Source organism: Chiroxiphia lanceolata, chromosome 1 (assembly GCF_009829145.1).
Source record: "Chiroxiphia lanceolata isolate bChiLan1 chromosome 1, bChiLan1.pri, whole genome shotgun sequence".
NCBI classification, from domain to species: Eukaryota; Metazoa; Chordata; class Aves; order Passeriformes; family Pipridae; genus Chiroxiphia; species Chiroxiphia lanceolata.
In genome coordinates, this window is record NC_045637.1 from 36,060,591 (window position 1) to 36,130,690 (window position 70,100).

At 43.3% G+C, this 70,100-nt stretch overlaps 1 protein-coding gene and 14 non-coding genes across 15 annotated transcripts; 12 read left to right on the plus strand and 3 right to left on the minus strand.

The window, feature by feature from the left end:
* Positions 1–12,601: 12,601 nt before the first annotated feature.
* TRNAR-ACG lies at positions 12,602–12,674 on the plus strand. Its single transcript has one exon. It is a non-coding gene; the product is annotated as a tRNA-Arg (tRNA).
* A 2,750-nt stretch (positions 12,675–15,424) lies between these two features.
* Positions 15,425–15,514, minus strand: TRNAY-GUA. The gene is given in 2 exon segments: positions 15,425–15,460; positions 15,478–15,514. It is a non-coding gene; the product is annotated as a tRNA-Tyr (tRNA).
* Positions 15,515–15,672: 158 nt separating this feature from the next.
* On the plus strand, positions 15,673–15,745 carry TRNAR-ACG. Its single transcript has one exon. It is a non-coding gene; the product is annotated as a tRNA-Arg (tRNA).
* Positions 15,746–17,379: 1,634 nt separating this feature from the next.
* TRNAR-ACG lies at positions 17,380–17,452 on the minus strand. Its single transcript has one exon. It is a non-coding gene; the product is annotated as a tRNA-Arg (tRNA).
* A 233-nt stretch (positions 17,453–17,685) lies between these two features.
* Positions 17,686–17,775, plus strand: TRNAY-GUA. The gene is given in 2 exon segments: positions 17,686–17,722; positions 17,740–17,775. It is a non-coding gene; the product is annotated as a tRNA-Tyr (tRNA).
* A 4,825-nt stretch (positions 17,776–22,600) lies between these two features.
* DNAJC5B (DnaJ heat shock protein family (Hsp40) member C5 beta) lies at positions 22,601–54,736 on the minus strand. Its single transcript, XM_032699032.1, has 4 exons — positions 54,630–54,736; positions 32,859–33,072; positions 28,593–28,767; positions 22,601–22,695 (listed from the first exon to the last, which is right to left on the minus strand). Exons 1-4 carry the CDS (start codon positions 54,734–54,736, stop codon positions 22,601–22,603), a joined length of 591 nt encoding a protein of 196 aa, XP_032554923.1.
* On the plus strand, positions 36,667–36,739 carry TRNAA-AGC. The gene has a single exon. It is a non-coding gene; the product is annotated as a tRNA-Ala (tRNA).
* TRNAY-GUA lies at positions 37,442–37,530 on the plus strand. The gene is given in 2 exon segments: positions 37,442–37,478; positions 37,495–37,530. It is a non-coding gene; the product is annotated as a tRNA-Tyr (tRNA).
* Positions 40,636–40,724, plus strand: TRNAY-GUA. The gene is given in 2 exon segments: positions 40,636–40,672; positions 40,689–40,724. It is a non-coding gene; the product is annotated as a tRNA-Tyr (tRNA).
* Positions 41,038–41,110, plus strand: TRNAA-AGC. The gene has a single exon. It is a non-coding gene; the product is annotated as a tRNA-Ala (tRNA).
* On the plus strand, positions 43,160–43,248 carry TRNAY-GUA. The gene is given in 2 exon segments: positions 43,160–43,196; positions 43,213–43,248. It is a non-coding gene; the product is annotated as a tRNA-Tyr (tRNA).
* On the plus strand, positions 44,430–44,518 carry TRNAY-GUA. The gene is given in 2 exon segments: positions 44,430–44,466; positions 44,483–44,518. It is a non-coding gene; the product is annotated as a tRNA-Tyr (tRNA).
* Positions 47,536–47,624, plus strand: TRNAY-GUA. Its single transcript is given in 2 exon segments — positions 47,536–47,572; positions 47,589–47,624. It is a non-coding gene; the product is annotated as a tRNA-Tyr (tRNA).
* TRNAA-AGC lies at positions 50,607–50,679 on the plus strand. Its single transcript has one exon. It is a non-coding gene; the product is annotated as a tRNA-Ala (tRNA).
* Positions 51,382–51,470, plus strand: TRNAY-GUA. The gene is given in 2 exon segments: positions 51,382–51,418; positions 51,435–51,470. It is a non-coding gene; the product is annotated as a tRNA-Tyr (tRNA).
* Positions 54,737–70,100: the final 15,364 nt, after the last annotated feature.

Genomic DNA, 70,100 nt, shown 5'->3' on the forward strand with positions numbered 1-70,100 from the left:
TCTTGCTCTGTGAAGGTTCCAGCCCCTGGGTTGAGCTCTTGGGAGACTTCTTTGGGGACTTCCACCCCTCCTCCCCGGGGTCAAAGAGTTCTAAGGGCTTTTAGTTTAGTCCTTACCCTAGAACTGATTCCAACTGACTCTCTCTCTCTCACTCTTTCCATCTGATGTCCCTGCATCTCTTGGTCTGGTCCATGCCATATTTGCTTTTGCCTCTGCTTTCCTCTCCCCCCCACACTGCGAGGGGGGAAAGAAGATGCAACCCAGGGTTTTTGGGGTCCCCCTCAGTCACCAGCTTCAGGGGGGGTGTGTTTCACTCAGTCACTGTGCTGCTCCTGGCCCCCCTGGCCAGCAGCCAGGGGCAAACACTCCCCGGGCCCACACTGCATGTGGCGTTTCAACTCATGGCTGCCTCTCCTTCAGCTATGCAGTTAAAATCAACCTCTTCTCTTCCGATTCTGCAAGTATGTAATTTCCGCAAGGGCGCACAAAATTTTTAATTGATCCAGTATCAAAACCACCACCTCTGGGGCAGACTATCACCAGCCCCAGGGGAAAAGGTTTTTTTCAAACCACCACAGTGTGCCAAAGCATGCTAACATGGAACAGGTAATGAACAGCACAACCAAAAAAAGGAGTCAACAAAACAAAGAGAAACCCACCTTCTGCAATGAGGCCTGAGCAGAAACATTTTATGGCAGGAATATGGAGTTCAGACACATGAACAGTTAATACAGGTTTTTCTGTCAAGGTATTATGAGCCGCAGCAGTGAATGCTAGGTAAAGAAATGTGGAGGCTTGACCATACTTGAGAAGGCTGGACGAGAAGTGCCAAGAAAGCCACACACTGTCTGACCACTGTGCAACAAGGAGGAAGAGAAGAGCAAAGTCCAAGAGCCTGTGGAGACATGGAAAGGCCCTGCAGCTGGTTTTCAGCAGGGATTACTTAGGATGGACTTCGAAGGACTTGCACCGAGAAAGAGCCTGGCACCCTCCTCCCTGGCAGCCCTGTCCCCCTCCCCTTCCAGACCCACAAGGGAAGACCACCAGCACGCACAGCAGTCCACCTCCAAAGAGTTGCCAAGCCAAGCCATGCGCAAGAGGACCTGCTTTAACCCTGCTCCTGGACAGAAACTCTGGATTTCTGGTATCCATAACCAAGAAGAAAATATCTCTTTTTTTTTTTCCTTGCAGTATTGCTTCCCCAGGAGTGTTACCTGGCTTTGTTGACACCATCAGAGCACTAACTCCTAAGGATATGCTTGCTTTTACAGATATTGCTTCTAACTCCTGTTTTGCTCCAAATAATAGCTTGCAGCCTGTAGATTGCTGGCCTGGAGAACCTGGAAGACTGACTGCAAAGCAGTGGCCTTAGGAGTGGGATTTGGAGGAGAAAGGAGAGCTTGAATGATGTCCAGGTTCAGGTTTCAACGCCATAATGATATCTCTGGGTTTTGCGTTCACAGAATTCCCCTCTGTAACCTCTTATCTTGTACCAGTGCTGTTAAGCTCTTGTGTCTCATTCAGAAAATCATCCCTGTGGCTCTCTTGCATGATTGGAAAACAAAGAGAAAAAGTGTATTTTTGCCAGAGGATACTGGCAAAAAAATACTCCCATGTGACTTGCTTCCCCAGTGAGCCTGCTAGAGACAAAGTCACTCTGCAAGTAGCAGGCTCCTTGCCCCGGCGTCCTATCCTGGACACGGTGGGTGCCGAGAAGCATCCCGGTCCATGGGGTGATGGTGCCCTGCCTTGCTACCACCTCACCTGCCACCTGTCCTGGGGGATGAGTGAGCACCCTGCCATCCCTACCACCCAGCCTGAGGGTGGGGAACTCTACACTGGCAGCTGCCTAAAGCAGACGGCAACTGCCCATCATCCCCTGGCAGAGAGCGATACCCGCCCCCACCCTGCTGCCTCCAGCAGCTTCCTGTGCTCCTGAGTCTGGTGGGGCTCACATGCAGGCTTTCAACAACAGCTCAGCTGCTGGAAGAGGACAGGTCTAGTGGGTGCCCTTGTGGGGCCAGAGTGAAGCAGCTACTGTCGCTGCAAGGGGGGACCACCAGACCCATCTGTCCATATCCCCCTGCTTTGCCCTGCCTTGTTCACCTTCAGTGAGAAGTCCTGGCTGCCCAATCAATACAATATCTTAACAGGTTGCTACCTCCAGTTCTGTCCATTTGAATGTGAGACTGAGCAAAATGACAATGTGAGTTTCCCCTCTTCCCATACTGCTAACTCTGCTTGTTGTTCTGGCTGAAAAGATTTACATTTTTAGCCAAGCATCCCACGGGGAGGTTATGGGAGGCTCTCCATCCATGTCACCTTCTGTATGTGCCCATGAACAGTCCCTCAGGAGCAGACAGTGAGCACTGGCATTCCCACCTACAGCCAGTATGTTGCAGAGACTCAAATTTCGCTTACATTGGCAACAACTTTCTAAACCACTGAGCCAGCTATAAGATGAAGCCCTCCTACCTATACAAGTGCAAACTGCAAAAGGTATTTTGCATTTCATGATTTTATTGTGATCAATATACAACCCATGGTAAAAACCGAAACTACCCCTGTACATGACTCAATTTATGCAGAGAGCCTTTGCAACAGAGACAAGTGCTTTCAAAAACAGTTGCTGTTTGAGGCTGACATTTTTTCCACTCAACACATATATATATTTGTCTTTGTGTACCTCATATGTGATGACAGGCCATATGCGGTCAGTATTTGGAGACCTTCTAAAAACAATCTGAGAGATGGTTTCAGATCTCCAGAAAAACAAGGACCGGTACAGGAGATAATGACATCTTTCGAAATTTCCTTTTGCACATATGAAATCACAGCAGCAGGGGTAAGCTCAAAGCTTTTCCAAGGGTGAGTCACTGGGAGCACATCAAATGTGCAAGACAAAGGTTTCAGGGACAAGCTACAAAGACCAGACAGAGGGATGATGTCTGCCCTTTTCTTTTGAACAGGGGATGGACACTGACCTGAGCCGAATCGTGCTCACAAGCAGCCTTCTCTGGGCTTATCCCTGCTCAAGGAACTTCCACAGTTTTCAGCAAACAGACAGAAAAAGGGATGAAAAGGTAGATGAACTAGATAATAACTTCCGTTCCTGATTCATCAGTGGTAACAACATAAATTGTATCAGGCAAACCTCAGGGATTTGGATTAAAAGACCCTGAAACAGGGAGAATCTGTGGACAAACTCGCTACTGTGTGCTGTGGCTCTGCCATCAGCAGGATACCAAGACATGGGTCGTTGCTCCAGCTGTCTGCCTGGGAGAAGGAGGATCCTTTAGCTTCCTTCTGTCCTCCAGCAGTGCCAGCAAGCCGGAGTGAACCTGTCACCCAGCTTTAGGCAACACAGGGAAACAAAGCCCTTCCAAAAGAAAATTCTAGTTTCCTCACAGTGCTCAAGATCAGGACGAGAAATGGTGGTCAGGCTGTACCCTTCAGGGTGACCCCAAAAGGTGATTAACACGAGGTGTTTATCATCTTCCCTGCAATTATCTGTATTCTCTAAATTCTCAAAATCAGTGAGCCTGAAAAGACAGGCTGTGGGATAACAAACATGAGATGAGCAGTACAGCATCTCCCTGAGCCACACACAATTTTACAAGCCCGGAGATTCCCAAACTCTCATCCCCTCCACACATTACTGCTAGAAAGAGATCCACATTTCACAGGCAAGGCATAAAAGTATGCCCAAAGCACTTTGTGGAGGAAGGACTGCATGTGGGAAAGAAATAGGACTGCATTAGTGCCTACCTAAAAATAGGTCCTTTCCAGGGCTAGGGACAAGTTTCACAGATAACAGGCACAGGCTTGCTTTTCCACACCCCCAAATATGCCCTGCAGTGAAAATGAGACATGAAGGAAGAAAGGATATAAATATAACAAAAGCAGTTAGAAAAATGGGAGAACACACCAGTTAGAAAAGTGAGAGAATACCTCTTTCATTTTGGAGATTAAGGGATCAAATGCTTTACTATTTTAACACAATCCCCCACTTTTCAAATGCACCCCTGACCCTTTGCCCTCTACTTTGCTATCACAGCATCCCATAGGAGCCTGTTTGTAAATCATGAGTAGATGTCTCCCCTACTAGCAGAGAGGAAGGAAAGGCAGCTCCTCCCCTAGTACCTGCATTTTGTGGAATAACAGGGGTATTGGGTGCCGGGTTAGCAGTGGAGGAATTGGTGCTGTGACAGTGAGGATGGGCAGAGGTGACTCAGCAGGGGCAGTACTAGGGGGCCTCCTGAGCATACCAGAACTTAAGGAAAAGAGGATTGCAGAGCTCTAAGAGCAGGAATTTTGACTGGGGGACAGATTTGATTTCTGCTCTGGACTTAACAGGCCATAGCACTCTGCTTCAAACCTCGCTGCTGCAACCCCAGCTCTGCCAGTAGGAAAGGAGAGTGATGTTCAGTGAGAATGGGCTTGTGTTTCAAATCACAGATCCAGCTCAGACTTCCCAGCTGGCATCAGCTCATCACTTCGCAGAGATACAGCCCTGTCCCAGTGTCAGGTTTCTCCCCAGCCTTGGTCTGCTTGACATAAGCCACTCTTGATGCTATTTCAGTATTCTCTCTATCGCTCAGCTGGCAGAGCAGGGTATTTTTTTTTTTCCAGGACAATGCTGGGGTCTATAGTTCAAAGGGGAGATTGATTTTAATTGTATACTCAGTACATGACTTTGTACCACACCATAGATGGGTTGAGATTCCATCTCAGTCCCCCAGGATGGTCTAGGTTATGTTTTCATCCATCCCCATCTTGAGGGTCATTCCTTTAGGATAGAATAGAGATTCAGTGCTCAAAGAAAAAGGATCAAATATTTTGGTATTACAGCTAAACAAAAATACTCTGTGTGGGGGCAGGAAGGTTTTCACACAGTAAGTTGCTACCAGAACTATTCAAGTGCCTGTTTAACATGTGACTGGTGACAGAGGTGACAGAGGCGACAGAGGTGACAGGGGTTCCTTGGTTTTGTTTTTTCAAACTCCTTTGTTTTTCTTTCATGTGTTCCTTTGCCCTGAAAATGCTCTTAAGGTATATAGAAAAACCAGCATGACTATTCATTTCTGAGTACCAATGCTTTTTTTTCCTTTTGAAAGTCAGATAAGAAGAGCAAGTTTCCCTTTTGGCCATTTTCCAGCCAAGTTCTTTTCCCCACTCCTTCATGTGAGATTCATGTGAGCACAGGGGAGCACAATGTTTAGGAGAGAGATGCAGGCATTTCCAAGGACAACAACAGCTGGAAATGCCAGGCAGGAGTTGAATGAAGGCATTTTTAGCTGTGATCAGGAATGCCATCCACTGTGACACTGTGACACCGTGCTCATTGTACCAAGCAGCAGTCTGTTAGACCAACATCCTTTTGAATTATCACTTCATGAAGCAGCTCATGCACGTCGGCCCATGTCTGCATGCGTGGCGTTCTGCCACCCTCTCCCATCAGGCTGTTCCCTAGGAGTTAGCTTTTCTGATTCTGGCAGAGTTTAGGGAATACAAGGGAAGAAAGGGTGCACAGCAAGTCCTTTGGCCATAGAATAACTCAGATTGTGTGTGTCTTTTCAAAGGCTTTGACCTTGCCATGGAGAGGGCAGCTTTGCAGTAAGATTTGTGTTTTGCCTGAGCTGCCTGAGAATGCAGATCCCTCACTATGCAGTTTTACCCTCTGCAGTCAGGGTTGGGGAATAAGCTGCATCATAATAGTCTGATACTATGATCTAGGAAGAAGACAAAGAGTTTTGGGCTGGCTGTCTTCCTCTCCACCCCAAATTCTCCCCTTACCTCCTCCTCACCCAGCCAAGCACAGCCTGTCTTCAGCCCAGAGGGTGACTCCTGTAACCCAAGTCATTAGCATTGAAGGAGGCTGGTCCAGGATTGTATGCAAGGGAAAGTGTGCTGTTGTGAGCTGAACACACTCCCTTGTCCCACCACTACGGTCAAAAAGCTGTGAAAACAGAGCACTGCTGACCCCATATCCCCTGCTACTGCCACCCTTTGGATCAGGAGAAGGCAGCTGGGGGAGAAGATGGGCATGTGCAGGGCACGGGGAGGGCTAGGATATGGTGGTAAAGCAGAGCACTGGATCAGTGCCAGAGCTGCTGTGCATTTCCACTATCACAGCACTGATAATGAAGCCTACGAACAAGGAGAGGTGGTGTAAGGACAGAGACTCTGTTTGATGTACTTATTGCAAATTTTTTTTCCTTGAGTCACTTGTGCTGCTCTTTTTATGATGTCATGGGGTCAGCTTCCCCTCATCTCTATCCTGTTGCAGGTGTGCAGACAATATTACTTCAGGGAATCCTTGAGAGGTGACAAGCTGGAGCAGTACACAGCATGTTTCTGCTGCTTCTGATAATCTAAAAGATTGTAATGCAAACACGAGAGGGGTGATAATAGATTTATTTAAGAGCAGACTACAAATCACATCTCTTCCAGTTACCCACCTAGTATGGCATTGTTGCTATTTCCATCCATAATCATTGCTATGAAGCACTTCACAGTGAGCCAACAGCTTAGCAGCAGCATCGTTTTGTGCAGAAATCTGTATGCAAGGTGCCTTTTAGGCTTTGGTTCCCTATATCTGAGAGCGATGCATTTGCTACTTGCCATCATGCTGCTGGGACTGGGACTGCTGTGGGATCCTGACAGGAGTTTCTCTCAGGACCATATCTCCCATCTTTTGATAGCTCAGGGTGGAGGGCCGTGGTGCTTTCAGAGCTGGTTGTAATTCCAGCTCAAATAATAGGGGATTTTGGTGTGGGGAGGAAGATTCCTGCTCATTACTGAACTTCTTATTGGACCCCTGACAGACACATTGAAGAACCTCCAGAGTCAAGCCCAGAGCCAATCTTTTATTCCACACCAGTGCCCACAGTAACTTCTGCCAGCAGAGGATGCCTCTCCCATCCCTTACCTCCACCAGAGGTACTCACCAGGGACCACATTCCTGCAGCCAAAATGGGGCAGGTATGACTATCACTAATTTTAGTACTCCAGAGAAAACATGCCAAGGAGCCTGACATGAGCTAGGTCACCACAGGATAATAGTTCATTGTAAACTTCAGCAAGCACTGTAAGTGGGCAATCAGTAGCACTGAAATCCCACTTAAACCAGAAGGGATGAAGTAAAAAATTCAAATAAAATAATTTAGCCATGAAAAATCCATTAATATCTATCCAAAATAGATCATATTTACAGAATACTTACAAAAACTACACAGGCTTCTATCCTTGCTCATCTGAACTGGCAAGATCTCTCACACATCACCAGGTGTGGAGGTGTTCACCCTGAGAAGGTGCAATGCTTCCTTAGAAGCTTCCTCTGCATGTCATATCTCATGTTGCATTCATTAGGGTGCTCTTGATATGTCAGGTCTCATAGCCAATTCCTTGGGTTCCTGGAATGTGCTCAGATGGGCTGCTCATTCCCAGAAATGAAGTCACCTACTCTTCACTTTCAAGGAAGTATGTTTCTTTAATGAACCAGGTGTCACTTAGTCAGGCAGGAAGAAGGTGACAACTCTCTCATCCTTTCTCTGGTGACTTCTTAATGTGTTCCCAGGTGAAATGCTCTTTATACCTGACCTCACAAGATACACCAAGCTGGAAATTTAAAAATAGAGAATCTGAAGAGGCCCACGTGTAGAGCAGGAAGCTCCACCTTTTTCCATCTTGGTGTTCTCATTTTCATCCTGTCCCTCACGTTGTCCAGAGAAGGGCAACAAAGCTGGTGAAAGGTCTGGAGCACATCCTGTGAAGGGTAGCTGAGGGAGTTGGAGTTGTTTAGCCTGGAGAAGAGGAGGCTCAGGAATGACCTTACCACTCTCTACAATTGTCTGAAAGGAGGTTGTAGCCAGGTGGGGGTCGGTCTCTTCTCCCAGTCACCTAGTGACAATACAGGAGGACATAGTCTTAAGGTGCACCAGGGGAAGTTTAGGTTGGACTTCCCCATTAGAAAGAATTTTTTCACAGAAAGGGTGACTAGACATTGGAATGGACTGTCCAGAGAGGTGGTGAAGTCACCTTCCCTGGAGGTGTTTAAGGCAAGACTGGATGTGGTACTTAGTGCCATGGTTTCGCTGACATGGTGGTGTTCAGTCATAGGCTGGACTTGATGATCTCAGAGCTCTTTTTCAACCTAATTGACTCCATGTGATTCAATGGTTTACAGCTTTCTGAGGGAAGCATGACTCTCCACTGCTGGGAGGCAGTGGGATCAGTGCCTCTGCTCTCCAGCCCTGGCCTGGTGTTGACCCCACTCCTCCCTCAGTCCCAAATGCTGTAGAAGCCACGCAGGAGGGAAGAAAGACACTGGACCATTTCCTTGCAGCTTAGGCAGGAAACTGTGCTGCCAGCCAGATAATGGGCATCTCTGTGAGGTCCCTACGTGAGGCCACTTTGTAAAACTGGCAGGAGGACATTTGCAAAAGTAACAGGAAGATTGAAAGCAAAACACAACAGGGTAAAAAAGGAGACTGCGTGTGCATGTACAGTGGTAAGTCTCAGGATGTCCTCTGCATTGAACAAGTCCTTTAAAAGGGATTTCTCGAGCTCAGCACAATACCTCCACCTCCTCTGCTACTTCACTGCACCACAGAAACCTGCTTCTCCTCCTTCCCACAACCTTCATCTCCTTTATCCTCTTTCATGAATGGAGAGGACTGTCTTATCCTCCCCCTGAAAAGACAAGTCCCATTAACCAAGGAAGGAGCAGCCTCTGCTTGAGCAGGCAGGAACTGGCTCCCCTTCATTCTATTCCCAGCACTAGCTTGAAACAACATATCCCCTCCAAACCAAACCTGACTAGGAACACACACTTTTTTGTATGCCCAGCAGAATAATGATAGCAGGCAGGGCAAAGAAGATATGTTTATATTTACAGAAAAAAAAAAATTAAAAAAAAAGAGAAAAAGAAAATGATGGCATTGAGACATCACAAACTGAACCAGCGCCTTTCCCATGACAGCTCTCTGGCTTAGCACTTGAGCCAAGGTATTGTTAGCTGGCCAGGTAATGCTAAAGGAATGAAATCATTCTTATTTTTGCCAAGAGGAAAGGCCATCCTGTCTCCTGAATAGGGAAGAAATAGGAGGAGCTCCATGCTAAGGTGGTGAACCTCCTAGGATTGGAAGAATTTGGAGTTTTAGGAGAAAAATTTTAGGAGGACATGAGAGATCCTTTGTTCCCCCACAAGGAAAAACTTCTTGGCCAACATAGCCTGAGGTGTAAGGTGTGGAGTAAGATAGGCTCTTTGCTCCTCACTGTGTCAGGAGAGCCTGCGGCAAAATGCCTGGATATGAGGGAATAGCCTTGCTGATTTAATCTTCAAAGCCAGTAACTGAAGCCTGGTTTTCTCTCATTTCCCCACCTACCTCTTTTATAGGTTTATCTGTCTTGGCAACTGTGAGTATATGTTTTTATTTGCTTTTTGTCTTAACCTGTCTTCTATTAAGTATGATTTCAGTGTAATTGGATACTAATGACTTGTTACTTGCCAAAGGATGTGGTAAAACTCCACGTAGAGCTTGGGGCACCTTAGAAGCACTCTGGATTGCCAGCTTGTTCTCCATAACGTCCAAAGTATTGCGTGCAAATATCCAAAGCAATATGCCTTCCTTCAGCTAAAGCCCCCCACCCCCTCCTGGACAGCCAATAATCAGGAGAAGGAGAAAGCGCCTCTTAGAGATGTATTACCCCTTTTCATTTCTAGCTTTTAACTGTATTCATTCTCTCCCTGGGCCACTAACCTGATTTTCCAGCTCTGGCTCCAGCTTCCTCCAGGCATTACGATGGTTTGATGTTTGACCAAGGCTTTGTCTCAAATTATTAGTCTTGGTTGCAGATCTCTCCTTGGTTCAAGAAGGGCCCATCTCACTGGGTTCTGCTTTCCAAATTGCCAGGCACCACAACACAGCTACGTTTGAATGCTGTACGTGCTCCATTAGGCAAAACAGAGTGGCCTTGTTTGCTCAGAGCATTCTGTTAGAAGTGCATGGAAATCTGAGAGACTACTCTTTTCTAACAACATCCTTCATCCCATCATCACAGTAGGGGTAACAGCCCTGGGACCTCTAAGCTAATACATGGCAGCCCTCTATCCTGCCTGATCATCTCTCTGGCTGCCAACAGGAGGAATAGGTGCAAGTCCAAGATGCCCAACTAGAAAAAGGCACCATCTCCACCTCTGTGAACTCCTGTTTGCAATTACATTCTTCCTGTTGTTGTATGCCCACCAGCATACAACATGGACATGCTTACCCCCTTTCATTCACTTTGTGGTTTTTCATTATTAACTCAGGGGAAAACCCCCAAAACCCATCTGCAAAAGAAGAGCTATTTGTAAGTCTCTGCCTATGAAGGAGCTGCTTCCCTCAGTGCTTACCCCTCTGCATCAGCCTGAGGCAATCAGGAGGAATTTGGCCTCGTATTCACTACCCACCTTACTTGCACCTGCAAAAGCTAAAGCGAGCAAGAATGAGAATGAAGACATGATGGAAATAACAGGTCTGAAGTGAGCTGTCTGGAGGCAGACAGTGGCTCTACCTCACATCTACTGGATGCTTCTCACACCTGGCTCCCACTCCATGTCTTCTGCTTCATCATCTTAGCACAACACTCCTCCAGGCTGCAGCTGGGCAAGCACCTGCAGGAGGCTGAGCTGCCCTGGCCAGCAGGATGGGGCAGCCTGGGCCTCTCACCTCCCCTTGTGCTGGCCCTGGCTGCAAAGTCTGGTCCCCCCCATTTGCACACCACCTGAGCTAATTCACCTGGCTGACCCTTGGAAAATTACCTGCTTTTTTACTGGATTATCAAGTTAACTCAGGTGCCTGCAGTGACCATAGACTGCCAGAGCAAGGATGAGGCAAGTTGTGTAGTTGAGGGCAGTGGAGAAGAGGGGAGGAGAAGTGGGACCTCTTTACTTTGTACCAAGGAGATGCTAAACTGGCTCATCCTCCTTTCAAACTTCATCCTCAACATCTTGATTGTTATCCAAAACACAATATCTTCAGTACCCCACAGGATAGTCCATGACTTGAAGAAGCACTCACAAGCAAATCAAGCCAAAAGCCATCACTTATCACATATAGTCAGGCAAAATCACCACTGCTGAGGGAAGCACAGTAGCAATGCATGTTCAAATAGGGTTACAGTGATTAATGTCTGTCTCCAACAGCTCCCGGCATTTTCCCTGGCAGCAGATTGCATGAATCCCATCCTGCTTCTAAGGAATGAAAAAAAGAGCTATTCATGTTTTTCTATGCTACCTAATGTTCAGCAGTGCTTAACTGCTTTGTTTTGTTTTTCATTTGCCTAATGAAACTAGGGCTAAATATGCAGAGTTTGTTTCCAGTGTCCTGTCTCTCTCTGGTACAGACCTGCTTATGAAAGCCTGAATAGACAAGTGTCATGCCAGAAATCAAACAGCAATCAAAGGATACCATTGGAAAGAAGCTTGCAGCTCACTGACACACAAGTTATTATCAATGTTGGGTCAACATATTTGACTGCTGTAAGGTAATCAAAGGGCTCAGAAAAGCAGGCAGCAAGCATCACCAAGAAATCCTGAGATTGCATCCAGGATGTTATAAATCCCTGGCTGTTCCTGGAAAAGCAAAACTTAGTTTGCATGTGATTGATGAGTAAAAACTGTAAAACAAACTCTGGGATCTTGTGGCCTTTGCGGAGCCTATCAAGTGACCAAGACCACAGTCATGGGGACACTGGTCTCCTTTGTGAAGTACCAGTGTGATGCTTTGTATGAATTCAAAGGCAAAGACTGTTCTGGCAGTCCAAAAGAGCATTGTCTCTGGCAGCTGAGCTGCAGGAAAAAATTATGGGGCCTGGACCAAGAGTAACTCAGAGTCTGGGGCAGGAACCAACGTGCAGACTGAGTCAGGCACGTCGTAATGGGAGAGGTATTGGTGTGACAGTGGCGTGAGGGTTCCCTGGAAGACGAGGTGCTGATGCTATCTTGCTGCCTTCAGAGCTGCCCTTTTCCCTCTGAACAGATCAGCTCCACACTGCACCACACAGCCTGTTGCAGCCCTGCAGGCCCTGTCTGTCTGCTCTGGGATCCTTCCAAGGAGGCAGGACCAAGCATGGGATGAAGGCTACAAGGCTCATCTGCCACAGGATCATAGAAGTGGCAGATCCCATCTCTTCCCACCAGCTGGGATTCCTCCTCCAGACACCATGGGAATAAGCAGGCTCTGCTGGCCCAAATGGCTGTTAGAGGCAGGGGCATGAGAGAGTCCATGAGCAACTGTCTGTGTCTGTATTGTGTCTGGCACGAGACAACTGCCAGAATTTGGGAACTGGATGACATGATGTTTTTCTTTTTTCCTTTCAGCACAGATATTGCAGCAGGTGACACAATGCGACTTGTTCTCAGCTCGCACTTGCAAAGCTCTTAATCACAGTGGAGCGACATCAGATATGGAGCTTGGACACAGAAATTGGGATTTTCACTGTGCAACCTCTGCATTTTGGTGGTGCTGGAAATCAGGGTCTTCCCTTTGGGGCCAGGCAGGAGCCCTGGGGTGGAGACCCAGGACCACTCTCATTAAAAAATTCTTACATCTGGGGGCCAGTGGCGCAATGGATAACGCATCTGACTACGGATCAGAAGATTGTAGGTTCGACTCCTGCCTGGCTCGCTGTTGCTAGTTTTTCACTCCTTGCCTGCTGTCAGCTGTCCAAACCTCGTATTCCTAATCCTGGTTTGCCCTGAGAGTCCCACCCCATCTCCTAATCCTTGTTTGCCCTGAGAGTCCCACTCCACTGTGCATGGATGGAGGAAAAAAGTTGGGAAGCTTGGTTTAAAATGAAGAAATTGTATTGATACCCCCACATCCTGCTCAGCATATGAATGGGGTTTTTATAATCTCTGGGATAATTCATTACTAAGTGATACAAATGATTGAATAGGGTGTACACACACAACTCATTATTTGCCCTCACTGGAGACCAGATATGGAAATAATTAAGCACTTGCAGGTCACTAATAACTTGCTCCTAAATGACATATTTCGCAAGCTACACAATCATCTAAGTACTGAATAGAATGTTACTGGAGTAAAAAGTGTTTAGTACTTTCAGATCCATGAGCATGTCCTAGAAGAATGGGAAGCTGAACTAAGTGGTCACATGAATGTAACAGGCTGTTCCTTAAGAGGCACAGTAGTTGCTTAGCATAAAGTAAGTCCTGAGATCAGTGCCTACATTTTGTGAGGGTTTTCATGTTTTGTTTTAGCTATTTTTCTTTCCTGGATTTCATTCTCCCTCATGGGACATACACTGCTACACAGAAATGCATGTGTGTCAATACTTTCTGGGTGGGTGGGGGGAAAAAAATGTCCTAGAGAGGGAGCTGGAGGGGGAAAGGAGATGGTCCATTCTCCAGAAGAAACCCTGAGCGTGTTTTTATTTTGTGAGCTATCATTTAGGAGAAGAGTTTCCACCGAATCAGTGAAAAGGAACAAAGGAGTTCAGAGATGTTTATATAGGAAGAGGTGAATTTTATGAAAAAAGTAAATCTTTGGCCCTGAATGGAGTCTGTGCCCTGACCCACACTGGGGAGTGGCACAGGGATGTACTTCTAGATTTTGGATTTAGATTTGATGGCTGGTGAGTGCAAATATGTATGGACAACAGACACCTAAGAAAATGTCTTTCCTTAATGTTTGCTCACCTTGGTGCCTCCATTCTCTGATGGGCAGGTTTTTCATGCCTGGATTTCTCCTGAACCAGTTCCTGAGAGGGTTGCACTGCACCGTGCTGGAAGAGAAAGGAGAAAAGATTGTTGTTGGTGTCTATGTGTGTGTCCATACACACACACAAAACCATACTAATTAATATAGAGGTGTCTGGAGCCAGGGACAAAGCATGTAACTACAGATGAGCAGCTTGTAGGTCTGACTCCTGCTGAGTTTCATAAATCTGTTTCCCTGCTGATAATCTTACTTGCATTATATTCCCACAGAGAGTGGGTCTTCTTTGCTCTCATATATGAAATCTACCCCAGAGAAACACTCTCACAAGGAGAGAAGACTCAGTCATCGTTCTGTTGAAGGAGAAAACTTCACTTCCATTCTTCCCCTGCTATGCAGACAGATTTGGATGCTTTCAGACATGTTTACTTTCTCCAAGCAAGGAGTTGTTGCCAAGCATGTTTTTCTGCACCCTATGTAGTGCCTGTAATGGAAAAGAAGACTTGAAGGAAAAAGGAAACAATAGAAAACAGGGGGGGAAAGCAGAGTATGAGTGCTGGCTTTCTTATTAACTATATCCTAAGCAAGCCTACACCTGTCTGCATTAAACCTCTTCTGTATAAAGGACCTCTATGGCCCCTCTCCCTCTGCTCCATGTTCTCCTAGAACAACCTCCTTTATGGCACAACCAAAGGACAAAACATCATGTCTGTTACGCTAAGTCAAGAGACTGTGGAGCACTTTCTTCCACTCCTATCAGCCAGAATGTTCACAGCCCTCATTTGTAACAATTATCTGGCATCATAGAAAGCACAATCAGTAAGGATTATTTGGCATCACGGAAAGCAAAATGCAAAATGAGGAGAGACTGTCCGGAGCTGAACTAGCACACTAAGGACTACCTTGGAAAAGATGATCTAACAAAAATAGCTAAGATTGAGATAAAAATGCTTAATTTTTTTGGCTTCACATAGGAGGATGTCAAATATATATTTTTAGATTGAGATGGGTTCTCATTAGTGCATATAAATATCTCAAAGGTGGGTGCCATGAGGATGGTGCAAGACCCTTTTCAGTGGTGCCCATTGACAGGACAAGGAGCAATGAACATAAACTAAAACATAAGAAGTTCCAGCTCAACACAAGGAAGAAATTCTCTACACTGACGGTGGTGGAGCACTGGAACAGGCTGCCCAAGGAGGTGGCAGAGTCTCCCTCTGTGGAGATATTCAAAACCCACCTGGATGCGTTCCTGTGTAACCTGCTCTAGGCACCCCTGCCTTGGCAGGGAGGTTGGACTAGATGATCTCCAGAGGTCCCTTCCCTTAAAAATGCTGTGGTTATTATAAAATATAATTAATTAAATCTTATTAAATTATAATATCTTTTCGTATATTTAAATATAATAATAATAACAATAATAATAATAATGAATATTATGATGGGAAAAAACTAAGCACTTCCCAAAGCATTGCTGCAACAAGGATTTCAATGTTTACCGCGGGGCTGCCACCTCTGCAGTAATTTTTTTGTTTGTTTGTTTCCCCCCCAAGAAAAGAAAAGATGTGACTTGCTCCTGTACCATACATGGTCGAAATGGCTCTAGGAGCGTCCGCCTGAGAGGTAGCGTAGCCGCCCTCCTGTTCCTCACCGACGGACCAAAAAATTCCCAAGTGGGGAGGGAAAATTTTGACGTCTCCTTCGAGCCGGAATCGAACCAGCGACCTAAGGATTCCCGCGGGGCGAACCTCTACAGTCCTCCGCTCTACCAGCTGAGCTATCGAAGGGACCTGCTGCCCGCCCCCCAGCGGCCGCACAAGGAGCCGCCCCGCCCCGCCCCGCCCGGAGCCCCGCGCATGCGCCCTGCTCCGCCGTCGAGCAGGGGCCGAGCGGCGGGACGGGGGCTCCGTGAGGGGGTGACAGCCGCGGCCCGTCCCGCGTGCGGGGGCCAGTGGCGCAATGGATAATGCGTCTGACTACGGATCAGAAGATTGTAGGTTCGACTCCTGCCTGGCTCGTACCTCTTTTGGTGCCCCCTTGCATCGTGACCGTCACCAGCGCCCTTCGCGGCAGTGTGCGGCACACCGATTGCAAATGCTAAGATCACTAGTGAGCTACCTCAGTTATTTATTTGTAACTCAGTTATTTATTCATTCACTTTTTATAGGAAACTAGTGCTCAATCCACAGACTGATGTGTCCAGCTCTGGGGTTCTCAGCACAGGAAAGACGTGGGCCTATTGGAGAGAGTCCAGAGGAGGGACACGAAGATGATCAGAAGGCTGGAGCATCTCTCCCATGAAGACAGGGTGAGAGAGTTGGGATTGTTCAGCCTGGAGAAAACAAGGCTCCAGGGAGACCTTAGAGCACCTTCCAGTACCTAAAGGGGGCCTGCAAAAAGAGCTGGAGAGGGACTTTTTATAAGGGCATGCAGTAATAGGACAAAGAGCAATGGCTTTAAACTGGAAGAGGTAGGCTTAGGTTGGATATAAGGAAGCAGTTTTTTACAATGGGATTGGTGAAATACTGGAACAGGTTGCCCAGAGAGGTTATAGATGTCCCATCCCTGAAAACATTCAGGGTCAGGTTGGGCAGGGCTCTGAGCAACTTGATTGAGTTGAAGAGTCCCTGCTCATTGCAGGGGTTTGGACTTGATGGCCTTTAAAGGTCCCTTCAACCAAACCATTCTATGAGTCAATGACTATGGCTACTCTCAAAGCTAAACATGGGGGATGCCTTCTTCGCTTCTCCTTTCTGTTCTTTATATAATGCTTTATACAATGCAAGCTGTTCCTTATACCATGCATAGTCTTTATAGACACCAAAAATGTTTGTTTTGTTGCAAAAATCATACACTTTTCATTCAGCTGCACAAGGAGAGTGCTCTTGCCCTTCTCAAGGCTAATGGATAATCACCATTATCCATTAGTCTTCATCAGAGCAGCATTGCAGCTGCCTTCAGAGACCCCTGGTTGTTTTCTTGGCTGTGGTTTGTAAGACTGACCATGGTGTGTCGGGCCAATGCCGAGCACACTGCTCCTCTGCTTGGGCCCAAATGATTTTCCCCCATGTAATGTGTTGGTGTGTTAATCAAGTTGAGTTGCTGGTACAGTTAAAGCATTTGACAAACTGTATCTTTAAATGGTTTGAAAAGTTTAAGCCTACAATGGTGTTTTGCTTTGGGAGATGCAACGCTCCACTGACGTGCTGGGTGGACAGATGGGGTTAAATCAGAGAATCATAGAATGTTAAGGGGTTGGAAGGGACCTTAAAGATCATCTAGTCCCAACCCCCGTGCCAGGCTGGGACTAGATGAGGTTGCTCAAGGCCTTACCCAACCTGGCCTTGAACACTGGCAGGGTTGAGACATCCACAGCCTCTCTGGGCAACCTGTACCAGTGCCTCACCAGCCTCGAAGTGAAGCATTTCTTCCCAATATCTAACCTAAATTTCCCCTCTTTCAATTAATACCCATTACCTCTTGTCCTAGCACTACAGTTCCTGATGAAGTCAGGATGGTGAGATGAGGAGAAAAGAAAATTGAGAGAGTGAAAGATAAAAATGAAAGGTCAGGGTGCTGAGATCAGATGAAAAACCGACAGTCTTTGCCCCTCTGCGGGTTACTAGGGGCGGTGACCGGAGAGCAAAAAACACGAGCCAGGCAGGAGTCGAACCTACAATCTTCTGATCCGTAGTCAGACGCGTTATCCATTGCGCCACTGGCCCCACTCGGTGTTGTATCCTTCTCCGCAAACCTCTATAGTCCAATAACGGAAGGACCCCAGCCGGGCCCCAGGGCCGACACAGGCCCCGCCTGGCGTAGGCCCGGCCTGAAGCAGGGGCCGCTCCCACCAAGGCCCGGCCCGGCTAAGGCCCACCCGAGAGCCATGCAGTCCGCGCATGCGCGGAGCGATCCTGGGTACGTTCTTAGAGCGCGGCGGCGGCGTGAGTGGCAGGTCCCTTCGATAGCTCAGCTGGTAGAGCGGAGGACTGTAGAGGTTCGCCCCGCGGGAATCCTTAGGTCGCTGGTTCGATTCCGGCTCGAAGGAGACGCTGTTTTTTTCGCGGCCCCCTCCCGCCCTGTTATTCGAAGTGCGTTTACACATCTTCTCTTTGACGTTTTGCAGATACGGCTGTTTCTCTCCGAGGGATCCGGCCTCATTGCAAACCGAGCCTCTCCGTTGTGGCTCGCTGACTCTCGGGAGCGGCTGTTCCTGCGGGAACTGCGAGTGCCGCGCCTGATGCGGGACTGCCAACACCCCCCTGAATTTCTAAAGGAAAACAGGGTGTACGTTGTTCATACTTCAACTTAACGACAAAGCAAGCCCGTGCAGGAGGATACCTGTTGAGATCCCTTTATCTCATTAGAGTTAATTAGGATGTTGAAATTCTGAGGGTCATTTTTCCAAGCCTCCTCTCCTCCGAATGTTTAGACTCTACTTTTACAGAATAGGGCTGTATCCATATATTTACATACTGCCACAGCGTTTTCAGATTCAGCCCAGTGAAGTGTTCAGGGCCAGGCTGGATGGGGCTCTGAGCAACCTGGTGGGTGCATCCCTGCCCATGCAAGTGGGGGTGGAACTAGATGATCTTTAAGGTCCCTTCCAACCCAAACCATTCTACAATTAGCATGTATTAACTCTCCCACTTAGTGGGAAATTGTGTGTCTTTACTGGTCTCTTTCTGTTGTCTTGTAGGTCCCTGCTACCATTATTACTGCCTTCCCAACCCTGGGACAGGTGACACTGGCACAAAGGACTGAGTCCTCTTGTAAGAAACTCTCTACCTGTTCATCTCTCAAAGCAAAAGGAGAAGGCAGATGTGATGACTGAGCTGACTTTAGTTTGTGGAGGGAAGGAAGGAGGTTGCTGTCATCTATGGTCTTTCACCCTGCTTTGTAACAGCACAATGAACATCATCTTTTCTACAGGAATGATAACACAGAAAAATAAATCAATAATTTTAACTGTACTCAGTTTTGTATACTTCTTAATTTTTCTTTAGATTTCTTTTAGATTTTATTCTAAAAAGAGGCAGAGATGTAACTCTTTTTGACTGAAATAATACCAGTATTCATTCTAATAGAAGGTAGGTAATGAAATTAAATTGCATACAATTATATTTGAAGCTTTTCAGATTAAACAGAGTGGCTTATCTCACAAACTTGTGGGGAGAAAAATGCACAAACTACATAAATAACTGGTTACATGGTAGTATGCCTAAATCTTCTATCATGCCTCTTCTGTTTGGTATTTTTAGTGAGTCTGGGTATGTGTTAATATCTAAACATAAAAAGGGATGGATATTTGAGAATACATCCAGCCAAAACAGTTGCCCCTTGTCCGTTTTTTGAATGCTTGGGCTTCTGTGGTCACAGAGACTGGATACCATCCTAGTGAGAAATATTCCTGTCTTGTAGCACTTATCTAGCACTCTGTGCTGGCTCTTGGACTGGTGCAAAACCCCTGAGTGACATGCTGGATGTCTCTGGACTTCTGCTGTTGTCCTCAGCAGCATCATGGTGTCACTCTCTGCACACACCCTTCACTGGGGAAATTGTTTCATAGAGGCTCTGATACCTGTAAAACTGCTGTATTACATCACTTTGTCACACTGATGATTTTTTTTCTTATGTAGTCAAGCTTTCTGCATTGTATAAAGGACTTGTAACGTGTGGCTATAGCTCTGGCTGCTTTGCATAGGTAGGCACATCTGCTGCAATCCAGGACTTAGTTCCTTGTCGGGGAAACCCTGAGTTGCCACTTGCGAAGCCATAATTTTGGACAGCTGTCTCAACAGCTTCTCTTGCTGTTACCGGAATGAAGTTGTTAGTGTGGAAAGGTAAAGGGAAAGGGAGTGCTACATAAATTCATGCATACAACCTTTATTAGTCAGAGTGGTTGACAGCCAAGGTAGATTTGAATACATGGTCCTTTACATATAAATAAATGTAGCAAAACAGAGCAAAAATTTGAGGATCTGTACATTTCGAGAAGATTATTGGGTGTGCAGTTGAACTGTACACAGAAACAGATCATGTAAGCATATATTCATGTTAGGAATTTTTCTGAAAAGCAAACAAAATCTCATTGAAAAGCTAAGTCCTGAAACCCTTATTTACTCTTTCTCTACATGTCCTCAGAACAGCCGATCTTCACATCAATGAGAGAGGCAAATGCCCTGGTACTGTAAAAACTAAGTTTGCTGTTTGATATTAAGCCATGGGTTCAGATACTCAGATCTTTAAGCTGCAAGTCCTGGACAACCCACTCAGAGGTTTCGCCACTGATTTATTCTGAGTTTTTTTGCTAGCTGAGATAATGCATTGTGGCTCTTCTGTACAAATCTCTATGTCTGTAAAAGGGATTTGCAAACATGCAACAGCTTGTCCACCTTTGCATCACACTGTGAGATCAAATCATAAATCTTTCCCAAGAAAAATCTCTCATTTAAAAAGTGTAATTAAGAACCACGTGACTTGTGGTACATCTCAAGCCCATGGAGATCATTTCCTTGATTTCAGTGAACTTTGGTTCTGGCTCATAGACTGGGCTCCTGAGGGACATTGAAGGTACTGCATGTGAAAAAATTCCCCAGTTACTTTTCTTATTATGGGATTTACTCTTTCCTCCCTGGCTTTATGCCTGCTCTGTAACTGTTGTTGAAATCAAAGGTGCAATTTCCAATTACTTTCATGGGAACAGGAGGAAGGATTTCACATTGGAAAGGATTCCACATATAGTTTGATGTAGCTTTACACCAGACTTTTCTCCCAATGCCTCTTTTAACTCTCTGCTGGAAACAGTCACTATGTAACATTTGGACATTTTCACAGTGAATTTCTTTCCCAGACAGTGAAACTTAGGAAATCTCTTTGCTTGCAGATTTGTTATATACTACATGCTCTCCCTACTCCTTCATTCAGGGATAAGGTCTTACACCAGAGCAAACACCCTGCAAAGGGTAATAGTGAAGAAAGTCAAAAGATGTGTATGCGCCAAGTGGGTGCAGGGTGCAGGAGGGCGATCTGGATTTATGTACCAATGAGTGGTCCCCAAAATCATTTGCAATGTGCAAGCGAGGACCAAGAGTAGCCCATGGGTAGGAGGGAAGCAAGGGCCTGTGCACAGCCTCAGCCATGCCAAGACCTTCACTCTTTTGTGAAGAAGAAAACCAGGGCCATTTCTGAGGGCAATGTGAGCATTGGCTGGCCCCAGTGCATGCACTCAGAGAACAGATACATAACCTGAACTGGAAGTAATGGCCTTTAAATTGTCCGTGTGTTACGGGACATTTAAAAAAATGTTGAAAGTAGTATTTCTTGACTTTGGAATTACAGCTGGTGCTACAAAAAACACTCTTCTACTCTTCTCCCATATATTTAGCTGCAGCTGGATGACATTTGCTGTGGAAGGTGAGAATAGAAGGAAGATAATAATGTTTCGCAACTGTGGGATCCAATTCTAAGCAAGGGAATAAAACTTTTGACTAGTTATATATTCCCTGGTTTGTATAATTTAGTGGAACATGCGACCCCTTTTAGACCACAGCACACAAAAATAGTATATGCACGGAACTGACAATGACTGATGTAACATGATCAATAAGGAGAAATCTCAGACTTAAACTACTATGTCAAATCAGTGAAGTGCTAAGTTTAAGATCTAAGAGGTATTCCTTTAGCTCTTACAAATCACTGGCCTAATTTCTTTGTGCTTGATTTAGCTATACCCACATATATCTCCACCGACTTGTGGAGTGGTACACTTGAACGTACACCTCATCTCTAACTCTTAATTTAAAATCAAGTCATGTGCTCTTAAAGCCCCTGGACCTGGGGGAGAGGAGAGGATTCAGTCTTGCCCCGATGAGCTGGTGAGGAGAACACTCACTCCTTTGCTGCTTGCCTTCCCTGCCAAGTCCTCACTGCTCCCACAGCCCCAGTGCCTGCAGTGGTGTGATGGCTCCCAGCCCAGTGCCAGCAGGGCAGTGGGGCCAGAAACCAGGGGTATGGGGAATAAGACAGCTGGCAGAAAGCTGTTGGCTGGGAAGCAAATGGGGGACCTTTGCCACAGGACTGTGAGAAGAGGAGAGAAGGTCTGGGGCAGCCTAGGGCCAGCCTTCCTCTCCACGTGGCATTTGCCCACTGTCTCATGGATTTTCAGCTTGTGCAGGGGAAGACACAGAGCCAGTGTGTGCTTCTCGATGAAGCTCCTGGGTTTGGAGTGACCTGAACTGTAACCACCAGCAGAAGAGTTCCTGAGCACTTTGTCCTGGCTCGGGTTTATAATTGCCAGAGTTGGGTCCCAGCAAGCCACTAGCTGCCTTCCAAAGAGCACTTCCCCTCTGGGAAGGAGAGCCCTGTCTGTCTTGCCACCAACTTTCCCCCCTTGAGGTCTGCTAAAGAGCACTTCCTGGGCTCCCTCACAGGAATGTTTCACATCCAGCAAAACTGCTGCATGCAAGGAAAGTTTCTGGAACAGGGAGAGGTGGGGCCAGTATGACTGGAAAGGGACTCGTGACTGTGTCTGGGAGGTGAAACTATAGCTAAGGGTAGGGAGAAGAGCAACTATACCAAAGGGAATATTACTAGAGGGAAGGACCATGTTGAACCTGGCAGTTTGATGCCGTGAGAGACCAGCATGCTGCTCTGTAAAGCTCTGTACTGGCCATAGATATTTTCATGCTCTGTGCAGGTTATCAACCTATTGGAAGTGGCCTAGAGGAAGATTCTGCCTTGATAGGAAATAACTCTCAGTTTAGTCTTGATTAGCTTAAAGACAACTACAAACACAGGCTGCAGAACTTATCGTGTGTTTTTTCTTGCTGTGAGACTCAGTGAGCAGCACCAACAGGTCATGCTCTCCTGCTCTAGGAGTCTGTGCGATAGCTCCGATGGCTGTCCCCAATTAGTTGCGTCTTCTCCGTTACGTTAGTTGGCTGAAGCACGATAGGAGTTTCTCCATCTAAATTGGGGAGGAGGACAAAAAAAAATGTAAGAACCCTCCACTTGCTACCAAGTCAGATTTCTTGTTAGCACTGCAGCGTTTCATCCACAGTTCTGGTTATAGCTTAATCTTGTTTTCATGGACAGCTGTGTGGGTACTGAAGAGGTGGCAATGCCTACACTGAGTCTACAAATGCTCTTACTCCTTGTCCTCATATAACAGCAGGTTTCTGGGTGACTATTGCTGCTGCTGTTAAACTGGACATTTGCCGTACCTGGTGCTTTGCAGACATTGCAGGCTCGAGGTCCCTGCCTGTTCCAGTAGCAAGTGCTTGTTCCTGCAAATGGCTGAATATAATGAGTACTGTTGTGAGTCAGCAAGCACTAACCTTGACAGTGCTTGTGAGAATGGGACAGAAATGAGTCTTGAAGTTAACAGTAAAGAAAGAAGAGAGTTAAAAGGGAAAAAATGCGTGAGCAGTAATACACTTGAGAGGGAAGAAATCACATATATCCTGAAAACCAGCTAGTTAAATAAAAATGTTAAATTGAATTTGAAGTCTTATGTAATATATATACAATAGGACTTTGGGAATTACTATTTTAATGAGTTTGGAACTACCAAAATCTCATATTATCACTATCTAAATCCTTACTACTGTGTACTTTCTCATTCTGTGGAGTTTTGTGTTTGCTTTTCCAATATATCTACAAAAATGCATTTGTTGTAGAGTGAAGAAAGTTGGGTGGAGGAAAGTGAAGTCTTTACATAGTTCCTTGATGGCTGTTGTGTTCCCTCTGATAATAAACAAGGTTTGGTTGCCATTCTCCTGGGCTCCTTTCCAACCCACATTTTTTTGGTGGGGAGGAAGGGGCTCAGGTCTCAGAGACTGACTTTTAAAGATTCAGCCATCTTAGTGAAGTGTTTCACATGAAAAATTCTATCTTGATACTAACAGAGCCTTCACAGTAATTGAATAAAAATTATAACTTTTTTTTCCAAATGACCGAATGTTCAGAAAAAAACCTAATCTGACATCTCCTCCTGTTTACATGACAGTTGACGGGATGAATCATGGGCAAAAGATGTAACGTACAGGAGTAACTTAACCCAGAGTAGGAATCTAATTGCATGCCATACGGCTTCCCCTCAGTGGGGGTAGAACAACTTTGACTCTGTCAAGGTGAAAGGCAAGAATGATTAAATGCCAGGCAGCTTCTCTGTATGGGCAATTCCATATTTAGACACAAGGTCAAAGACAGACGTGTTTCATAACTTCTAAAAGTATATGAGTAATTAATGCTTCGAGCTCAGCTCAGGCTCATATTAGTTTGGCAGTTCCAATCCATTTTGAAGTTGCTGTGTATTTTCTGGTTTTCTAAGCAGCACTCCCTGCCACCCTCTGCTGCCTCCAAGTTGTTCATTTGCTGGAAGATCGCTGATGGAGGGCAAAGACTAGCAGTACATTTTGCTGTGATACCCAGGTGTGCAACAGGAGAACAGGACCCAGTGCAAATTTGTCGTGTTGCCTCCCGCTGATCTGCAGACAATTGTGAGCTGACACCCTCACCAAGCATTTTGTTGCTTGCACCTTTCTAAGATTTATGGGGGGGGGGTGTTTATCGGAACAGGGATAATAAACTGTACAAATATAGTCTGCTAATGGCAAGCTGCAGAATGGAGGTGAGGCAGAATTCACAGTTTAAACTGCTTTCTATAGATAGCTTCTGCTCACTGTTCGCCTACATTTGTATCATATGGAGTGCGGAGGAGACAATGAGGTGATAAAAACTTACTGCTTCTGAGTTGGGAAAGTGTTTTGTTATTCAGGTTCTTTTATTCTTTTTCTTTTTTTTTTTCTCTCCCAGAATTCATTTTCTGTAAAGTGCCTTGCATTGTTCTTACAACGATAACCAAAAAGGAGAGAACAAACCTGCCAAACTGCTTTGAGTGCCTCATTACAGTCTGAAGTACAAAAGCAATCCAAATTCCAATGCCACCTCCTCTGGGACAACAAAAAGTTAACAAAAATTTTGCCATCAACTTCAGTGGAAGCAAAATCTGTCAACCTGCCCTGTGTGTGTGGGAGAGTGATGAACTATTGCATGTGTCCATGCAGCAGATGAGCAAGTGATACTTCCCTCTGCCAGTGTATTTTCACAGGCCATCCGTGACATTATGGCAGGACACCACAGATTACCCTACCTTGCACTTTCTAATGTCATGTTTGATTTGAAACCCTAAAAAATTTCATGTTTAAAATGTAATAATACAAATATAACATTTAATTGTTGGTCTTCCATTGTACATTAGGCCACAGTTTTCTAGTACAAATCAATAGTTGGGAGAAGAAATCACTGTAAGCTAAGTACGTGCCAGGGCTTGCAAACCCCTAATTTTCTTTATTTCTGATGGTCATGCTACCTATGGAAATGCATGCTCTAAAATGAATCTCTCAAGGGAAATATTGTACTAGCTGAGCACTAAAACTATATATGTATTTGATTAAAATATTTGACTAAAACCTTCCTCTAGAGGAGCATGAATTCCCCTAGAAATTCTCTCTAGAGAAATAGCATTTCAATAGAACTGATGCCTTTGACATGATTGTGTTGATTTCAGTGACAACTCACTTTGCTTTTACATTTTAGGGAATGGATCACTGATTTTTGGCCACGCATTTTTTTTTCACTAATAATTATGTTTTATGGTATGTTAATTTGAGGAATGAAGTCAACTGTTTAAAACCTCAATTTTGTTAATGACAAATGTGAGGGACTGAAAATTATTATCGCTGTGTCCATTCAATAGGTGAAGTCTAAATCTCGACTCCCACAGCAACAGCTGCTGGGGACTCACTCCTTGAGGGTTTTAGCATCAGAAATGGTGATGTTTTGTCCTCGGAAAAGCAATGAGTGACTGCAAAATATGTGGATAACTTTAAGTGTGGCCTTTGCTTGAGAAGCCTAGCTTGAAAATCTTAGCTGGAGCATTTTGACCTTAGCAAAAAGTTCTGGTTAGCAATAATATAGATGCTGGGGACAGCAGGAAGCAAGGAAATTAATTACTGGCAAGAATGCTCAGTCTGTGGGCAGAGGGCATGCAAAGAATTTGGATCCTAATAGGATCTCCTCTTCCAAAATGAAATCTGCTGCAGGAATGATTACAGTTTGTCTCTGAATTACATGCAGGAGCATTTCTATTATTTACCTAAAGGAAGGCATGACTTTTAATTTCTATGGACCAGCATTTGAAAATATCTGGTGGGAAAGCACAATCCTTTCCATTCTAAAAATCAGGTGCATCTTTCTGGCCAGCATCCCTAAAGCTGGGGGAGAAGGAAGGGAGGAAGTACAGTTTGATCTGGTTGTCATTCTAGTTTTTCTAAATGCAGTGTCTGTTTTCCCTTCAGCTGTAGAAAAGATGCTCATCTTACCCTTGTCATAAAGTTTTCATTTTTATTACTGATACATTGCTCTCTTCTAATAATTTTGAAATAAAGAGAATTCTACTTTACTGTGGAATGCTGATTTTGATTGGGAGGAAAATGTAGCAAGAGAGAAGAGAAGAGAAGAGAAGAGAAGAGAAGAGAAGAGAAGAGAAGAGAAGAGAAGAGAAGAGAAGAGAAGAGAAGAGAAGAGAAGAGAAGAGAAGAGAAGAGAAGAGAAGAGAAGAGAAAGAAGAGAAGAGAAGAGGAAGAGAAGAGAAGAGAAGAGAAGAGAAGAGAAGAGAAGAGAAGAGAAGAGAAGAGGAGAAAGAGAAGAGAAGAGAAGAGAAGAGAAGATAAGAGAAGAGAAGAGAAGAGAAGAGAAGAGAAGAGAAGAGAAGAGAAGAGAAGAGAAGAGAAGAGAAGAGAAGAGAAGAGAAGAGAAGAGAAGAGAAGAGAAGAGAAGAGAAGAGAAGAGAAGAGAAGAGAAGAGAAGAGAAGAGAAGGTGCAAAGATCTAGTTTTGTTCTTTCTGAAGAAATATATAATATATATATATATTTAATATTGTTTTTAAAATACTTTAAAAACCATAATTCCACATTGTGTTAATTTTGCAGACCGATACTTCACTGAACATTTTAAATTATTTTTTAAATTGGTATATCAGTGAGACTTGGTGGGAGTAAAGGGATGTCAAGGTGGCCTAAAGTTAAAGAATACCAATACCTCCCGGTGCCTGTGCCAGAAGGAGGCAGCAATTTTTTTTCTGCCACTGAGGAATTTTGTCCTGGATTTTGAGAGAGAGCAAAATACCTACCAAATTAGAAACAAAAAGAAAGGCAGAATTTAACCATCTTCCATCTTCATACTTCAAAGTTGACTTTGGTATCACAGGCTCATGAAGAGCAAGACCAGTTTTAGATTTGTACTTTTCAGGTGCCAAAAGACATAGAGTTTATTAGATTTGTTTCAAATAATGCATTGTGATTATAAAGTTTTCACTAATAGTTTTTATCGCCTTTGCAGAGACTGATCAAGTATGATCAGTTTTTAAGCTGCCTGTATTTACCTTGATATGCCTCTAGGCAAAAGTGACTTAAAAACACCACCACGCATTGGCATAAGAGTTATAAAAATAGCATGTGTTTCAACTACTACAAGTGTTTTGTTACATATTTATGGAAGGGTAAATTTGTGTGAAAAGTTGGGGGGGGAAAATGTTTTCCTGCTAAGGGAACATGACATTTGCAATCTGGCAGTGCTAATTTAAGCATAATAAATGTAAGAATATAACTGTAGAAGATCTTCTAAAACAATGGAAGAGAGAAAAAGTGAGCTGACTGCTTAGGTCCTTCCTCATAAAAAAGCATAATCCTAACATTCTAAGTTTATAAAAATTTGCAACTGAAAAGTGTCCTAGGTCCTCCCCTGGTACCTTGGCTTCATATTGCTGGAGCAAGAATCATTGTATGTCTCACCCTGTACATATCTAACCAGTTTGAAGTGTTTCTGCTACCCCTAAAGATGAAGGCAAAACTCTGCCTCTCTTCAGCAGATTAGGACAGGGCTGTTTTTTCAAAGTATGCAATCCACACTAGTGCCAATCAGAAAATCACCAGCATCATTCCTTGGTATAGCCAAAACCTGAACATGTAGCTGAGGGAATGCAGCAAAATCAAGAAAAGAGGGTAACCTACTGTGAAGATCTTCCCTCTTCCCCAGGCCCATGTTCCTGGCTCAGTACTCTTGCTCCTGAGTTGGTGCTTGGCCTGTCCCACCGTGGAGCACAGCAGGGAATTAAATGGGCCAGGAACTACACACATTTTCGAGAGGATTAGTTCTCACCTGGATTTTATCCGAGATCTGGGGCCTGATAAAGTAGTAGAATTGCTACTGCCAGTGCAGAAGAGAGTGAGCAGTTTGAGGGCTGGATGGAAGAGGGGCAGGACCACAGCAGCTTCTATGCAAACACTTGGGTTACTGTGCAACTACACTGTTGGAAACATTGCATCTTTTCTTGAAGCCTCTTCTTGAATGGGTACAGTTAGTCCATCATAGGCAGGGATAAATTTTACATAAATAGAACCCAAATGACAGCTTGTTCAGGCCAATCAGATATGACAAGCAGCACTCCAGTAGAGCCTAATGTGTGAGTACAGGATCTAGGATATGAAGCAATGTGGGCATGGGGGCTACAGGGTGAACATTGCCTCTTATGATAAGTCCTGAGACTTTTAATGTTTAAGCGTCTCATAAGAGATACAGGAGATATTTAGCTGTTAATTTTATTTTTGCATTAATAATTTTTGCATTTTCCCATTAATTAATGGGAAGTTCACTGGGTCATGGTCTTAGCTAGAGTGAATTGGCACATCTCCACTGAAGTCTGGAAGCAGCCTCAGCACTGTGAGCAGAACATCTGGACTGCAGGCTTTGAAGATTGTTTTGAACAGCCTTGCCACACAGTAAGCCCCTACAATACACACCTCTTTCCATGTCGTTCTTAATTTGCTCTTCCAAATCTTCTGGAGACACACAAAACTCCTGCTGTTCCCCCTCGGGTGCCTTGGGTTTACACTTTCCACAGCAGCAGTTGAAGCAGCAGCAGAGACAGCAGCAGAGGTAGCAGCCCGTCAGCAAGCCACAGACTGCAAACAGGCCCTGGGTTAAACACAGCAGGACGAAAAACCTGTCAGCAGTGACCTTGCTCAAAATTGTGGCAGCCTCTTACAAATAAAGGCAGATCATCAGAGGAACTCTGGTTCCCAAATACTTGGCACTTAGGAGTCCAGCTGCTGGCCCAGTGCCTGAGCAAGGGCCAGATATCCCAAAGCCCTCCTCACCACCAAGCTCCTACTTGTCACTCAGGACCACATCCACAAAGAAGACACCAACCAACAGGGCCCCCACATGCTCAGCTTTTGAAAGTCTGTCTTCAGCTGATGGCCCTCAGAAAAGCCCTCCAGGCAGTATGCAAAACCCCACCCACCTTAAAATGACTCATTTCCATCTTCAAAATGACTCATTTGCCCAAGATCATTTTTGCAAACACTTATTTACTGTCAGATTCTTGTCAATAACAAAGCTGAGAGAAAAAGAAGCAAAGACCCAGATGCATCCCACATAACTTTAGGCACTGAACTAAGGCATCCAACTTAGCCTCTGTGGGCTCCCCACATAGTCAAACGGAAGTTGAAAGCTCCTCCAGCGGGTAATTCAGCCACATGAGGATTTGAATTGCCCACTGGGGATGTCTCTCTTTCTCCACATTAGCCTGTACAGGACCACACAGGTGATATCTCCTAAATTATACTCCTCGGTCTATGGTTTCTCGATCTGCAGACTCAGGCAGCAAGAAGTTCCCACCCACATGGCCCTTTACTCACTCTTTTCCCTGTGGCACAAGGCAAGAGGCTTCAGCAGAGCCAACACAATGGCCTGGGGCCAAGACCAGAGATCTCAGTCAGAGTCAAAAGCCAGAAAAAAATAATTTACAGAGCTTTTCTTCCTCCAGACCAGGTCACTGCCCAGGTTCACAGCACCACAGCTCGCAAGTTGCTTGTGTGTGTGCTGCATCACAGCAATAGGATGGGGGACCTTCAGGAGAGGAGCCTTTAGGCTGGCATTGCCACTCTGTGCTCCATGAGGACATGACAGCAGCCTGGCTCCTGACCTGGGATGGATCCAGGCCTGCAGTGAGATGTCTGTGACACTCAGGAGAAAACTCCACATCTCTTCTTGGACATAGTGGTATAAGACCAAAGGAAGTCCAGTGACATTCCTGAAAAGCGAATCAAAGCTGATATATAGAAATAAACAGAAAGCGAATATGCTTAGATTAGATACTAGGAAGAAATTCTTAACTGTGAGGATGGTGAGATACCAAACAGTTGCCCAGAGAAATTGTGAGTACCCCATCCCTGGAAGTGTTCAAAGCCAGGTTGGATGGGGCTCTGAGCAATCTGGTCTAGTGGAAGGTGTCCCCGCCCAGGCAGGCGCTTGGAACTGCTTGATCTTTAAGGTCCCTTCCAAACCAAACCATTCTATGATTCTGTAAATGTGTATGTAAAAGCAGCAGGTATATATGGGTTGGAGGTATAGCCAGGCTTTAGCATTATGGTTATACAGTCTGCTCTTTAATGACTATTCATTATATTCATAAGACAACATGCTGCTGAGGGAGAAAATAAGCACAGATGTCAGGATATTGTCAAACTTTGACAGTGGAGCTATGTAAATAACATTGTTATGTATGCATGTCTCAGGCAACATTAGTGGGGGCCGACTGGAGCATCTTTGAAGGTAACAAGACTATTTATATGCCTAATATTAATAGGCATGTGTCTGGAGTGGTTTTAAATGAAAAGGATATTACTGACTTTTTGTTTTAAAATATTTTCCTTCCAATAGACACCTAAAACTGTTCTAAATGCCATAATCCCTAAAATAAATTGTCTTCCTGTTTATCATTTATGCCATAATGGAGAATAAATCACCACTATGTATAGAATGAAAAAAAGGCATAAAAAAGTATACAGAGGGGGAAAACCCCTTGAATTTATTAATGATAACTTTAGTGTTTCAAGATTTCTTGTGCCTATATTATCACAGGTGGTAAATCAAGAATCATTGATGTGATTAATAAACTGTCTTCATGGTAGAGGGAGAATTGGTTTTTGCTAAAACAGTTAAATGAACAAACCCTGTGCCTGCCAGTGAAGAATTAGTTCTATTTCCCCTTACCCATGTCTGTATGTTTCCAGTTTAATATGCCTGCTGAGAAGTCTGGCACTCTGAAAAAAAAGTAATCTTCATTTTGCATTTCTCCTTTCCATTGGGTTTCCTAACTGCTAATGATAAACCCCTTCACAATTGTCAGATTTTATGAGTATGAGCACGCTGGGGAAGGGGAATGTTTGCAGTTGAAGAGGGAGATAACAAGTGAAGGCTGTGGTCCTTATTGTCTTCTACCAGCATGGAGAAAATCAGGGGTTCAGTGGTTATCTGTAGATGATGCCTCAGACTCAAATAGTATTATAATTCAAAAAAACCCCAATTTGCCTCTTTATGCTTTGAAAGTGGCAAGATTTTAGGTTGAGGGAGAGTGACAATCCTCAAATCCTCAAATGAGTCTATATACATATTTTGGATTTTTTTGTACAAAATTCATAAAAGCCGGGAAGCAGTGATTACTTTTGCTATTCAGCACATCTTGTCTCACTTCTGAGATACAGCTTGCTTGAAACAATACTCACATTCCTCCTATAGCTGTTAGGGACTTATTAACTTCTCTCTGTACTCTCCACTGCTCTCCATATAAGTCAAAGTCACAGTTGTTATTTCTGTTTCTGATTTTCTAATCCCAGAGGATTTTATCCTTCATAACATATCCATTAAAGATCAATAAGTAGAAGAGCAAATAAAAGCTAAAAAAAGAGCAGCAAACAATGAAGAAGATCTTGTTTACAAAGACTGTTAAAGGACTCAACGCTGCTGCTGTCTCAGCACTAAGGCAATGCTTCCTGGCACCTAAAACATGACAAAAGGGCTGCAAGAGATGGTAGACAGCAAAAAAAGAGGGAATGATCCATTCAGCAGCTATAGTGGGGTGTCCAGCTAGCAGCAGGGGTCAGCTACAGCAGCTGCAAGCAGGCAGCCTCCAGCCTGTCTCTGAGGGGGCAACTGAGCCTTTGGAAGTTTAATTTAATGGTTTCATTCACTGCATTTGAGCAGTGTCCATTTCATACTGATTCAGCAGAAAAATTATGGCTTCTCAGGCCCACAAAGTGCCCAGGTGACTTCTCGGTTTGAAAGGGGACTGCAGAGCAGTGCAGCATTGGCCTGATCCGTGCTGAACACAAGAATCTGTGTTCCACAGTTCTCAGATAAAAGGTCTCATAGTGTGCTTGCTTCAAACAGTACAGATCATTTTCCTGTGTATTCCATTACAGTCTTTTGTTTCCTATGCTTCTGCTGCTGCAAACAGGTGGGGACAGCATGGATTTTGCACATTTGCAATTCTGTTCGTTCCATATCTGTAATATTTCAATATTTGCAGAAGCACTTGAATTCGACATATACAAAGATCAGAGGACACCAGTAAGATAAGAGACTGTGTGAACCCAACTCCTTTATAACTAGAACAGCCTTGTTTTACCTTGAGTAATATGCAAGGTTTTGATATATCATTCTCTTCCTTTCCTATTTTCTTCCTCCATTCAATTCTTACAAGATTTTCTTCCAGTTCCTTTCTCTCACCAGGACACATACATGATGCCATAAACACAGTGTTATTACTGCTTACTTATGTTGTGTGCTATATATAGCAAATAAGACAGTTAAATTTGTAGGGTAATAATTTATTAACTGGTTATCATATAAGTGGGACTTCTTGTTTTTGGATAATGAGTAATTTTTTTTTAGTCATTACTGAAAAGAAAGTCAAAATTATCCTGGAGCACTAGATTCAAATCTAATGAATGTTTAAAAGTGTTACAAAACACGTACTGTAACTATTCACCAAGTAAAAAACAACTTTCTATATTAGCACTAGTCTAAGCTCACATTACATTCTGCCTCTGTCGATTTTCCAGATAATGTTGTTGCTTTTTTAAATTTTTAGTAGCAGTTTGGAGCCCGATCCTATTATTTGTTAAGCCTGTAGAGAAACCATGTTTTTCAATGGGTCCCTGTGTACGTAATTGTCCATATGCATTGTAACATTTGATTTCCAACAAAAAGTAACAGATTACCTTTGCCCACCAACTCGAGAGCATGAAGTAGGTGTTGACATTTTCCTCACCAAACTGTTCCGCCACATAGAGCCCTAATGATCCATATTTGTCATATATATTTCTCTTGGACAGATCAGTCAGGGTTGCGTGAGCATTGTTGATCTCTTTAAATTTTTCCGCAGCCTCTGGATTGTCTGGATTCTTGTCTGGATGGTATTTCAGAGCCAGTTTTCTTAAACATGAAAAACAAATAAACAAAAAAACAGAAGGAAAATAAGTCTTCTGTATATGTGCATATATACAGACACAAAACCCTATCAAAAATACTTTAATATAGATATAACAATTCTGAACAGTGTGTACAGGTTTCTTTTTTCCAGCTCTGATGTACTCAGTGGAAGAAAAGTGACACAAAGTGATTGAACATGAAAGTTTTGATAAAAGAGGTGTTTCTATTACATTGAGAATGAACTTTGTGTATTGATACCTAGTCAGTTACTGTGTTAAAGGAGATGGTGATACATGCTGAAAGCACAGATTGCAGCATGATAATAATTCACAGGCATTTGTTGCATTATGATTGCCAACTCATTTGCATAATTTAGCAGGTTTCAACAAAGATAAAGATTTTTTAAAGGTTGTTTAAAAACATGATGATCACACTGTTTATCCAGGCAACATCATTTTCTTTATGGCAAAGAAAATTCTGTATTAAATTGCCCATTTATAATAGCTATATTAAAATTTTGTAAACAGTGTCTGTGTTTGCAGAAGCCCAGACGGTGATGATGGAAAACACAGTTAGGAGTTGCAATAGAAGGAAAGCATCTTTCTGAAGCACAAGGTGGAAAAGCATAATGAGTTAACCCTGGTTTCAAGTGCCTGTCTTCAGGCCTAATTTCCCACTGCTGCACTTCTGAGTTGGTCCTTAAAGCAGTGGACGATGACAGTCATAGGATCATAGAATGGTCAGGGTTGGAAGGGACCTTAAATATCACCTAGTTCCAGCCCCCCCATGATGAGCAGGGACATCTTCCACTAGATCATGTTGCTTAAAGCCCCATCCAGCCTGGCTTTGAACACTTCCAGGGATGGAGCATCCACAAATTCTCTGGGGAACCTGTTTCAGTTCCTTACCACCCTCACAGTATAGAATTTCTTCCTAATATCTAATCTGAACATACTCTCTTTTAATTTAAAGCCATTAGCCCTTGTCCTATCACTACATGCCCTTGTGAAAAGTCCCTTTCCAGCTGTCTTGCTTTAGGTACTGAAAGGTGCTCTAAGGTCTCCCCAGAGCCTTCTCTTCTCCCGGCTGACTCTCTCACTCTATCTCCTCTGATCATCTTCATGTCCTTCCTCTGGACTTGCTCCAGCAGGTTCATGTCCTTATGTTGGGGTCCCCAGAGCAAAATGCAGTACTCCAGGGAGGTGGTGGATTCACCGTCCGTGAAGGTTTTTAAGATGAAACTGGACGTGGCACTTAGTGCCATGATCTAGTAACCACAGTGGTGTTGGATCAAGGGCTGGACTTGGTTGATCTCTGAGCTCTTTTCCAACCTGGTTGATTCTATGATTCTATGATTCCATGTGAGGTCTCATGAGAGTATAGCGTCAACTAGTTTGGGCTGTTTATGCTGGTGGGAAGCCTTTGCTAGGACAGGGCTGGATACTGCCTTTTTCCCCTGACTGTACTCAGCGCTATGGCATCCAAAGACAGGTATAGTTTGAAAGGTACCATGTGTGACTGTTGGCTCACAGTGCTGAGGAAACACAGCATAGAGGAGAATGAGTTTGCTTCCAGCCATATTGAAGCGCTGGCAGTGTGAGCTGACACACACTTGCAAAACAAGCATAAACAGAAGTGTATCTTTTCAGAAATCACCACTCACTTTGAAGAATCGGAAAGATTTTTCCGTGACATTAATTTAATGACTAGTGCTGACCTCTAGTGGCCTCAAAAGTCATTTAGTAGTATTTTAAACTGATTCAATCACAAGTCAAGCTATGATGCATTTTGTAAATATTATCTCTGAGTGTTTCAGGAGCTAGCCATGACTGCTACGAGCAAAAATACTTGTGGTGCGAAGGTAGTGTGCTTACACTTCCTCTAACAAATTTAACCTCAGAGTGGCATCCTACTTGATTTTCCTCTGAACTCCCAGTACAGGATATTCCTTCAGTAAAATGTAACTGCTTTGCTCCTGATGACAGTTCCCACCTGGAAGACATTCTGCCGATATCAAGACTGATAAGAGCCTGGGAACAGCCTCTGCCAACAATCTCTTCAGTTCTGCTGAACTCAAGTCATAGAACCATAGGTTATAAATAACTTCTTAAACATGTCTCTAATAGCATGAAGGGGATCACATTCAATCATATTCAATATACCATTCATGTTGTACCTTAAACTTAAATTTTTGGTCATGTTTAACATGTGCCCTAAACATAATAAAACATGAAACATAAGAACTGGAAAAGCAAGCTAAATCATGCATAACTAATGACATTATGTGCCATCCAAGTATTTAAGGAAATTATGCAATCTACTCCATTTTTCTTAGCTGAAAACAAACCCCAGCAATTAGAATTAGGACAAAAAAAAAAAAAAGGAAGGAAGAGATATTACTTTCAAAACCCACGTGTGTTGCAGGCATTGGATAATCAATTGCCAGCCTTTCTTTTTCCACAGACCCAAAGACATCTTCTATCCTCCCCATATCTCAAACAATCTCATAAAAAATAAGAATTTGAACAGAATGTAGCTTTGAAAAGATGAAAAACCTAAGTTGCACACTCACGTTGCTTAGAATTTTTTTAGACTACTAACAGGATTACTCTCAAAAATTAACAAAAGATGACATATGTTCCCATGTTGATTTGGGGAAAACTGTCTTGACTACAAATAGTACATTACGAAATCAACTCTCTGCACATTGAGATAACATATACTCATTGGTGATGATTTAGTAACAGGAAAGAGATCTAGATACTGGTAGTGCAATTTGTATGAGTGAGAAAAACGATTCTGTTAGGTACATCTGAAGAAACAATAAAAGTAAGGACAAGAACTATGTGACACAGAGTATCAGCTAAAGAAACTTCCCTGTGGGTCCCTGAAAAAATGATATTCCTAGTTACGTGATAAGCAGCGTTCATTATGAAAAAATAGAAGAATACAAAATAATGGAAAGTAAATGAACCCAAGAGTTTGCTGGCTACTTCCTACACCAAAACCATGGATTTATGTCCATTCATATTTTTCTCATGGTGAATGGCATTCTCCTTCACCACCTTAAGATCACTGCCCACTGCAGCCCTCCACAGCAGCAAGCAGTGTGTTGTGTTTGGGAGATAAAAATGACAGCAAGCAGAAAAACAGCTATTGGACAAGATGGATAGGGCACTCATGGAAATGAAGTCAGTGAAATAAGCTTAGGATCTCTGTCAGTGGGACACTTAGGCTGAGAGATCAGCCTGGTGAGATCAGACCAGACTGATAAAGGGGTAGGTCTGATGAGGGTACATCTGGGTGGAGGTAGCAATATTTTGAAGACAAGAAAGTACGTTGTATAAGGTAAAATATTGCAATGTTATGGAGTATAAGAGAATGTCAGTGACAGGTTCCATGCTTTCTTCACCAGCTCAGCTGGTAGAGTGGGTGACTTCAGGTTCCTTGACATTGCCATCATTAGGTTCCTAGTTCAACTCTAGCTCAAAGGAGTGTCCTTTTGGCTCTGGCACAGACACTGAAGTGCTTTTGGGGCATCCTGAATCAGTGGTGGGTGTCTCTGAGGGGTGAGGCTCTCAGGCAGAGTTGCAGGGTGGGGAATTAGCTCAAGTGGTAGAGCGCTCGCTTAGCATGTGAGAGGCAGCGGGATCGATGCCCGCATTCTCCAATGCTTTTCCTTCCCCTTGCCTGGACACAGGGCCCTTTGGTGGGGATCCCTCTGTCCACTGGGGGCTGTGGGGAGATTTATGGTGTGCCCAGATTTACAAAAGACAAGAACATCCGGGGCTGTATCAAAAGCACTACGGGCAGTTTGACAGAAGAACTGATTTTCTCTGTCTTTGCTTGACAGTTCTCAACTCTCAAGCCCAGTACAGAAAACAAATCCATGAGATGGAGCAACCTCAGTGGAGGGCCACCAAGGATCCCAAGGAATGGAGATTTCTCTTGAAGGATGGGCTGAGGAGAGTGAGCATATTCAGCTTGGAGAAAGAGAGATTCAGAGGACTTGCACATGACCTTCTATTGCTTAGGTGTAGGTTATGGAACAGTTTTGTTTAGTCTGATGCTTGACCAGAGGGCAGAAGACAGCACAGTGAAAGGGAATGAAGGGAATTGTAGAAGGATATGGGTAAGCGCTGGATGGTAGTGAGGAGAGTCCAGGTATTGCTGATGTCCAAGGAACCAGGGAGTGGTTCTGTTTGTGGCTTGCATGATAGGATGGGCTATAGGGATTGAGTAAGGTGTTGTGATATTGGAGGTGTGGCTGTTTGAAGCAGGATGTTGTAACAGAGGCAAGATGCTGCGCCGTGGCTGTGGAAGTGCTGGATGAGTGTGTGATGGGTGAGGTAGTGGGCATAGCTCTGTGCTTCCTTCGATAGCTCAGCTGGTAGAGCGGAGGACTGTAGGCTCCTTTACACGGCCATCCTTAGGTCGCTGGTTCGACTCCGGCTCGAAGGAGTGTCCTTTTGGCTCTGGCCCAGATCCTGTGGCACTGCTGTGTTTTCGGCCCTGTCCAGATGCCTCCCCTTCAAAGGGCTGTCCAACCTGAGCTCTTGCCTCAGTTTGGGAAGATGATCAGACAATACATTTCTGGATGAACCGGAACCCAGTAAATTGTGGGTTTGAGCACTGGTGTTGTCTGGGATCACTACAAGTAGGAACCTTATCGTTTGAGTTGTTGGTGGTGTGAGAATGAGGCTAAGAGAAGCCCAGGTTTTGGATGCGAGACATCTTGAGTCAGGGGTGGGTGTCTGTGAGGGGAGAGGCCCTCAAGCAGAGCTGCAGGGTGGGGAATTAGCTCAAGTGGTAAAGTGCTCGCTTAGCATGTGAGAGGCAGCGGGATCAATGTCCACATTCTCCAATGCTTTTCATTCCCCTTGCCTGGACACAGGGACCTTTGGCAGGGGTCCCTCTGGTGCTGTTGGGAGCTATTTGCACCTGGGCTGCAGAGAAAACAATAGCACCCAGGGCTGTATCGGGAGCAGAGAGGGCTGTGGTTTGGGATACCTTAATCTTCTTCTTTACTTGGGATTTGATCAATTAAAACAAGAAGATGCAAAAACGAGCTCGAGAGTCAGAGACACATCCTCAGAGAGGTACAGTCAATGCTCTAACTTTATTCCAAAAAAAGCAGGCCTGAAGCAGTATATGCCCTGCATCATCTAAGATTCTTTCAACAATCAATATCAATGCTCATCTTTATGCATCCTCAAGTGAAGTCCTCAATGACTGAGAAAAGCAAAATATAAAACTGATTTTTAAATATGGTAAAAAGGATGACTCTGGGAACCACCAAACAGTGAGATTCACCTTGCTCAGGTCACAGAACAGATCCTTCTGGAAGATATGTCAAGATGTGAAGACAGGGAGGTGTTTAGAGACAACCAACGTGCCCTCATCAAGGGCAAATCATGACTGACTAAACTAATCTGTCCTAATCTAGTCTAGGCCTTCTACAATAGACCGATTGCATCAGTGGCCAAGGGATGAGCTACAGATGTCGTCTACCTTCTCTAAGGCCTTTGATGTTATCCTACACAACATCCTTGTCACTAAATTGGGGACATAAGGTTTTGATGAATGGACTGTTCAATGAATAAGGAATGGGCTGGATGGCCACATCCAAAGAACTGTAGTCAACTGCTCAATGTCCAGGTGAAACCAGTATCAAGTGTTGTCCCTTGAGGGTCTGTATTGGGACCAATACTATTTAATATCTTTGTCAAGGACACAGAGAGCAGGATTGAGTACATTCTCAACAAGTTTACAGATGACAAGGGGAGTGGTGGAGTTCATATGCTTGAGGGAAGAGGTTCCATCCAGAGGGACCTTAAAAGAGTTGAGGAGTGGGTCCACGTGAACTTCATTAAGTTAAACAAGGCCAAGTGCAAAGTCCTGCACCTGGGTGAGGGCAATCAGCAGTATCAATACACATTGGGGGAGGAACGGATTGAGAGCAGCTCTGTGGAGAAGTAGCGGGTGCTGGTGAATGAAAAACTGGACATGAGCTGACATTGTACCCTTGCAGTCCAGAAAGTAAACCATATCCTGGGCTGCATCAAAAGAAGCATGGCCAGCAGGCTGAGGAAGGTGATTCTGCTCCTGTATTCCACTCTTGTAAGACCATACCTGGAATTCTGTGTGCAACCATGGGTTCCCTAGCACATGGGGAAAGACGTGGATGTATTAGAGCTGGTCCAGAACAGGGCCACAAGATTGATCGAGGGGATGGAACACTGCCCTGTGAAGACAGGCTGAGAGAGATGGGGTTGTTCAGTCTGGAGAAGAGAGACCTTCTCTTCAGGGACACCTTATAGCAGCCTTTCAGTTGATAAAGAGGGCTTATAAGAAAGACGGAGAGGCTTTTTAGCAGGCCTTGTAGTGAGGGAAAAAGAGGAAATGGTTTTAAACAAAAGAGGGTAGATTTAGATTACATAAGAAGAAATTCTTTATGATGAGGGTAGTAAGATACTGGAACAGATTTCCCAGAGAACTTGTAGACACCCCAACCCTGCAAAAGCTCAGGTATTGTTGGACAGACCTTTAATCAATCTGACCTAGTGAAAGAGGCCAACCCAAAACATTCTATTATACTACACAAAAGACAGATGTTGACAAATTGCAGGCTTTGGGTGAGCTAAGAAGAAGTTTTCAAATGCCTCTCAGGAGGTTATTGATTCAACAGTTAGGCCTTTTACTATAGTGATGGGAAGAGGAATGGGACACAATGGGCCACAGTGGAAGCAGGACAGGTTCCATTTTTTCCCTCCTCAGGTCAGACAGGCAGGAGAAGAAGGGTGGCCTGGAGTGCTGTGCAGTCTCCGTGCTTGGAGCTTGGTGTAAGCTGACTGGTTGAAGCCTTGAACGAGCTGCAGTGACCCCTTAGCTCAGGCTGCTGTAGGAGATTTGAATAGATTTGTCCTGAGGCACAACCCAAGCTGACTGCATTGTCTGCTCTGTCATAGAGGAGGAGCTCGTATGGGGCCCCGCTCTTCCATCAATAGCTCTGCTGGTGGAGCAGAGGGCTGGAGGCTCCCTGCCATGGCTACTCTCACATATATCTGTGGCTTTGTGCCCTAATCCAGGAGCTCTACTTACATTCAGCTCTTTTTCCATGCTACACCACAGGAGTCTTGGTCTCTAGCTAAGTTGTGGCCATAGCTTTGAATATATCCAGTCACAAAGACCCTTGATGCATATGCAGATGTGCAGATGGATGTTGTGGCTTGACCTCAGCCCTGGCTTGTCAGTCTGGACCTGCCTGGCACTCACTGGACTTGACCACCACACTGACCTCTGCAGTGATTTCCTTGTTTGCAGTTGTCCCTTCCTGGCTGTGACAGTGCTGCCTTCTCTGGCCTCTCATCCAGAGTGAGCCACCATGGCTGGGTCTGTCCTGATTTGGTGTTGTGGACCTCAGATGTTCTGGGCAGCATGGGTCTAAGGCAAGTCTTTCTTTTTTTCCTTCTGGACAGTGTCATGCAGGTATGTATGAAGTGGTATGAGAGCTGAATGGCTGGGTGAGTTTGTGATGGGTGAGGTAGTAGACATGGCCCTGTGCTTCCTTCGATAGCTCAGCTGGTAGAGCGGAGGACTGTAGGCTCCCTCACACGGCCATCCTTAGGTCGCTGGTTCAACTCCGGCTCGAAGGAGTGTCCTTTTGGCTCTGGCCCAGATCCTGCTGCACCACTGTGTTTTTGGCCCTGTTCAGAGGGCAGTCCAGCCTTGATCTCTTGCCTCAGTTTGGGAAGTTGACCAACCATGGCATTTTTGGTTGAGCCCTTGGTGAGGGATGGTGGTTCTGAGTCCTGGAATAGTCTGGGGTCACATCCAGCAGGAAAGTGAGTGAGTCGATGGTGGTGTAAGAGTGAGGTCAACAGGACGTCCAGACCTCGGGAGCAGGGCAGCCTGAGTCAGAGACAGATGTCTGAGAGGGGAGAGGCCCTCAGGCAAAACCTGCAGGGTGGGGAATTAGCTCAAGTGGTAGAGCGCTCGCTTAGCATGCGAGAGGCAGCGGGATCGATGCCCGCATTCTCCAATGCTTTTCAGTCCGCTTGCCTGGACACAGGGATTTTTGGCAGGGGCCCATGTCATATGGAGACAGTGAGACCTTGTCATGCACTACAAAGAGGAGAACAGCATCCAGGACTATGGTCATGGCACCATGGGCTGTGAAGTGAAGGAACAGATTCTCCCACTTTCCTTTGAGTATGATCAATGGGATCCAGAATATTGTGCCATCTTTGGGCCCCCACGAATAAGACAAACATTAACCAAGTGCAACAGCCTTAGAATAAGAGCATCAGGACACTTGTTAGCACCTGCCCTTTGAGGAGAGGCCATTGAATGTGGCCTTGTGCAGATCCTGAATAGAAAAGGACTGTGGGGGAGATAAGAAAGCACTTATCAGAATGCCTATCAGGAAGTTATTGATTCAAGAATTAGGCCTTTTACTGTGGTTATTGGTGGAGGAATAAAACACAACAGGCCACAGTTGAAGCAGGACAGGTTCCATTTTTTTTCTCTCCCGTGAGAAACTGAAAACCTAAAAAAGCTAATATCTCAGACACTTGGCAGAAGAGAAGAGGAGTGTTTCCATGCTAACAAGATAAGGTGTAGCTAGAAAAGAGCATCTTGTGATGCAGGATAGCATTTTTCTGGGACCAGCTTCCTTATCTTGGATAACTATCTCCAAAACCAAGTTTTAGACAACATTTCACTTATCTTTCTGGCAGGCAGGAGGGGGATCAAAACCATGAGACCCCCCTAATCCCCTTCTGAAAAACTTGAGAATAACAAAATGTATATGAGAGAGAAACAGTCAATAGTAGTGCAACTGAGAGGGGCAGGGTGTACACCCACCATCCCAAGGAACCAAACCAGAGACAGCGCTGGAAGTCTGGGTGGTGATCCGGACCTTTTCCTTTATCTCTATCTTCCTATCTTTCCTTCTTCTTCTCTTCCTCTCCTTACTAGTTTAAATTGCTGCTGCCAGGTACTGTTCAGAAAAATTTAATTCAGAAAAGTTTAAAACACTATTCTGCCACGGGCTGTTTAGAAAAGTTTAAATCGCTGCTGCCATAAATGAAACTTTGTAATTGATCATTTGGAGTTGTTTTGCCTTAATTTAGCCCAAGGGTATCCTGAACACTGATTGTGTCACAGTGAGCAGTCCAGGACTGCGTTCTAGGGACCTGACATTTTATGGCTAACCCAGAACAAGTGGTCCAGGATGACCCTCTCAGTAGCTGATCTCAGGTCAGCCAGGCAGGAGAAGAAGATTGTCCTGGAGTCCTGTGCAGTCTCCATGCTTGGCGGCTGGCATAATCTGAGTGGTTGAAGTCTTGAGCAAGACACTGAGAACCCTAATCTGGGGCTGCTTGGAGGAGAAGGTATACATCGAGGTGCTCTGAGGACTCACTCAAGCTGAATGCTTTGAGAACACAGTCATGGATGGAGAGTAGGGAGTGGACCCTGATGATCCACCAATAATTTCTGCTGGTGGAGTGGAGGACTGCCAGTTCTCTTGCATGGTAACCATTATATCTCATCTAGGCATCAAGTACCTGAATGGCTCTGACCTGCCTCACATGGGGTCTTCACCTCCACCCATTATCACAGGAGCTCTCTTTATGTTCACCTCTGGGCCTTTACTCTCTTTCCGTGCTCTTTCTAGCTCAGTTATGGCCACAGCCATAGCAATATCAAGCCACAGAGACCTTGGATCCAGATCTGATGTGCAGATGAATCTCCTACATTGACCTAAGCCCTGGCTTGTCAATCTGGACCTGACGGTCAGTCACTAGACATGATCATCACTCTGACCTTTGCAGTGACTTCCTTGCTTGCAGCTGTCCCTGTCTTGCCATGATGATAACGTCATCTATTCTGGATGCTCACTTGGAGAGAGCCTCCATGGCTGGGCCTGTCCTGGTGAGGAGCTGTAGGCTTGACAGACGATGTGATCCAAGGCAAGTCTTTCTTATTTCCTGCAGAAGAGAGTCATGAAGACACATGGGAGTGGTGTGAGAGCTGAATGGTTGGATGAGTGTGTGATGAGTGTCTGAGGTGTCCAGGTCACATGTTTCCTTCGATAGCTCAGCTGGTAGAGCGGAGGACTGTAGGCTCCCTTACACAGCCATCCTTAGGTTGCTGGTTCAACTCCAGCTCGAAGGAGTGTCCTTTTGGCTCTGTCCCAGATCCTGCAGCACGGCTGCCTGTTGGCCCTGCCCAGGTTGCTCCTGTTCAAGGTTAGCCCAACCTTGAACTGCTTCACTTGATGGAGGAGATGAAGCAGTTTTGAGTTAACACTGGGCAGGGGATGGTACAACCTGAGCACTGGTACTTTCCGGGATCACCTCCAGCAATAAAGTGACTGGGTGAATTGGTGGTGTGAGAGTGAGGTCATTTGGGGGCCCAGCTTTGGGTGCAGGGCGTCTTGAGTCAGAGTGGGTGTCTGTGAGGGGAGAGGACTTCAGGTAGAGCCTGCAGAGTGGGTAATCAGGTCAAGTGGTAGAGCGCTTGCTCAGCATGTGAGAGGTAGCGGGATCAATGCCTGCATTCTCCTACGCTTTTAATTCCCCTTGCCTGCATACAAGGCCTTTTGCCAGGGGCTGTGGGTGCTCACAGTATACGCAGAATACAAAGAGAAGGAGACCATCCAGGTCTGCAGTAAGAGCTTCATGGGCAGTTTAACAGAGGTTTCTCCCTCTTTGCTTGAAGGCATCAAATGTCATCTCAAGTACTGTGTCCAATTTTGAGATCCCCTATGCAGAAAAGACATCAATGAAATAGATATGGCCCTCTAGAAATGGCCCTCTGGAGGGCCACAGGAATTTTCTGTACGGGGAAGATCAATGAAATTCAGCAACCTCAGTGGAGGGCCACCAAGAATCTCAAGGCATGGATGATTTCTCTGTGTGGATGGACTGAGGAAAGTGGGTATGATCAGGCTGGAGAAAAGGAGATTCAAAGTATGACTGTATGACATTCTGTATGACCTTCAGGCTTGCAGAAGGTTATGGAATAGAGGAATGGCTATATATTTGTTTGATACTTGACCAGAGGGCAGAAGACAGCACAGTGAAAGGGAATGAAGGGAAGATGCAACCAGATATAGGTAAGCTCTGTTTGAGGAGAGTCCAGCTGTAGAAGATGAAATCCAAGGAACTTCTGGAATGGTTCTGTTTGTGGTTTGCATGATAGGATGAGCTAAAGGGATTGAGCAAGGTGTTGTGATGCAGGAGGTGTGGCTGTTTGAAGCAGGATGTTGTAACAGAGGCATGATGCTGTGCCGTGGCTGTTGAAGTGCTGGATGAGTGTGTGATGGGTGAGGTAGTGGGCATGGCCCTGTGCTTCCTTCGATAGCTCAGCTGGTAGAGCGGAGGACTGTAGATGCCCTTGGACAGCCATCCTTAGGTCGCTGGTTCAACTCCGGCTCGAAGGAGTGTCCTTTTGGCTCTGGCCCCAGACACTGCTGCACCGTTGACTTTTGGCCCTACCCAGTGCATCCCCTTCAAATGACTGCCCAAGCTTTGGGACATTCCTTTTGCAAGAGAAAACAACCAGCAAAGGCTGCCCAGGGTGAGCCCTGGGCAGAGGATGGTGGTCCTAAGATTTGTCTTTTAAGGGGGCACGTTCAGCAAGAAAGTGAAGGGCAAGTGGGTGGTAGTGTGAGAGCAATGCCAATAGGAGGCCCAGGCTTTGGGTGCAGGGCATCCCAAATCAAGGGTGGGTACCTGGGAGGGGAGACAACCCGAGGTAGAGCTGCAGGGTGGGGAATTAGCTCAAATGGTAGAGCGCTCGCTTAGCATGCGAGAGGCAGTGGGATCAATGCCTGCATTCTCCAACACTTTTCCTTCCCCTTGCCTAGACACAGGGTCCTTTGGTGAGGTTCCCTTGTCCTCTGGAGGCTGTGGGGAGCTTGCAGCAAACCTGGGCAGCATAGTAGATGACAGCATCTCAGGTTTCTCTGACAGCATCAAGGCCTCTGGATTGAGGGAAAGTATTCTGTGACTTTCTTCATTATCTGATAGATGGCATTTAGAGTAGTGTACCTGTTATAAATACATTTTTTCTGGGAAAGAGTTAATTTTCTTCCTAATACCTGTGTTTTGGATTTAGGGTGTGAATAATGTTGAAAACACACTGATGTTATAGTTGTTGCTAAGCAAAGTTTACGCTAAGTCAAGGACTTTTCAGCCTCTGACAGCACATCACCAGTGAGGAGACTGGGGGGCACAAGAAGCTGGGAGGCACAGCTGAGACAGGTGAATATTCCATACCATGTCATATCATGTTCAATATATAAACTCAGGGGAAAGATGGCTGGGGGCCACTGCTTGGAAAATGGCTGTCTAGGCATCATTCGGTAAGTATAGAAAAATTGTGTTGTACATCACTTGTTTTGTATGTTCTAATTCTGTTACTATTATTGACATTTCCTCCTTCCTTTTCTATCCTGTTTTTCTCAACCCACAAATTTTCCTTCTGCTTCCGGTTCTCTCTCCCATCTCTCATGCAGGGTGGAGTGTGTGACTGGCTGTGTGGTGTTCAACTGCCTGCTGGGTTAAGCCATGACAGCTCTTTTTGGTGCCCAGCATGGGGCTCAAAGGGTTTAGATAATGACAAATCTGACCAGAGTACGTTAAAACAAATTTGTTGTAAGCATTCATCATTTAGTTTAATAGTAGCTGGTCCTAATGTTGATTTATTTGCTCTCAAAGGTGTTGAGTCTGTTCTCAGAGTTGCCTTATGTAACATCTTACTTGCTGTATATCTTTCCTGTTTTGCTGTTTATCACCTTTGGGGACTGGGTTAAGGTTATCATGTTGTCGTACTTTGTAACACTGGCTTATGATATGATAAAATCGATGGTTGTGAGACTAATCTGGTATTTGTAATCAAGTATTGCTGTTTTCTTTGTACTTCTAGAGCCATCTATTGGAAACTATTCCTAATTACATCCTTTACCTTTCCTCCCTGGAGAGCCAATCTATGGGGCAGACACCTTCCTCCATCTTCCCCTTATCCTTCAGGCTAATTACAATAGCTCTTGAGAACTGAATATTGTCAGGATGTTCAAACCAGTATGTTCCTATTGTTAGATCTCCTGATTGTATTTCAGGCCTTGTTTAGGTTCAAACAACTGTTTAAGAACACCCGTCAGATATCTGCCCTGAGGCTGAACAGTTATGAGTGGCAGGATGTGTGTGATAGTATGGACAAGTGCCTAAGACAGCGGGCATCTCTAACATTTTGGAATTTCACTCCTGAACAAGTGTAGAATCCTGAAAAACTAGTAAAATATTTGGGGAAAGGATGCTATTGCCCTGGTAATTCCAGAGAGAAACAAATGGCTGCAATGTGCTGGGGCCTGGCTCAGGCCTAGCAATGCTATTCAGTTCCCTGTTCAACACTACTCAGTAACGTTGAGGAGAAGAGAAGGTCTTTGTATCTGACAACAAAATGACAGGCACTTTGGCTATCCCAGTCCCAGTGACAGACACTGCAGGTGAACCCAAGAACCAACCTGTACTAATAACAGTTGCCCCTATACACAAGAAGAAATATTGGAAGTAGAAGTCAAGTCTTTTAGGGATGAAGGAGCTTCTTCTAGGAGTGAACAGGAGGAAGAAGTGGACAATGCAGACTACTCCAAAGCAGGGCCATTACAAGAACAAAAGGAGGAAGAGAGGAAGCTGCTGAAAGTGGAGGAGGAAAAGGAAGAACTCATAAATGAGGTGATAACTCAATCCATGAATTTTACCTCCTTTATTTTTCCCCAGTTTTCTTCCTCATCCCACTGCAGGGGAGGTAGGGAGGGAGCAACTGTGTGATGTTTAACTGCCTGTGAAGTAAAGACATGACAGTGCCCAACTTTGTGCCTCTGTATAGAAGACACACATGAACCAAGTGCAGTGACCAGGCCACCAGGACACTTGAGAGCAAGTGATCTCATGTACAGGAAAAACATTAGTGAATGGAAAAATGTTAGTGAAGAGCCACAAAGAATCTCAAGGAATAGAGGGATTCGTCTTTGTGGAAGAGCCAAGAACAGTAAGAATGTTCAGACTATAGAAGTAATCTGAAGGCTTACACATGTTCTTCATGCTTGTAGGAGATTACAGAGTAAAGGAAATGCTATCCTTTGCCTGATGCTTGACCAGAGGGCAGAAGACAGCACAGTGAAAGGGAATGAAGGGAAGTTGTAGAAGGATATGGGTAAGCTCTGTGTGGTAGTGAGGAGAGTCCAGGTATCGCTGATGTCCAAGGAACCAGGGAGTGGTTCTGTTTGTGGCTTGCATGATAGGATGGGTTATAGGGATTGAGTAAGGTGTTGTGATATCGGAGGTGTGGCTGTTTGAAGCAGGATGTTGTAACAGAGGCATGATGCTGTGCCGTGGCTGTGGAAGTGCTGGATGAGTGTGTGATGGGTGAGGTAGTGGGCATGGCCCTGTGCTTCCTTCGATAGCTCAGCTGGTAGAGCGGAGGACTGTAGGCTCCCTCACACGGCCATCCTTAGGTCGCTGGTTCGACTCCGGCTCGAAGGAGTGTCCTTTTGGCTCTGGCCCAGATCCTGTGGCACTGCTGTGTTTTGGGCCCTACCCCAGTGGCTCTCTTTCAAAGGGCTGCCCAGCCTTGAGCTCTTGCCTGAATTTGGGAAGACAAACAGTCAAGGCAGATTTGGTTGAACCCTGGGCTGGACCATGGTGGTCCTGATCACTAGGGTTTTTCATGGCCACCTCCAGCAGGAAAGTGAGTGGGGTGAAGGTGGTGTGAGAGCAATGCAAATGGGAGGCCCAGGCTTTGGGTGTAGGGCATCCTGAATCAGGGTGGGTGTCTCTGAGGGGTGAGGCCCTCGAGCAGAGCTGCAGGGTGGGGAATTAGCTCAAGTGGTAGAGCGCTCGCTTAGCATGCGAGAGGCAGCGGGATCGATGCCCACATTCTCCAATGCTTTTCATTCCCCTTGCCTGGACACAGGGCCCTTTGGTGGGGGTCCCATGTCCCCTGGGAGATGTGGGAGATTTATGGTGTTCCCTGGATTTACAGAGGACAAGGACATCCAGGGCTGTGTCAAGAGCACTACAGCAGTTCAGCAATGGAACTGACTTTCTCTCTCTTTGCTTGACAGATCACAGGATCATAGAATAGCTAAGGTTGAAAATGACCTTTAAGATAATCAAGTCCAACCGTCAACCCAGGACTACCACCGGATTCATCATTAAATCATGTCTTCAAGTGCCATAGTGACATGTTTTTTAACACTTGCAGGGACAGTGACTCCACCAATTCCCTGGACAGACTGTTGCAATACTTCACAACTGTTTCCATGAAATTTTTTTCCTAATCTAAACCTCCTCTGTTGCAACTTGCGGCCTTTTCCAAATTTCATCCCCAGTACTGCAAAAGACACCAATGAAGTGGAGCAACTTCAGTGGAGGGCCACCAAGTATCTCAAAGAATGGAGAGATTTCTCTTTGAGGATGGGCTGAGGAGAGTGAGAAAGTTCAGCTTGGAGAAAGAGAGAATCAGAGATCTTGTTCATCACCCTCCAGCATACACGAGTAGAGGAGTGTTTGTATATTTGTCTGGTTCTTGACTGGAGAGCTAAAGACAGCACAGTGAAAGGGAATAAAGGAAAGTCGCAGCAGGATATGGGTAAGATCTGTTTGGCCATGAGGAGAGTCTAGCTGTAGAAGATGATGTCCAAGAAGCTTGTGGAGTTTTTCTTTTTGTGGGTTTTGCATGATTTGATGGGCTAAAGGGATTGAGCACGGTGCTGTGATGTTGGAGCTGAGTCTGTTTGAAGCGGGATGTTGTAATAGAGGCATGATTCTGTGCCTAAAGCCGTGCTGTGGCTGGGGAAGTGCTGGATGAGTGTGTGATGGGTGAGGTAGTGGGCATGGCCCTGTGCTTCCTTCGATTGCTCAGCTGGTAGAGTGGAGGACTGTAGGCCATCCTCAGATTGCTAGTTCAATTCCAGCTCGAAGGAATGTCCTTTTGGCTCTGGCCTAGGTCCTGCGGCACCGCTGACTTCTGGTCCTGCCAAAGTGGCCTCTTTTCAAGAGCTGTCCAGTGCTGAGCTCTGATCTTTAGTCGTGAAGACAACCAGACAAGACATTTTGGGGGAGAACTCTGGTCAGGGAGTTGTGGTCTTGACCACTGAGTTTATTTGGGGTCACATATAGCAGGAATGTTGTTGGTAGTATGAGAGTAGGATGATGGAAGGCCCAGGCTTTGGGTGTAGGGCATCCCAAATGAGGGGTAGGTGTCTGGGAGGGGAGAGGACCCTCAGGCAGAGCTGTGGGATGGGGAATTAGCTCAAGTGGTAGAGTGCTTGCTTAGCATGCGAAAGGGAGCAAGATCGCTGCCCGCATTCTCCAATGCTCCATTTTCATGTGTCCCATTGCCTAGACACAAGGTCCTTTTCCAGGGGTCCTGTGTCCTCCTGGGGCCTTGAGTGCTTGCAGCCTACCCACAATACAAAGAGTAGGAGAACATCCAATTCTGCATTAAGAGCAGCACGGCCAATCTAACAGGGATTCTCCCACTTTCCTTGATAGATGTAAAATGTCATCTCAATTAATGTGTCCAGTTTTGAGATCCTGTGTACTGGAAAGACATTAATGAAATGGAGCAACTTCAGAAGACGACCACCAAGAATCTCAAGGAATGGAGGGATTCCTCTAGGTGGATGGGTCAAGGACAATGGGAATGTTCAGCCTGGGGAAAGAGAGGTTTGGAGGGCTTACACATGACCTTCCAGTTTGTAGGAATAAAGCAATGACTCTCCTTTCATATGGTACTTGACCAGAGGGCAAAAGACTGCACAGTGAAAGGGAATGGAGGGAAGTTGTAGCAGGATATGGATAAGCTCTATTTGGCTGTGAGGAGAGTCCAGCTGTAGAAGATGATGTCCAAGGAGCTTGTGGAACATTTCTGTTTGCGGTTTGCATGATTTGACATGCAAAAGGGATTGAGTAAGGTGTTGTGATGTTGGAGCTGGGGCTGCTTGAAGTTTGAAGCAGGATGTTAGAATAGAGGCAAGATGGTGTGCTGTGGCTAGGGAAGTGCTGGATGAGTGTGTGATGGGTGAGGTAGTGGGCATGGCCCTGTGCTTCCTTTGATAGCTCAGCTGGTAGAGCAGAGGACTGTAGGCTCCCTTGCACAGCCATCCTTAGGTTGCTGGTTCAACTCTGGCTCTAAGGAGTGTCCTTTTGGAGGGTCCTTTTGGCCCAGATCCTGCTGTGCCGCTGCCTTTTTGGCCCTTTCCAGGTGAATTCCCTTCAAAGGCTACCCAGCTGTGAGCTCTTGCCTGAGTTTAGGAAGATGACCAACCAAGGAAGTTCTGGGGTGAAGTGTAGGATGGGGATGGTGCTTCTGAGCATTAAGGTTGTAAGGGGCACCTCAAACAGAAAAGTGAATGGATGAGCTGGTGGTGGTCTGAGAGCAATGCCAATGTGGGTGCAGGGCCTCCTGAATCAGTGGTGGGTGTCTCTGAGGGGTGAGGCTCTCAGGCAGAGCTGCAGGGTGGGGAATTAGCTCAAGTGGTAGAGCGCTCGCTTAGCATGTGAGAGGCAGCGGGATCGATGCCCGCATTCTCCAATGCTTTTCCTTCCCCTTGCCTGGACACAGGGCCCTTTGGTGGGGATCCCTCTGTCCACTGGGGGCTGTGGGGAGATTTATGGTGTGCCCAGATTTACAAAAGACAAGAACATCCGGGGCTGTATCAAAAGCACTACGGGCAGTTTGACAGAAGAACTGATTTTCTCTGTCTTTGCTTGACAGTTCTCAACTCTCAAGCCCAGTACAGAAAACAAATCCATGAGATGGAGCAACCTCAGTGGAGGGCCACCAAGGATCCCAAGGAATGGAGATTTCTCTTGAAGGATGGGCTGAGGAGAGTGAGCATATTCAGCTTGGAGAAAGAGAGATTCAGAGGACTTGCACATGACCTTCTATTGCTTAGGTGTAGGTTATGGAACAGTTTTGTTTAGTCTGATGCTTGACCAGAAGGCAGAAGACAGTACAGTGAAAGGGAATGAAGGGAATTGCAGAAGGATATGGGTAAGTTCTGTGTGGTAGTGAGGAGAGTCCAGGTATCGCTGATGTCCAAGGAACCAGGGAGTGGTTCTGTTTGTGGCTTGCATGATAGGATGGGCTAAAGGGATTGAGCAAGGTGTTGTGATGTTGGAGGTGTGGCTGTTTGAAGCAGGATGTTGTAACAGAGGCATGATGCTGCACCATGGCTGTGAAAGTGCTGGATGAGTGTGTGATGGGTGAGGTAGTGGGCATAGCTCTGTGCTTCCTTCGATAGCTCAGCTGGTAGAGCGGAGGACTGTAGGCTCCCTCACACGGCCATCCTTAGGTCGCTGGTTCAACTCCGGCTCGAAGGAGTGTCCTTTTGGCTCTGGCCCAGATCCTGTGGCACTGCTGTGTTTTTGGCCCTGCCCAGGTGGCTCCTCTTCAATGGTTGCCCAGCCTTGAGCTCTTGCCTGACTTTGGGAATACAAATGGACAAACAGTTTGGAGTGAACCTTGGGCAGGAGATGTTGGTCCTGACCACCAGGGTTGTCCGCACCTCCAGCAGGAAAGTGAGTGGGGAGGGGTGGTGTGAGAGCAACACCAGTGGGAGGCCCAGGCTTTGGGTGCAGGGCATCTTGAATCAGGGGTAGCTGCATGGGAGGGGAGAGGACGTTAGGCAGAGCTGCAGGATGGGGAATTAGCTCAAGCGGTAGAGCGCTCGCTTAGCATGCGAGAGGGAGCGGGATCGATGCCTGCATTCTCCAACGTTTTTAATTCCCATTACCTGGACACATAGGTGTCCTTTGTCCTCTTGGGTCTGTGGGGAGCGTTTGTTGTACTCAAAGACTGCATCAGGAGTAGCATAGGTCATTGGCATAGGCAAAACATTATCCCTCCTTGTTTGGCAGTAATTAAATGCCATTCAGAGTACTTCACATATTTCCTAATAAATTTCTTAATCACCATTATACTCTGTCACAGAGGTATCAATCTGTTGGAGCAAGTCCAGAGGAGGGACACGAAGATAATTATCGGAATGGAGCTCCTCTCCTCTGAGGAAAGGCTAAGAGAACCAGTATTATTCAGCCTGTAAAAGAGAAGCTTTCAGGGTGACCTAACTGGGATCTTCCAGTACCTAGAGGGCCTACAAGAGAGCTGAAGAGGGACCTTTGACAAGGGCATGCAGTGATAGGACAAGGGGGAATGGCTATAGACTGAAAGAGGCTAAATTTAGATTAGATATTAAGAAGAAATTCTTAACTGTAAGGGTGGTGAGACACTGGAACAGGTTGCTCAGAGAAACTGTGGATGCCCCATCCCTGGAAGTGTTCAAAGCCAGACTGGATGAGGCTCTGAGCAACCTGGTCTAGTGAAATGTGTCCCTGCCCAGGACAGAGGAATGGAACTAGATAATATTTAAGATCCCTTCCAACCCAAACCACTTGATGATTTCTTTTGTAAATAGTCTATAAAACAGGATCTTCTGAAACTTCTGAAGAGAAGAAATCCAGTACCTTTATGCATATTACTTCACTGTCAGACTGGAAAGCAGAAGTCAAAGTACAGTTCAAGTTATTATGCCAAAAAAAGATTCTAAAGATTATTTTTGTATGGTATTGAAGATAAACAGACCTCCTTTGAAATTCTGCTGATTAGAAGCCTATTAGCTTTACTCTTTGATAAATTAGATTGTGTCAAACTCCAAATAAAAGCACAGAGAGGTACATCTGTCATGTTTATTAAAAAGTAAATTTTGCCCCGGGCTGTAGTAGTATGATTAATAGTGACTTAATTAATAATGGCAGGAAACTCAGAATCAGGTATTGCTGGTTTTATACCTTGTACTAAAGAATACCAGTTCAGTAGCAGATTTTTGGATTAGCATAAATTAAAAGATAATTAAAGCAAATCTATGAGACTGACTCATCATTTTATCTTGCAAATATTTACAGCTATTCCATTAAAAGTGAATCCCTCTGACATTTCCACTTTAGTCAGAAGCAGTCTTTTTTTTCCTCTAATTACTAATAGAGATGGAGAAAGCACCACTGTCAGTTTTGCCATAGATCACTATGTAAATCATCTGTATTCATGTTCAGCACTAAATAAAGTTAATTCCTTTCTACGTTCTTCCATGACAACTCTCTCCATTGGGGATTAAAGAAGGCCTCCTTTACAGAAAATTAGATGTAAAAGCAACAGGAAGACATGAGGGTTGTTACAAAATATAGTTTCTGCAGCCAGGCTATACTACAAGGACACAGAAGGTGCAAGTCATGAGTGAATTTGATAATGTAGTAAGCTTTTTCCCCAGTGGTATGATTATGCAAGACAACAGAACAATGGGATGTCAACAGTTTTCCTTCCATTGTGTGAAAAGTTTGGACAATCACTACTTCTGCCTCCATGGGCAGAAAGGAACAGAAAGGGGAGAAATGAATTTATTCAAAAACATGGAGGACAGAGTTCCGGCAAAATTCAAGCTAAGCAATGACACAAGTAGACCTATTTCATAACTCCCTTCTGAGTTCAAATATATTCTTACATTTCATAGGAAAAGTAAGCCACATTAAAGTTTAACTGGTAATACAGTGCAACCAACAACACCCAGAATGATGGTGTAATAAAAGCTTTACAATATTTCTTAAACCTGAAAGTACATGTCTGATATATTTCACTGCCAATACAATTTATTTCACTCATGACATTTAAAGTTCTTTCTCTTTAAACAGCAGCCAAACAGATTTAGGAGCAAAATGACCCATAAAATCTTCTGGTCTTACTTCTAGGTCTTGTTACATTTCACCACTAAAATATTTTTCACCATTTTGGTAACTCGTCTTTGGGTAAAACTTGTCTTCATGTCCTCTCTTCTTTTTCAATAGAGAAACTACCATTTTCTGTGCCATATTTTTCAGTAGTTGGTTACACTCACAATTAAAACCATGTACCTCTTTCAGCTCAAATAATTTTCAAATTCCAAGCATTGGTTTTGGTTATGCCTGCCTTCATAAAGTAAAGAACCCTCTTACACTTAGCAATTTTCCCTTTCAAGGATATTGCATGCTATAATCAAATAATCTGTTGGTCTTTTTTTTTTTTTCTGACAAGATAAATGAATCAAACTCTTTATATCTCTGACTCTACTTCTCAAATTATCATTATAGCACTTTTTTGCATTGGCTTTACTTTTCAACATACTTCAGGAAAAAGCTGTTATAAAACAAGAACTGGGTGCAGTATTTGAAGACTGTGCTTCACAAGCGCAGCCTGTATTAGTTTATCCTAACAGTCTGACCTCTCATGCAGTTAGATTAAAACATTTCAGATAAAGCACAGATTGTTTGTGGGATGAAATCAATAGATTCACATTGCATCATCTTGCATTCTTTTCAGGCTCACAGGTAAAAAAAAAAAACCACATTGTTGCAATGAATGTCTACAGTGCAGGTAACTCAAAAAGTTACCTGGTATAATCATGCCAGACACATAAGCATTTTTAGACCTGTTGCAAAGCACACTTTACATACCTGTAGGACTTCTTAATCTCATCATGCGTTGCTCCTTTTTCTAGTGCCAAGATTTCATATAATGCTTCACCTGATGTTGACAAAGCACGTTGCCTTTGTTCAGCCATGTTGGCAGTGCATTACCAAAGCTGCCAATGTAAAACATAATTTAAAACACCAGGGACTGCAAGTATATATGGATAGTATTTCTTATCATTCATTTTAATAGCTTTTTGTGAGGTAGTACCGGCTAAAAATACATGAAAGTGAATCTAGAATAAAATCTCCTCTAAATTATCCTCTTTCCTTCAAGATATTTTACAATTAGAAAAATATGAGAAAATGGAAAAGCCAAAGAACAGAAGCTTTTGTTTTAGTATCACTGTTCATACTAAAGGCTTGATGTTGCTGTCACTGAATTGATTGCCTAAATTTGCTTCAGCATTAATAACTGAACGTTATATTCCCACCTAGTTTTATTTGTGATTGTTTATGTCTCTCTCTCTTAACTCTGTAGTGTGCTCACTATGACTGCATTCTTAACTCACAAGTCTGAGGACAGGTGGAATGAATCTGGACGTGGGTAATGAGACTAGATACCAAGAATTGACCTTCGCATTATAGAAGTAACTTTATCACAACATTCTGCATGTGAAATACTGACATCAAACAGGGTCCTATCTTATTTGAGATACAAGAATTCGGGCTGAATTGATGGGCTTGTGATAGATTTAACAAGGTACCTTTACAGTATAGTTCAAGCAAAGGCTATGCACAGACTGACAGATTTAGTCCACTTCAGATCTATCTTTTGTTCCTTCTTTCAGCACAGAAGAGAAGCAGACAAACCAGTGATTCTCCACTGAGTGGATTCGACTACCTTCCTGCAGTTCACAGTTCATTCTTTTGTATTTGAAGAACCAAATACTTTTAACCCAGTGCTAGGCGGTGACACAAAGAAACTCATGCAGCAGAAATTCCTTCTAGCAGCCTTCCAGTACCTAGAGGGCCTACAAGAGAGCTGAAGAGGGACCTTTGACAAGGTCAAAGGGGGAATGGCTATAAATAGAAAGAGGCTAAGTTTAGATTAGATATTAAGAAGAAATTCTTAACTGTAAGGGTGGTGAGACACTGGAACAGGTTGCCCAGAGAAGCTGTGGATGCCCCATCCCTGGAAGTGTTCAAAGCCAGACTGGATGAGGCTCTGAGCAACCTGGTCTATGGAAGGTGTCCCTGTCCATGGTAGGGGATTTGTAACCAGATAATCTTGAAGGACCCTTCCAACCCAAATGGTTCTATATAAACCATAATTTAAAACACAAGATGAAGATACCTATAATTCATGAGGGAAAGCTGCAAATCTTTAATGGTAGACTTGTCACAATAAAACCCTCACCACAACTCCTTTATTTCTTTGAACATTGCACCCATCTCCAAATGTTGAAAAGTGATCACAGAAAAAGCCTAAAAGTGAGCTGTAACCCCAGCTATAGGAAAAAATTTTGAGAACCAGTTTTGTTAGATAAGACTACCCTCTCTGCTATTACACTCTTCTCAATGCTGAGCAAGAAACACTATCATGCCATTATTCATATATTATTTACTAGGCCACATTTTGGTTCAGAACCAGCCATGTAACACTTTTAAGTTCTTCAGCTTTGTTCAGTATGGAAAAGAAAACCAAATACCATGTAAGTACACAGAGAAATGTAATCCACTGAGTAATTCTGGCACATAGTAATTGATTTACTAAAAGACTTGAATTTATGCATATTTACTTTGATTTCTTTTTCTGATCATCTAGCACACAATTTAGGGTCCTGTGATCTGCTGAAAAAAAATTCCTCTCTACTTTTAAGTGTTGTACACAATCCATCAACTAAATGGACTGAACTTCAGTTTTTATGGTAATAATTAAGAATGAAATTGCATATGAGCATCTAGATATTACTTTACCACCTGTAGTAGTTACCATGCTATTTGTTAATAATGGTATGCTTTGAGCATATTTAACATAATCCTGGGATCTATCTTGATCACACTGGAATCAAGCAAAGCACATCAACCCTGTCAATGCATCAGATAATGGTGGGCAACCATGTGAAGTCACAGATAGACACCATTAGTTAAAAATCTGTTTCATAGTGCTGATAAGATACATGGCAACTCTGAAGCATAAACCAAAATTAAAGTTACAATGGATTTAATTCTGAAGAACTAAAATGTTACATAATTTGTATTTTGTCATAAAATAATTTTAATAACCTAATTAGCTATGGAAATTTAAACTCACTAGCCTGTTCAGTTTTCTAGTGATTAATCACCTTTAAGTTCTAGCTACTCAAAATTATTTCTTATTCATTTAAAGTGGTCCTATAAAATACTAAAACTGCGATGAGACAATACTATTCTAGAAAAAGTTACACTTTCCTTATTAAAGAGGATGTAACAATCACAATTTTAGTGCTAGATACAGTCCTGATGGCTGAAAGTACGTCAGAATCCTGTTTTCAAGCTATGTACTTTTGTTCCAGTAGAACAAAGTCAAGAAAATGTTGTTTCCTTCCTTGAATGACAATGACACATATTAAAAGACAATCCAAATTCTGGTAATAATTCCACATCTCCTAAGAGGATGGGACCCCAGTTAACTTCAGCTGGTTTTGCGTAAATTTTATATTATCCAGGATTAAATATCTTATACAGGGGTTGTAATAATATGACTTTTTTTCTTACAATACCCATAGTCCATTTGGATTTGTGCTGAAAAATAAAGCAAAGTCATTCAAATAACATACCTGCTTCAAAAGTGATGGAACACAGTCTGGCATGTATAAACTCACAACATTATCAGTTCAATATCTTGATATCTTTATGCCAATATCATCCAAAAGGAAAGAAGCAAGTGCCACCAGAAGCCGGGTTCCACAGAAAGCAGCTGCTGTTTTTCATCCTTCACAATCAAGGTAAACAGGTCAGTGGAGTCTGATTACTCCTTTTGTTTGTTTGTCCAGTATCCAGTTGGTTATCTCTCAGGAAGATCTGTGAAAGAACGAATAAAACATTCATGAGCCTAAAGGCTGCTCTATCCAAAAGTTAATGACACCGAAAAATAAGGGACGCCTGCGTATTCAGTTGTTCTCTGTGTTTACTCTTGATGGGGTCTTGAGTTTGTCTCTTTTTCCCCATGCAAATGTATCAAATATTTTTAAGTATACAACAGTCTTGCCGAAAATTTCAATCTAAAATGTGAGTGTTTTTCATAGTTATGAGAAGTCAAAGTAGCACAGTCAAAATATCTTTCCAGGACAATAACAATGGAGTAGTCACAGCTAATTCTGCTACATTGTATGAACACAATAAACCAGATTATTCAATCAATGTGCTTGATCTCTACCTTTGAAATTTATTTTATCATTCTTGCAAAACAAAACAAAACAAAATGTACACTTTTAAATGGTAAGAAGAAATTAAGGGGGGAAAAAACCCATGCAGAAAATAAAATCACTTCCAGGCTCAAATCCTCTTTATTTATAAACATCCCATTACCAAGTACAAGATCCCTGCTCTACATTCCTAGCACACACTGTGACTTGCGATTCCGTGTGGATACAGCTCCCTCTGGCGCGCACACTGCACCACTCTGCAACCTGCCTTGCTTTTCTTCTAAGCACTCCTTATTTCTTTGAAGGAAATGAACACAATCCCAGAAAATTTATGTTTTTTTCCTTTGAGGAATCTGTATCCTAAACACATTCTAAAGAATCTTTAAAAGACTCAAACTTTGCTGAATTGTCACAACTCTTTTGACAAATCAGCTATGCAATTTAGAAGAAGAGCCAGATAATTTAAAACCTGTTCACTCTTCTCATTAAGTTTTATTTTTTTGTATTGTGACACCTAATAGTACCATGACTCTGCTGTGGTAGGCAGTGCAAAACTAAATGACAGTCCTACTCCCAAAGGACCTTATATCTAGAAGTCTGACATACTTTATATTTCATTTATATATCACATGTATTTCAAAACAGACAAATCAGAACATGTCTGAAAATTCAAAGTTGAATATCAGACTATAAAAAATTTGAAACATGGCCCAGACAGAACAGGAGGTCTGGGGTTGCTTCAGAAGCCTCCAGTTACACACAACCAGAGGTAAGGACTGAAGAACTCTGAGTCACTCCAGTCCTTCCTCCTACCACTCCCTTCTTTTCCTGGCTCATAGTGAGTTCAAGAACTAAAAGCCTGGAGCTGAAAGATATACATGCATGAAGGGACTGGCATCATTGCTTAACAGTGGTGTGAATTTTTAGCTTCCAAGGCAAGGAAAGACAATTTTTAAAGCTGAATTATTTTCTTAGTTTGTTGGATCTGGTAGTGTTAATATTGATAACATCAAAGAATGTAGGAGATACAAGTGACCAGATAGAGCACTTCTGACCTTTATGGAGAACCTACGGCTTCTGAATCTTTCTTCCAGTTGTGGTAGGGAAAGAAAATCTCAGACTTCACTTTGAGTAGTTTGGAGACTGAAATAAACTATCTTGCTGATATGCTTCAGTAAAGCCAGTAGGTTAAGGGAGATGATCCTTCCCCTCCACTCAGCACTGGTAAGGTCACATCTGGAGTGCTGGGTCCAGATCAATGCAAGAGAAACATGGACATACTGAAGAGAGTCCAAAGAATGGCCACAAGGATGATGAAGAGACTGGAGCATCGCTCCTATGAGGAAAGGCTGAGAGAGCTGGGACTGTCAGCCTGGAGAAGACTTGGTGGGGAAACTCACCAATGTACACAAATAAATACCTGAAGGGAGTGTGCCAAGAGGATGGAGCCAGGCTCTTTTCAGTGGTACCCAGTGCCAGGACCAGAGGCAATGGCACAAACTGAAACCCGGGAGATTCCCTCTTAACATGAGGAAAGACTGTTTCACCATAATGGTGACCAAGAACTGGTATAAGTTGCCCAGAGAGGTTGTGGAGTCTTCGTCCTTGGAAATATTCAAAAGCCATCTGGACACAGTTCTGGGCAACTGGTTCTAGATGGCCCTGTTTACTTTCCTTGAAACTTCCCTAGTATTATTACCACTAATTTCTGTGCCTTGTTCTGCAAAAAAGTGGTAAGACTATTCATAAGTATGTTGGAATTTATACTGGTGACTGACCAGAAGCAACAAGAGAAAGAAAGCTGGTGAGAAGATTGAACAAGAGCTCTTGCTAGTTGATGACTTTTCACAGGTGAATGCATGGCAGTCTGAAAAGAAAGACCCAACACAGGTAAAGCATGAGGATATAAGTGAAGTAAGGTAGGCTGATGAGATGAGAGAATATGTGCATTGAAAAAGGGTGTTTACAGGAGTAGTGTGTGCTGTTTTTCCACTCTCTGGGCAGGATCTCTCTTTGGTTTTATTTTTTAATATTATGCTATGGTGATGTCAACATTAATAACACTCAGCTGAGCAAGCTAATCAAAGGGCAAAAGACTGAACAAGTGGAAAAGAATGCTTCTGCCAAGATATGCTAGGCCTCTGGCTCAGGCATGGGGATTGATTTTTGTAAAGAAGGGAAGAGTACTTCTGAGTCAGCTATGTCCCAAAACGTTCTTCTTGTCATTTCTTTTTAGCCAGTCATGTTTCACATGCTCCCGGACATCTAGTGCCCAGTCTGAACTGTACTGCATGCTGTCAAATATTTACACAATCTCCTAAAGAAGAGAATTGATTTAAGGTCACTTCTTCAGAGAAGAGAGACTTTTTAGATCTCATTCAAGCCCAACAACTCTACAACAAGAAATTACATTCCTCTTGCCATATTTACAGAATAGTTACTGTCATTATGGCTTCAAAAGCAATAACAGAATTGATTTAAATAATATGATTGCACTGCATCCATTTTTAAATATATGTAACTATATTGGTAGGAAGGTATTCCATCTGGTAACCCATCTGCAACTCCATCTATACAAGAAGTAAGTATTCATAAGAGAACATTCATATATTTGAATTCTCTCAACATATTGTGACCTTCTGTTACTATTCACATAGAATATCTCACTTTAAATATATCTCGGGTTTTTAATATCTTTAACTGAAGTACAGGAAGAAAGTAGCAAACTCAAGAAGCATGAGCCTTAAATGAACAGTCAGTTGCATATCAAAATTGCTCATGCCTTTATGTGGTCAGTTTGACACAGAGAAGCAATCCAGAACTATAACTTCCTAGTTCATTCCAGTAAATCCAACTCAAAGGCTTGGCAGACTACCTAAGTGACATGATACAAACATTTCTTCCACAGAATTTAAATTAGAGGCCCCCAGAATTATGTTTTAAGTAATAGTAATATACTTAACTTTTCCAATAAGATACTCAGGGAAGATACACTGGGAATTTTATTTTCATCTGTGGTTTATGAGAAAGTTCTGTCTATCCTCCTTAATTTAAAGTGAGTCACAAAGATAGCCATAACTAAGATGTCAATCTCAATAATATCTCTAGCTTTAAGCTAAATTACTTTCTGAAAAGCAAAGGCTAGGAAGTCCCTAGTTTATTTAGCTCTGACAACTCAGAAGTGAGTTTTCTAGAACTTCAAGTAAAAGAGAACTGAGTTTCCTAATTGTTTTTTTAGGCAGTGCCTTGGTAATTTGTTTTGCAAGCAGCTGTAGTGATTTGAGAGTATTCTACAACTTTTTGTTGTAGATTAACAAATTCACACTTGTGGTAGCAGGGTTATTCGTTTTAGCACAGCCTAATCAGCTACAGTTAAGAATCAGGAAGATTAGCTTGAACAGTATAAATAAGTGTTTTGACCTATTTCTCAGGCTTATTTTACCAGAAACAGATTAGGAAATAGCAGTATCACATCTTCACAGTACTTGCTCTTTAGGAATCAACCGTTCCTTTTAGTCCTCCCCACCAGGTACAACCTTTCTCCAGCACCAAACAATTCTCTCCACTTGTTCCTCCTTCACATAGTTTTCTTAATGCACCCTCTGACATCTGCTGCAGTCTTTGCCTATGCACGCTCTTTCCTGAAATCCCTACGTACTCCTCAGTTCCACTCTGCACCTACCCCTTAACTATTCTCTCCAAAATTCCTACAAGCTAGCTCCTTACCTACATAGCCCCCAGGAGCGAAGGGATGCAGCAGGGTAGATAGCAGGCAGTAGCCATTTCTTTGTAAAGCTTCATTAATCCTCACACTGGATTTATTGCCCTGTCTTAGAAATGCTCACTTAATTGATGGCTGAGAAAGGTAAATTCTTTTTAAAGTGCTGACCAGTAACTATCTTATCTAGAACCAGAAAGGAATGTCTGCTCAGTGGTTGAGTTACAAATCAAAGAATTAAAGCAATAAGCAATCCCAGGAATAGAGGAATTACAGATTGAAGCATGAGAAGACAGAAGGCAAAGATGTTTCATTTTCCTGAATGTCACTTGCTGTCAGAAAGCAAAAATTCCAAAAACATTATTTCATTATCCTAAATATTTCACCAAGAAAGTAAATAAGCAAAACCATTAACATGAATGCTCTTATTCACATATTAGGTATAGAAAAAGCCATGGAAATATTTTGCAATTATTCAACAGACTAACATTTTAGTTAATTAGTTGCTTCACGGTTAACCGTTGATCACAACTGTTCTTAGGGCTCCCCCTCACCCCATTTCAGCCGGAAAATACTCAGAGCTGAAACTCAAAGTCTGAACCCGTGGGCTCACAACTGGCTCAAGTTAATTGGAGGGCTGCCAATGAAGGAGCAGTCCAAACTTTCACTGTTTTTTTTTTCCTTAGTATTATCTTTTCTTAGTTTTCAGTTAAATCAACTTGCTAGTCTGACTCACTCTGTCACTGGCATCATTACTAGAGCTGATGCAATGGAAGTGGTGACATCACACCTTTTCAGCGGCAGCAAAGCCTTACATTGTTTTCAGCTCACCACAGAACTGCACCTTAAAATGTATGTAGGGGCCAGAACACCACACAAGTGCAAAGCACAAGTAAATTTTGTGGAAAATAGCACAAATAAGGAGAATTAAGACTCCTCTGGACTAATCTGTGGCTACAGGATAGGCCAATGTTTAACAACATATTAAATACTTTGGAGGCTTCTGCTGCCAGCTTTACAGTGCCATGGTTGCATGACATAAGGTGCTGTTTCCGCTGAAATGCTCTCTGCCAATTCAATTTGTTCTAACAAAACTTTGATAGTTACCTTTGCCCTGGCAGGATAAGTGCTGCAACAGGCATTGGTTCCCCACATAGCCCTAACCCTCTGTGGTTCCAGCACCACATGTTCCTCTGCAACCAGGATAAAAGCAAACAGGCGGCATAAAATCCTCACGAAGCACTCTGCTAATTTGACAAAAATGTAATCATGTGCCCACACCTGATCCAGATCAAATTTGTACTGCTGGGTGATGTGGCATGGCCGAGAGCCAGCGGTAATGGATTGTGGAACCACAGCATTCAGCTAAAGCTTCTCCTGCAGATGAATTACCTGTACGGGAGACTGTAAATACAGAGTGTGGCCTATCACTGTGGAAACAGCTTGTGCAGGCTCCCCAGAACATGCCCTGATCCGCACAAAAGAGGCACAGGCATAACCCCTTGCCAAACCACCTTTCTTTCTACCCTCAGAGGGAGGGTGCTGGGTTAGCCTCTGACTGAGAGCATTAAGCAGGGGAGGGGAAAAAAAAAAAGGAAATTACATGTCTGAGGTTTTTCTTTCAGGCAAGTCTCTTATAAAAATAAAGGAGTGTACAAATGTCTTTGTTTCCCTGCCAACTTTTATAAGAACTAATTAAGACCAAGGAGAACTTCATTTTCCTGTTTATTTCATAGAGAGAACAGGTAATGAATTTGACCTATTGATGATTTTGCAGCTGCCTGCTTTAATTTGCTTAAGATTGGGAAACAAAAAGTTACTGTAACAGCAATGAGCTGCCAAAGCTGCAGAGCGGTCACTGGTGCGTGACCAGTGATCCAGCTGTGTGATCAAACTTCAATTAGGCAGCTGTGACAACAGAGCGTGGGCTGTCCTTCTGAGCAAGAAAACAGTATTAAAATTATGGCCACTGCTTAGTACTTACTTATTTCCAAGTCGGCTGATTTGGCCATAATAAGGTCAGTATAACCATAAAGGTATAGAGCGCTGGCATTTATTCCCTGCTAAAGAACATGTTGCACTTTTCAACTTTATGATTTATCTATTGATTGCACTAGAAAATTCAGGCCACAAAATTCAGTGGTAATTGCTATCAATAAATAAAGAATTATGCTTTACTTGAAAACAATCTTTGGAGGGAAATATTCACAGGCCTTAACATAACTCATACTTCTTAGTCCAGACGAATGGATTACAAGGCATTTATTGTATCAAGTAGTCCTATGGACTTTATGGAAATCACACAGAATTCAATAAAGAATTTTATGGCTGCTATAAAAGCTACAATATAATTTTTAATGTCCTTTTGATTCCGAAGGTGAGATCTCAGCCCTCTATAAATCAGTAACAGAACTCCCAATTGAGATTGGCGGAAATTGAACTCCCAATCATTTGCAACTCTTATTTATAAAATTTTCCATAAATTACTCTAGGTGCCTGGGGAACCTTATGGGTTTTACTCACATTAAATTTTACAGTGTTTTTTTTTCTTTTCCAAAGTAGGAGGGAGGATGATTCACTTCAGGGGAAGCGAGGTACTTTATTTTCTTGCTTTCCTTAAAAAAAAAAACTCTTCAAATTTTTACATGTTATTTCAAAATATTATTTCAAAACAATTTACAAATACTAGCCAGGGATTCCCAAACCGTGGTTTCCTAGCAGCAGACTACCTAAGCTACTTAAGAAGGCACGTACAGTCCTTGGGAACTCCTGTTGCCCTGCTGCACCATCGGTCCCCAGCCAAAGTTAACCCTGCATCAGCTCATGCACGAAGCTTTGTACAATTCTAACAGCTGGGAACTAGAATATCAAATAACAGCAAACTCTCCAGATTTCCACTGTTTATTTTATTCCAAAAATCACAAACCTGAAGATGTGAAGCTTTTCCTGGGAAGCAGGGCAAAAGCCTTCTCCTTCTTACAGCAAGTAGAAATTGGCCACCAGAACCCTCTGGCTGGAATGTAGCAGCATTATAAAGACTTCCAGTGTGTGCATGGAGTCTATACCATGGAAAGGGGAAATGGTTTGCTGCAGAACGCATGTCAGATCCAAGCAGAACAGAATCCATACTATGTATTACTTGGGAATAGTCAGTATATGCTGCTACTGTTGCTTCACATCTCTGCTGCTGCTCGGCAATAGCGTTATTTCACCAATTCTTCCTTTTTCCTATTTACATATGATTTGAAAGTCACATACAATTTAAATTAATGTATTGTTAGAAATTGCAGACAAAACAGTGTTTGTTCCTACATTTGATAAGTAGCAATTATGAATAAGTTTGCATGATGAACATTTGTTCAATTTTTTTCCAAGTAGTGCTTAGAAAGATCTGTTTCATCAATTGTTTCCACAAGTGGACATTCATGCATACAGACATGATAAAGTGACAAGAAAACAAAAATATAAATGAAAATTAATTATAAGGCAATTTATGCTTTGAATTTCTATGTTGTTTGAGAGCATAGCTTCACAACATAATTTTTTTCCTGCATCTTGCAAAAAAACAGGCACTGGTAATGCAAATAGTATTGACTTGAGTGTATTAGTATTAATTCTGACTTCTAACAAATTAAAGTCAATTCTCCCATTATCTGGGAATTGATTAGCTTGGCTATAAGTGCAATAAGATGTCATTTGCCCACAGATCACCTAGTTCAAGATCACAGCACTTTATCACCAAATTAGGCTTTTGGGGCCTGCCCTCAATTCTTTGTGGTCTCCAGTAAAGTGTCAGCATCTTTCTTTAGAGGTTTTACACTCTTTCTGTCTTTTTAGACAGATTACAGGTATTGCAGAATATGGGCTTTCTACTTATTTTGTAGAGTCACAACTTGAGTGTATAAGTAGAACCTCCTGCATAGAACTAAACAGATGTCATGGTTTTCCCTGGTGTTAGATATCCTGTAAAATATGCCATCTTGCAGGTTTTGAACAAGTTTCAGACTAGTATATTTATTCAGATTTTATACATTTTAGTATGAAATTGCTTACTAAAGAATTATATTAACAATAAACATTATAAAAGTTGCTTATTTTCTTAGGTCTATACTTGTATAAAAGTATTCTTCAAACTTCTAGTCATGTAATTAATCTAGAAAACTGCTGACATGGTATTGATTTATGTAGATTTAACTGATGTTCTGACATGACTAGAGGGTGCTCTCCATAATCCCAGCTCAGCAAAGCATGTAAGAACATGCATAAAATTAAGGATATGCTTTGTACCACTAATACTTTATGCCAGTTAACCCATATTTTCACCACAATTTCTGTTATGCCTGTCTTGTGTCATAAGTATATTACATATATATACCACAGACGTTATATATTCCATATCTAGGTTATATATTAATCTTACCTGTTATATGTTTCAATATGTTACACGTATATTGCAATGAATATATTTATGTGAGATTTTTAAACTAGATTTTTCTAAAATGAACCACTTATGGAATTATATAGTATCTGAGTAACTCCTTACATAATGCTCATGACTTACGTGAGTTTTTACGATACAGATGATGTGTGTGCTAATTATGGCCTTATTCCAAAAGGGGCATTCCTATCTCCAGTTGCATACCTGCACCTTGTACCAACTGTGCTGTTTGGCCTTTCCCAGTTTGTTTTTTGTTTGTTGTTTTTTGAGGTTTTTTTTGCTAGGGTCAGAAGAGCTAAGATTAATTTTTTGCCAGTTTAACGCTCTAAACTCTCTTGGCTTACCCTAGAGCTGAGCATCTGTACTGGTAGGACAAGCAGCCAGGAGGCGTGAGATGGTGGGGCATGGCCTGTCTGCACAGTTACATAGCTTAGCACAATGTGTATTAGCAAAATGCATATTTTAAAACCACAGTTCCAGTGCACTCCACACCATTAAGAGGTTCAGCTTGAGTTTCAGTGCACTATTCCCCCCACTCAGTTTTTATACAAGAGACTCCTCTCTAATTAAATGTAAAGCTGCTTTTAAGAAATTGATCAAAAAATGTTCCCCTAGTCCTTCGACTGTCTTTTGTCTGAATATAAAAGTTTATCAGAGTTAATCCTTTTAGTATGCACTTGTCTTACAAGAACAATTCTCGTTCATTCGGTCAAGACAAAGGAATTCAGGACTCTCTGTAAACTAACCCTCCCATCACCCTGTTGCATTTTTGTTGACATATTGGCAATATTCCTTCCAGTTTTAATTGGGTTAAGCACATAGAAATTTAGTGAGTTGTAAATCTGACAGGATTCCAGTTACCTTTTTGCAAGTGTTGAAAACAAAAGGTTTAGCAAAGAACAAACCTAAAGAAAAGCAGAGCTAGTCTCTTGAAAGTAATGAAATCTTCTTGCTGCATTTGCTCAGGTAGTTAATGGGAAGACTGGCAGAATGACAGATGTTTTTCCAGACTTGCAAGGAGAAGTCATGCTGATGCTAACTCCAACACATTCTTTCCTTCACAAAGAAATGTCAGGATGCTACATAGTGGAAAACCAAGAGTAGCTGTAAATATTTAATCCTCTGACTTCTATTCGTCTGAATGGGATTACCTTCTACTGCTGTAGGTTTTGATAGTCCCACCAATTAGTTAAAAAACAAGAACAAAAAGATGAAAATCCTCATTAATTTCTGAAGACAGCTCAAATCCAATGGAGAAACTGAAGTAGTATATTTGCGTATCTTTAGAGAAGGCAGAAAAATAACTACTTGGAATATAATTTGAATACTAATTAGTAGACTTTTTACTACTAATGTGATTCTATTAATGTAATTGTTCATTCTAATAGTAGTTAATATTTATTTCAACATAACTCTTTTTGTGAGGACATAATTGCATAAAATAGCACTTCAATAAAAATAAAATTGAATAGTAAAAAAGCCAAAACGCAAGAGGAATGTAGGTGTAAGATAAGGACTGCTAGGTTCCTGCATGTAGTCATCCAAATTATCAGATGTGCAAATGCTGCAAGTTACTCAAATGCCCATTTCTGGTTTGCTTCAAACACCAAAGGGAGACTGCTGTTAAAGTGTACTTTTGTTGCTAGAAATCTTCCATTAATTTTAGCATATATAAAAAGGCAACTATTTTACATTTTCATACAAATATGATACTTCAACAAGGGAGTGCGCTCATCTTTAATATAACCAGACAAAATTAAAATGTTCTTTGAAAAATTCTATTGTAATTACCAGCACTGGTCTTATAAAAACCAGGACTAGTAAAACCTCATGCTTGTTGGTTTGTTGTTTTTGTTTTTGTTTTTTTTTTAATAGGAATTGCATTAGCTGCTTCTCCTGTGAGCTCATTTCATCAAAGGACCCTCTGCAGAATTAATTCAGTGTAAGGTCCCTTATGTCCTAGAAGAAGGCAGGACCCCAAAAAAGGTCTCATTTTTGAGCTTTAGACAACAAACTGCTTTCTTTTAGTTTTTGACAACACAACACAGTGAGATTAATAAGACATTGTTGCTTCAGTCTCATTGGTTAGCAGGAACTTTAGCTCATTATTTCATTTCTATCAGTATTTGATAGTCTCAGTTTTAATATTATAAGACACCTTTACCATATATCAATAGGCCAATAAAGGATCAGATGGGACATCAGGAATATTTTGAACCTAAACACAACTTCCAAATCAAAACCTAACTCTAGCCCCTAATCACGGGGAAATTTTTAAAAAATAAAAGTCAAAATTGCTTTGAAAAATCCTTGTAAAGACTGTTAAAAATTACTGCTAAAAATTTACACCAGTAAACAAATGTAGAAAGGATATGCAATTTCAATGAGGTATTGGGGCAACATATTAAAAAAAGCTATAAAACCCAATAAAAAATAAATCACCACATTTTTTTAAAGACAGAACAGGTGACTGATGCTCTACAGCTTGTCACAGAGGTTACCAAGTACTGAATGCTGAATGGTACCTTAAGAAATGATTCAGCTGGTGAGTGTGCAATGCTTTTGTTACATCAGTTCATAGGGGTCCAAACCCACCTCCATTACTAACACAAAAGGCTGTGAATTTTCAGCTTCTAATAACACCATTAAACTTGTAAGCTGCACCTCTGAAACTGCACCTGGGGTTCTCATATCCTCCCACTCTGATATTAAAAATATTCTGTGCATCAGCTGTTATTATGCATGTAAAAATGACACAAAGAGAAGCTTTTTCCACAGGCTCACGCTGACACCAACGCCCTTATTCGTTTTAACTGTAGTATGAGGATTTTTGTCCAGGTAACCATAATCACTGAGAAAACAGAGCTTCAATGGCTGAAACTATTTAAGCTGTGTGCACTCGCTAAAGTTTTTTAGGAGTGCATTTAAGAAATAATTATTTCCAATAACATCTTCAGTGGAGTTAGAAAAAGTTGTCTTTGAATCCATATTAAAGTTTTGACAGTCTGTAGCTGTGCTCAGAACTGACTTTTGTTAGCCTGTTTCCATAGTCAGTCCCTGCTCCTGAAGACTATAAATTGTCAGTAAAACTTAAAGTCTTAAATTAAGCATAAAGGACAATTCTTAGGGCTGGAAGCAATAAACCCCTTGAAATCCTCTGAGATCACTCTTAAGCTTTCTGCTCCAGCTTGCTGGTTTTGGTGCATAATTGGTACATTTCTATTAGCCACTGTCTGTTTAGTGAAACTGAAGTTATTACAAATATTGAAAATATTCTCAACAGTTTTCAATATAATATTCAAAATACCAGAAACTGAAGGTAAAGCAAACAACCAGTCTGCCCAGACAAGTCAGACGGACTTTATCTGCCTCTCCAGCAGAGTGACAAAACCTGTAGCTAATGGGAACACGGTACACATGACTTAGCAAGTCTTTACTGACACTGTCCTTCTACACAGTCCACCCTGACACCACTATAAACAAAATCACATATCCCACTTCATCTGATCGACTTCACAGACACAAACTGAAGCAACTAAATTAGGAGAAAGGTTGTGCTGTGTTGCTGCTTCTCAGTGGAGAGAAAGGCAACTTCAAAGAACAACTTGAATGGCCTGCTGTCTCTCCCTTAATTATTGACTATGAAATTAGCCTCAGGCAACTAGTCTCCAGGTTAAGCCTCAAAAGCCAGGAAAGATGAACCTGGGCCATAAAATAGATAAAGCTGCTGCAATATAGGTGCAAAAATGATTGGAAACCATTGCCAGAGGAGTTAGTAAGGGTTGATAGGATTTACTAAACGCCAGTCTTCAGAACTCTTCCAGGTCTTAGACTCACTCATTCTTAGAATCTTTACTGCTGAGCTGTTTTGAGAGTATGCTTATTAAATTTGCAGATGACAGAGAGCCAGGAAGGTCTGGAAGTAGAAGGACAGGACTTGTACTCACTCT

Excerpts from the sequence above, each read along its gene's own strand:
- DNAJC5B (XM_032699032.1), bottom strand. The coding sequence starts at position 54,736 with ATGGCTGAACAAAGGCAACGTGCTTTGTCAACATCAGGTGAAGCATTA. Across the intron at positions 28,768-32,858 it reads TCTCGAGTTGGTGGGCAAAG|GGCCTGTTTGCAGTCTGTGG; the intron begins GTAATCTGTTAC and ends TGTTTAACCCAG. Across the intron at positions 22,696-28,592 it reads TAAGAACGACATGGAAAGAG|ATGGAGAAACTCCTATCGTG; the intron begins GTGTGTATTGTA and ends TCCCCAATTTAG.